Source organism: Chelonoidis abingdonii, chromosome 1 (assembly GCF_003597395.2).
Source record: "Chelonoidis abingdonii isolate Lonesome George chromosome 1, CheloAbing_2.0, whole genome shotgun sequence".
NCBI lineage: Eukaryota > Metazoa > Chordata > Testudines > Testudinidae > Chelonoidis > Chelonoidis abingdonii.
The window spans coordinates 211,298,100-211,370,188 of NC_133769.1; the positions used below are offsets into that span (position 1 = coordinate 211,298,100).

The 72,089-nt window shown below is 43.8% G+C and overlaps 2 protein-coding genes across 2 annotated transcripts in view; both read right to left on the reverse strand.

Annotated features, from left to right (window-relative positions):
- Positions 1–17,352: 17,352 nt before the first annotated feature.
- Positions 17,353–38,735, reverse strand: ICOSLG (inducible T cell costimulator ligand). The gene is made up of 7 exons (XM_032801004.2): positions 38,660–38,735; positions 33,749–33,789; positions 29,547–29,912; positions 25,114–25,398; positions 23,276–23,446; positions 21,149–21,184; positions 17,353–18,536 (listed from the first exon to the last, which is right to left on the reverse strand). Exons 1-7 carry the CDS (start codon positions 38,671–38,673, stop codon positions 18,526–18,528), a joined length of 924 nt encoding a protein of 307 aa, XP_032656895.1. The 5' UTR covers positions 38,674–38,735; the 3' UTR covers positions 17,353–18,525.
- A 25,498-nt stretch (positions 38,736–64,233) lies between these two features.
- Positions 64,234–72,089, reverse strand: part of DNMT3L (DNA methyltransferase 3 like) — a 16,969-nt gene continuing 9,113 nt past the window's right edge. The window contains exons 8-10 of the mRNA XM_032800998.2: positions 68,438–68,513; positions 66,622–66,761; positions 64,234–64,323 (exon numbers count right to left, since the gene is read on the reverse strand). Coding sequence (XP_032656889.2) covers positions 64,234–64,323; positions 66,622–66,761; positions 68,438–68,513 — 306 coding nt within the window. The remainder of the gene's footprint in view (positions 64,324–66,621; positions 66,762–68,437; positions 68,514–72,089) is intronic.

Here is a 72,089-nt window from a genome sequence, read left to right on the forward strand (position 1 = left end):
GAATCTCAGAGTTAGGAATAGCTCGGGAATGGAGGTTGTTTGTAACTCTGAACAAAATGTTATGATGGTTCTTTCAAAGGTTTACAACTGAACATTGACTTCATACAGCTTTGCAACTTTACTATGCAGAGAAAAATGCTGCTTTTAACCATCTTAATTTGAATGAAACAAGCACAGAAACAGTTTCTTTGCCTGGTCAAATCGTTGGGTTTTTTTTAGCGTTCCCTTTATATTTTAGTAGTTTGTTTAACATAGTACTGTATCAGGGGCGGCAAGTTATATACCCACATGGTGCCCTGGCACCCAGCAATATTCAGAGCCCAGGGGCACAGCTGCACCAATGTTTGGGGCCAGGTCTCCCCCCCCCCCCGGCCCCATAAGCCTGCACACCCCCTGCACTTCCCCCGGTGGTGTCCCCCGGCCCCCCCTTGCTGGTCCCGTGCACGGCCCAGGGCCCTGGAGGAGCAGAGCTGTCCCTGCCTCTTCCCTGCAGCTCCACACTGCCTCCCTGCAGCAACTGCTGCCGCAGGGTCCTAGTGCCACGCTTTCTCCACTGCCAGGGCAGACTGACTCTGCGCCTGCCCTTCCCCTCAGACCTTTCCTTTTTCCGACAGGACCCTCCAGCAGCACAGCCCCCCTGTCCCGCCCGCAGTCACTGCTTCTGCCCCATGCTGGGCAAGGAGGCAGCCCCATCCCTCACCCCCAGTCAGGCTACAGTCAGGGGCAACAGCAGGAGAGGAGGCGCACGCAGCACCCCATGGCACCCTCCATGGGGGAGGTGAGGAGGATTCCTGGACCTGAGGGGGCCCTTGGAGCACATGCAGTGACAGGGGTGGGGATGAGTGTGCTGCTGGGGGGTGGGCGGGAAAGTGGGCTCCTCCCCCAAAGCTCGCTGCTGCCGGCAGGGAAAGGGCTGGGGGGAGTCCTCTTCTCTGGTCCCAGTCCCTGAGCAGCCTGTCTGCACCCCAAACTCATCCCCAGCCCTGCCCCACCCCAGAGCCCATACCTCCAGCCAGAGCTTTCACCCCCCCACTGCACCCTCAACCATCTACCCTAGCCCTGAGCCCCTCCAACACCACAAACCCCTTATCTCCAGCCCCAGCCAGAGCCCTCATCCCCCCTACACCCCAACCCTCTGCCCCAGCCCTGAGCCTCTCCAACACCTCAAACCCCTCATCTCCAGCCCCTGCCAGAGCCCTCACACTCCTACTCTTGCCCTGAGATTCTCCCACACCCTAAACCCCTCATTCCCAGCCCCAGAGTCCTCATCCCCCCACACCCTAACCATCTGCCCCAACCCTGAGCCCCCTCCTGCATCATGAACCCCTTATCCCCAGACCCACCCCACAGCCCTCACCCCACATCCCACCCTTCTGCCATAGCTCTGAGCCCCTTCCCACACCCCAAACCTCTCATCCCCAGCCCCACCCCAACCCAGCCCTACCCCTGCTCTCCCTCCCTCCCCCAAACTCCCTCCCAGAGTCTGCACCCCCTCCCTCCAGACCCCCTCCCATCCCCAAACTCCCTCCCAGCGCCTGCACCCCTCCTGCACCCCAGACCTCCTCCCTGACCCAAATTCCCTCCCAGAGCCTTGGGCAGGTAGGGGGCAGAGTTTGGACAGGGGCGGGTTCTGGGCACCACCAAAATTTCTACAAACCTGCTGCCCATGACTGTACTGTGTGTGCCTTTTATTTTTGCTCTCTGCTACTGCCTGATAGTGTACTTCTGGTTCCAAATGAGGTGTGTGGTTGACCGATCAGTTCGTAACTCTGGTGTTCATAACTCTGAGATTCTACTGTACCCATGCTCTCTTACAATAAAATCAGACCTCATTTTGTTAAATCTATCATCTGACTGAGAGGAAGCACTTTTCCCCATGAAAACACTGCATGAAAACATTTATGAACTACTTTTAACATTTCTGAAAGAATTACTTTACTTGAACTAATATACAGGACCTTGTCTGTGGTATCTGTTCGGAGGAGAAATTGATGCTGAAGGTATTTCTCTGGGGAAGTTCTATTTATGATGTCTTGTTTCTTTAAAAACATATAAGAGGCAGTTTCCTTGTCATAATTTCCAAGCCTGCCTTTCTGGCCAGTACCCTGCCCAAAAGAAGCTCTCTTGGCTTCCTCTCAAAACCACATTCACTCTCTCTCTCTCTCTCTCTCTCTCTCATATTGTGTGCTTGCTTTCTGGTTCTTTTCTGCTTCTAACATATGCAGCTCTACCAATCAATGCCCCAGTAATTCCCAGCGAAAAACCTTTTATTATCCCTGAGTTTGTGCTTTCTTAGGCCTTCCCATGTGGCTCAGTGTCTTGAGTGGTGGCTTCCATTGTCTCCAGCTATCTTATACTAAAAAGGACTTTAATTGCTCCTTCCATTTAGTCTGATTTAAAGGTGACTAGCATGCCTATCAGCTTCAGTGAGGTCTGTGATTGCCCACAGATCAATGGCATGCTTCCTATGAGCCACCAATACCCTCCAGCACACTTATATTAGTGGTAGCAGGCATTCTTGACATCTACTTGACACTGGGACACTCAGTGTCTCAATCTATTAGATCAGCATTTGCCCTTTGCTCACTCTATATGTGGAATGAACCTGGTTGATGCTGTGTCCCAATCCCTGCCCTTAATCTTCTCCAGACTCTCATTTCCTGGCTACCCATTTCCAGCTCGCCTAAATTAACCTTGCTCTCTTTGATTGCCCCCTCCTCTTGCACAACAAACTAGCTGTGAATTTATCCATTATTTATTATTCTATGTATTTGTATATCATATGTTTAGAAATAGCATAAGCCTTGGCACATTTATGCAATAAAAACATGATTAAAAGAAGCAGGGCTCTCATAGACAACAAGCAGCACTAAAGACAATCAATTTTCATTCAGTTCAACTTCTCCATAAAACTCAGAAACACTTCCTTCATATCCAGCCTATCCATGAGCAAATTCTTAGGCTGACAGATGAGTATTGCAAATGCAGGCTCACACTAAACAATACCATTTCAAAGTTCAGGATTAGAGCATCTTGGAAAATAGGGCAGGGGAAGGTCAGTGAAAAATATTGACTTTTTGTTGAAAAATCAAAAAAAAAAGTTGGCTTTTGGCTGACCACTTCAGGATAGGTAGGGGAGTGCGTGTGCATGCACATGTGTTTACAAAAGGTAGAAATTTTCCATGTGGAGAATAATGCCTTTTTTTCTGACCAGCTTCAATCATGAGCCCCTTTTCCACACTGGGTCCCCGCTGGGATTCCCCTCTCATCTAGCTGAGATCTAGCCAAGACAATGCCCCTCCCCCTGCCACCTCACCAGGGCTGGCTTTAGACCAATTCCACCAATTCCCCCAAATCGGGCCCCGCACCTAAGAGGGCCCCGCACCCAGTGAGAATCTCTTCCCTGGCTAGAGATGCCTTTTTAATTTTTAGTCACCTGGCGGTGCTCCAGGTCTTTGGCAGCACTTCAGTGGTGGGTCCTTCGCTTGTTCTGGGTATTCGGCAGCACTTCGGCGGGGGTCCTTCAGTGCCGCCGAAGATCTGAAGTGAGTGAAGGACCCGCCGCCGAAGTGCCGCCAAAGACTCGTAGCACCACCTGGTGAGTACAAGCCCCATGTGTTTTTTTTACATGTTTTTTTTTTTTTTTTGTCTTCCCGGCCGGGGCCCCGTCGAAACTGTTCGAATTGGGCCCCGCACTTTCTAAAGCCGGCCCTGCACCTCACACTTATTAATATGGAAAGGGCAGTGCTGTTGTGACTCCTTGACATCTGTTTGTGACGCCCAGGCTGAGAACCCCTGAGGCAGCTCATCTTGTTCAATGAGAAACTGTCACCTTGGTTTCTGAGCAAGCAGCCCATACTCAGCGGGTTGCCCACCACTCTGAACAGCTTCACTTATCTAGATTTGTGTAGATCAGAGGTCGGCAACCTTTCAGAAGTGCTGTGCCAAGTCTTCATTTAGTCACTCTAATTTAAGGTTTCGCATGCCAGTAATACAATTTAACGTCTTTAGATCTCTTTCTATAAGTCTATAATTTATAACTAAACTATTGTTGTATGTAAAGTAAATAAGGTTTTAAAAATGTTTACGAAGCTTCACTTAAAATTAAATTAAAATGCAGAGCCCCCCACCCCCCTGACCGGTGGCCAGGACCCGGGCAGTGTGCGTGCCACTGAAAATCAGCTCGCGTTCCACCTTCGGCACGTGTGCCATAGGTTGCCAACCCTTGGTGTAGATCTTGTAGTACAGGGAAAGAGAATTTAGTGTCCATCACAGGTGCAGCACAGGACTGCAACTATGCTTCTCTCCCCATCAGGCGCTTAGTCTCCTACTAGTGTTCTATCTTCTTTGGTAGTCAGATTGCCTGGCCAGTGCCAGCTCATCGTATATCAAGGTAACTTGTGGGGATGGAGATCCTCCTTTTGGAGGGGAATGGCTTATGACAAGGGTCAAGAATCAGAGTAGATTTTTTCTAAATCTGCACAAGAAAGCTTATTTGACTAAATAAAACAGAATTATCCCTACAATTTTCTCTGTCTCTGAGCTTCACTGTAGACTTCTGCCTCAAAATCTGCCCCATCTCCCTTCCGCTTGGTTTCCTGCCACACTTCTGAAGAAATGATACATCATTGTAGAAGGTATTTAGGAAACTGAGTCCTGACATTCAGCTGCTTGCCTCCATCCTCCTGCAAATGGCCATGCAGACTGGTTACTCTTTCTTGGAGAAGCCATGCAAGGCTGCTCAGAAAGGGGGCTCTGCTATAATTTTGCTGCTTTCTTTAGTTAGAACTCCAAAGGCTTGGCTTGGTCCCCCAAAATTGTTTACATCTTTTAAATCCTTCTGCTTATTACTTCTTCTACGTTTTTAATGTGCTTTACAAGTTCATGTTGGCCTCTTTCCCAGTTTACACTGAAGTCATAAGAATATAAATTATAATCTCTCCAGCTGTTTCTTAAGTGCCTTGATTCCAGAAATTAAAAAACACTTGGAGACCCATACAAAGCTACTCCAAATAATGGAAGCTTACTATTTTCTAAAGATTACACAAGCCTCTGTTTGGCCAGGGGAGGGTGGGAAGATGATCTAGGTAATCAAGTTGCCCTATTAGTATAACAATGTATTTTAAAAAAATGGATGTGACTGAATATTGCTTCAAAGAGTTCATCTACTCTGGAGCTGAGAAGTGTAAATTCTAGCTCAAGGAGACATACCTGCACATCCGTATGGGGTTGAACTTGGTGCAGCCCCTCGTGACTGAATTTCATTTTTCTTGTTTCATTAAACTTTGTGTGCATATAACAGAGGAACTGCTGTACTTCTCCACAGAGGTTTGTGTTCAAGTCAACAGGGTATGAATCAACTAGATTTTGGGAACCTTGTGAATATTGTTCATCTGATAAGTCCATATCATTTAGAAAAGAAAATCTACTTGATACTTCTTTGTACACTTCACCTCTCCTCTTCATATGAGCTTCAAGTGTATCAATTATATCAATTTTTTTCAAAAAAAAATCTCTTTTTTTGGTGCCCCCTGCTTTGCTGGTGCCCTAAGCACGTGGTTTGTCTGCCTATTGGGTAATCCAGCCCTGCCTGGGCCCCTCCTCCTCTGCAAGGTGCCAACTGAAGGTGTTGGAGAACAAAGAGATCAGGTGGCCTCCTGGCCCAGGAAAGAGACAAAGGCCAGAGGAGGGGCTGGAGGGAGTTTCAGTTTAGAACTGGCTGGGGAAATGGAGGAAGGCCCAGAACCGGGTTCTGGGCTCCCTAACCCCCCCATGATGAACCTGACTGAGGGGTCCTGTTCTCTGTACCTACAAGCCCTGTTTTAGACTGTGTTCCTGTCATCTAATAAACCTTCTGTTTTACTGGCGAGCTGAGAGTCACATCTGACTATGGAGTTGGGGTGCAGGGCTCTCTGGCTTCCCCAGGAGCACTACCTGTGCAGACTCACTGTGGGAAGCGCACAGTGTGAAAAGGGGACACTGAATGATCCGAGATCAGGCCCAGGAAGGTTGAAGCTGTGTAAGCTTCTGGCCCTGGAGACAGTATGCTCACAGAGAGGAGGCATGCTCCCCCAGAGTTTTTACTGGCTTCATATGGAGTAGTTCCAGAGCCTCACCTGGTGACTCCGTGACACCTCCACTCAGAACCTTCTCTGATTCTGGAGAAGTCACATTGTCTCGCTGTGTTCTTCCTACTCCAGAGACGCCTGGCTGGTCTGAGGATGGGGGCTGAGGATTTCAGTACTGTATCCCTCCCTTAGCCTCCTGGATGCTGAGATTGAGAAGGTCTCTACGACTTTATCCTGCCCCCTCCACCCACCCTCCTGTTTGCATTTTTTGAATTCTTTCCTCTTCAGTAATGAGCTCTGGTACATGTCTCTGAAGTAGTGAGAGCAGACTAATCCTTCACTGTGCGATAGCTTGGCAAAGCTCAGAGAATCAGCAGAGCCACTGAAGCTCTTTCTGTGTAGCCTAAGGAGGACAGCACTGCACCTGTTTAAACTCAGTCTCTATCTGGGTTTGTTAGCAACTATAAATAAAAGTTTAGATTCTGCAAAAGTTGGTGGCACTCATTCAAGACAATGCTTTATTTGTAAGGGGTGCGTGGACTTCACCTAAGCGAGAAACAGGGCTAACACTGGGAAACTAGAAACTGAGCTTGGAAAACCCCAAAGGACCAATTTCAGTTCACTTACATAAGAAAACACAATCTTGCTTCTGTAAAAGTTCAGACCCCAAATGCTGTCTCCAGCTGCGTTGTTGTATGTTTCTGGTATTCCACCCACATGCATACACTTGGCATCTCAGAAGAAAAGGGCAAATATGCATTTCCTTGAGAGTAAACTACAAACTATTCTGTTGATGTGTCAAGCTCTTTATGGTGGAGGAGGGAGCCAAGCAAAATGCTTTTCTCAGAAAAAAAGAAGGTCTGTAAAAGAAATAGGAAGGATTGTTTGCGTAGAGTTCACTGGCAGTTTTACCATTCAAGCAGAAACGGACTCAAAATGTTTTAAAATCAAAACCCATTCCCAGGATTTGAGGAACTGGAGTTCTAAGAAAAACACCAGATTGAAGACCAGTCAGTGGAAAAGATGAGCCTGGAACTCAGGACTTTCTGACCTCATGCCGTAGACTGGAGTTGAATTATGTGAACTTTGAATTCTATGGAATTGTTGAGAATAACAGTACCTTTGTCTTTTCTTGAGTTTCTGAGAAAATTTAGCAGTCAGTTCAGACATGCTTTGGAGCAATTCATGTGAAGTGGAACTTGTAGAGTGGGCTTGTCTCATTGAGGCCTAAGTACAATTTGTCAACAATTCTAAAACTGCTAGCAGTGTGCGCCACATCCTACTGTGCATAAATAAGGTTTGCTGTTCAGAAACAGGTAATTCAAGACAGACATTCACTGGGAAATACAAAAGTACTCCTCTTCCCTAAGGGCTTCTTTTCATGCCAAATTCACTTTCAAACGCCCAGCAATAGAATGCTACACTGACACAGTGCTAGAGCTGCTCAGAACAAACTCTGCAAGCCCTCTTTTTCATGATGGGGAAAAGTGTTTGTTTTTAATCTCCCCATGTCCATTATTCTTGGCTGCTAATCCCAAACTTTACAAACAAATATTGTCCTCAGAGGAAAGTTAAGCATGCAGAATTTCATCCTGAAAGGTGAAAGTTTCTGAAAGCTATGAAGGATTAAAAATAGATAGGGGGTTTCTAATGGAAATGCTCATACAAAGTTAAATGTCGTTACTCCTCCAGCTGTAATTCTTTGCTCAATCTGAGCTGGTACGGTTGGTTGAAAGAGAATTGAAGATGACTAGGCAGAAAAATAAGTTAAATCTGTGTCAGTGCTCTTACTTGGTTCAGGACCTTAATAACAAAGAGTGCAAATGTAGCTATAGATTGTTGAATAAAGAAACTTTGATACAGTTGGAAAGTTTGTTTGCCAGCAGTGTGAAGCTGGTCAAAAATGTTCTGACAGAAGCTTTTCCATCTGAAAATGCTGATTCAACAGAACCAAAACATTCTGTGCGAACATATTGATGTTATTGATTCCACTTTCAACATTAACTGGGCAGGTTTGTGGCCAGCTCGCTTGCCAGATGGATTATTCATGGGCTCTCAGGGTTCCTGGTATCCCTGGATCCCCGACTAGCTCTTTCCCTGGGCTGGCCAGCTTCTCTGTTTAACTGGTTCTTTGCCTACCTGCCAGGTCAGGGAACCAGGCAGCCCACCTGCACACCAGGCAGGAGAAGGCAAGTTTCAGTTCTCCTGACATGGATTTACTTTCTTTAAAAAAAAAAGGGGGGGGGGGTAGCGGGGAGTTTCAGACTTTTCACACCAAATCAGGATACTTCTCATCCTTCCCCTCCCACCCAAAACAAAAACAAAAACCTCCATTTTTCACAGGATAGAAATTCTGTTTTCTGCCCAGCTGTGTTTGGTGGTTTAGCAGCAATAACCAAAATTAAAGTTGTGAGGGAAAAACTATGGGGGCACACTGGCATATATTGCCATCTTCAATTGCTTGCCATGATTATGACGAGTTATAGGGAAACTCCTGTGTACTGCAGACATTAAAAATAAAAAACACAATATAAGTTATTTTAAAAGACAGCATTAATAATTCATGTCGTGTGTACTTTCACCACCGAATGACCTAAAATTCCCTGGCATTTTATCAAAACAGCCTGAGAAGCCAGTTTACAATGAGATTTCTGATAAGAAGATTCCAGCTGCCTTGTGGTTGGTCTAACATTTTGTAGTTATTGTAAAGATTTTGGAAGAGTACATATATTTACACAGTGATCTCCTGGCCTGATATCTTCCTTTTTTTGACTATAATTTTAAAAAGTGGCATATTTTGATATGTTTTGGAATCAGGACAAAATAATGAAAATGCTGATAGAAGATTCAATTGATAAAGAATTAAAGGATAGGAATATAACTAATGCCAGTCAACGGGATTTTATGAAAGTAGGTCTTGTCACGCAAAGCTGATTTCATTCTTTGGTGAAATTACAAGTTTAGACTTTTGTAAGGTTATTTGATTTAGTACTGCACAACATTCCAGTGAAAGAAATGACACAATACAACATCAGTGAAACATACCTTAAATGGATTAAATGGAATTGGCTAATTGACAGATCCCAAAAAATAGTTGTCAATGGGGGGGAGTCATTGAATGGAGGGTTCTGCGGGGTTTGGTACTAGGGCCAGCACAGTGAAGAATTTTCATCAATGATCTGGAAGTAACTGTAAAATCACTTCTGATAAAATTTGTAGATGACAAAGATTGGTGGAGTGGTAAATGATGTTGACAGACAGTCATACAGAGCAATCCAGATTGCTTGGTAAACTGGGCCCAATCAAACAAAATGACTTATAACACAACCAAATGCAAAGTTATACATCTGGGAACAAGGAATTCAGGTCATACCCATAGAATAGGGGACTGCAACCTGGAAAACAGTGACTGACAAGGGTTTGGGGTCATAGCAGACAACCAACTGAACATGAGCTCAGTTTCATGGCAAAAAAACAAATATGATCCTTGGATGTATAAACAGAGGAGTTGTGAGTACGAGGAGGGAGATAATTTAATCTCTGTATATGGTTCTGGTGATGCCAATACCAAAATATTGCATACAGTTCTGGTGTCCACATTTTAAAAAGATAGCAGAAAAATTGGACAGCTACAAAAATGATTTGAGGGCTGGAGACGAAGTCTTTTAGTAAGGGACATAAAGAGCTTAATTTGTTTGGCTTATCAGAAAAATCAAGAGGAACTTGACTACAGTGTACAAGTGCCTCCATGGGAAGAGAATATGGAGTTCTCACGGACTCTTTAATCTAGCAGGCAAAGGCAGAACAAGAACTGATGTCTGGAAGCTGAAGCCAGAAAAATTTTAAATGAGAAATTAAGCACAAATTTTTAAGTGTAACGGTGATCAACAGTTGGAACAAACTATCAAGGGAAATGGTGGATTCTCCATGTTTGGATGTCTTCAGGTCCAGACTAGACGCCTTTCTGGAAGGTATGCTTTAGCCAAACACAAGTGACTGGGCTCAGTACAGAGGTAACTAGATAATGGCATGAAGTGTTGATATACAGGAGATCAGCCTGGATAATCTCATGGTCCTTGCTGGCCTTAAACTCTGAATATGGCTTTAAGACTGAGAAAAACATGCACTACAGTTAAACCACTGTCTGTATCTTCTTTTACCAATGTTTAGTACAACACAAAGATGGCAGCATAGTTCTGTTGGCAGCCTGTAACAAAATGCATGTTTTTTAAAAAATGTATTGGCTAGCTTGGCAATCCTGTGTTGACTTGTGGTTTCTGGTGAGTGAAGAAAACACTGGAAATAGAAGACTCTCCGATCTAGATGGAGTGGAAGGATGGGCCAGTGGTTAGTGCACTAGCTTTTGTCTTTGGAGATCTGGGTTTAACACTCTGCTCTGCCACAGACTTCCTTTGTGACTACTGGGCAACTCATGTAGTCTCTCTGGCCCAGACCCACAAAGGTATTTAGGGTCCTAATTTGAAATCAATGGATGTTAGGAGCCTAAATATCCCAGTGTTCCTCAGTTTTCCATCTGTAAAATGGGGGTAGTAGTGTAGTAGGCAGATTAAATATATGTGCCATTGTAAGCTCTGTAGTGTAGTCATAACTTAAAATACCAATGGAGTTCTGTGATGTTACTGACAAACTGTGACCGTATAGATCATTGTTGCAACCAAGGTCCTACAGTTGCACCAAATCTTATACAAAGGAGGTCCAATAAGGTGTCTATGGTAAGGTTATGATTTGCTGGTTGTGATTATGCTAGCTGTATGTAAGCAGAGTCAGGATGAGCTCTACCCTGACATCTGAGGGTGAATTATGGCAAGTGTGGAAAAGAATTTCAGGAGCTGATCTGCATAGGCACACCCACCCTGCCTAGCATAGTCCACAGTAGCCTGAAATGGTCACTTTGATAGCTGTGGGAGCCTCAATTTCTCTGTTATTGGGGCAGGAGGAATAAAGTGTTGTTAGTCCCTCATTCACATAATCAGGGTATGAACCTGTTTTATGACAGAGGATCTCACCATCAACTAAGTAGCACTTGCCAAAACCTAGTGAACTGAGAGAGATTGGGGACTGGTGTGTGTGTACCTGATAGTATGGCCTTTTTGAGAGCCTGGAACACCAATTGTACCTCCTTCTTGCTCCACTGTTGAAGAGTAGAGCTAATTTTGATTCCATTAGGAATCCATCTAGAGACTGCTAAGCTGAGTTCATTTTGGGCCAATGGTGTACCAGCACTGGGGCTCACCTACTACAAGCTGAAATCACTAAAAGAGCTAAACTTATTGAGCAGAGTGCTGTATTAACTAGTGGGGGAGCCTGAAGATCTATTGCTAAGCAGTTAGCAGAGCAGAGCAGAGCAGTTTGCAACACAGTTAGAGTAGCCCACGGAACAGTGAGCTGAGCAATTTGTGGGACAGTTGGAGTGGCCTACGGAACAGTAAGTGCAGCAGAGCAGAGCAGTTTGCAACACAGTTAGAGTAGCCCACGGAACAGTGAGCTGAGCAATTTGTGGGACAGTTGGAGTGGCCTACAGAACAGCGAGTGAGCAAAGTGGAGCGGTTTGTGGGGACGGGTGGAGCGGCTCAAAGGTCGGCTGGAGGAGCGGTGCAGCTGGTGGAGTGAAGCCGGTTGTGGTGAAGGCTACAGCAGAACTCCATGGAGAGATGGGACAGTTCGCCTTGACCCACGTAAGGTGCCCCTTAACACCCTGTGCCCCCCCATTTCCACCCAGGCTTGGGGGTAAAACTCTGCAGATAAATTTTTTGAACCCACGGATGGAGAATTTTGGGTTGTTGGACTGTGGAGTGATTGGACTTAAGACCCTAAGGGGAAAAGGACACGGTCAAAACTTACTTGGTGGGTCTTCTACTCATGGCTTATGTTATAAATCTTGTTTGTGGTGTTCCCCAATATGATGCCACATTGCTTCCTTCCTTTATTAAAAGGATTTTGCTACACTCAGGCTCTGTGCTTGCGAGAGGAGAAGTATTGCCTCCTAGAGGCTCCCGGGGGGGTGGTATGTAATTGTCCCAGGTTACTGGGTGGGGGCTCAAGCTGGTTTTGCATTGCGTTATTGAAAAGGAACCCCTGGATACTGAACCCGGCCCTTGTTGCTGCCAACTCAGAGGGGCAGAAGGGTTACTTGTATGTGTGTATCATTTTTGTAGTTAAAGTTGTGAATATTGGCTATGTACTTGTACCTCAATGTGTTTTGAGTCAAAGGCCTTGGCTACACTCACACTACAGCGCTGCAAGTTTTGCGCTCAGGGGTGTGAAAAAACACCCCCCTGAGCGCTGCAAGATACAGTGCTGTAAAGCGTCAGTGTAATCAGGGCGGCAGCACTGGGAGCCACGCTACACCCATAAAGGATGTGGTTTACGTGCAGCGCTGGGAGAGCTCTCTCCCAGCGCTGCCGCTCTGACCACACTCACACTTCAAAGCGCTGCCATACCCTAAGAAGCCTTAGTGAAGCATTTGGTCAGCTTCATTAAGTGCCTGAATTAAGTGCCCAATCAAGAGACACTTAACTGACAATGGACTTTGGGAGACACCAATCCACATCTGAGTTTTCCTGGGAACGTTCAAACTAGCATGTAAACAATGGCGTCGGCCTGTAAAGAACTGAGTCATGCATGGACATGTGACTTGCCCATGTGACTCCAAACTCCATCTTGCTGCTGTGATCTTCCACTGGGCAGAGGATATAAAAGGCCCTGAAAACTCCTCTATTTTGTCTTCAATCCTGCTTCTTACTTCTGGAGGAACCTTGCTACAAACTGAAGCTCTGAACAAGGGACCGAATGACCCATCCCAGCTAGGGATGTACTCCAGAGACTTGATTTGAATCTGCAGTTTATTCCATCACTGCTACAAGCCTGAACCAAGAACTTTGCCATTGTTGTATGTAATTGATTCCATTTAACCAATTTTAGCTCTCATCTATATCTTTTTTCCTTTTATAAATAAACCTTTAGCTTTTAGATTCTAAAGGATTGGCAACAGCGTGATTTGTGGGTAAGATCTGATTTGTATATTGATCTGTGTCTCGGGCTTGGTCCTTTGGGATTGGGAGAATTTTTTTTCTTTTACTGGGGTATTGGTTTTCATAACCATCTGCCCCCATAATGAGCGGCACTGGTGGTGATACTGGGAAACTGGAGTGTCTAAGGGAATTGCATGTATGACTTATGGTTAGCCAGTGGGGTAAAACCAAAGTCTTCTTTGTTTGGCTAGTTTGGTTTGCCTTGGTGTGCAAAGGAACCCCATCCTTGGGCTGCAACTGCCCTGATCTAAGCAATTTGTCCTGAATTGATACTCTCAGTTGGGTCCCACCAAAGCCAGCATCGTTACAAGTTCAATGGGGCTTTGTCAGACATGAGGGTCTGCTTCTGCGGAAGTAGGTGGTGGTCTGCAGCCTAAATCAGGAGAACTAAGGGCACGTCTACAGAGCCCCGCAGTGCAGACTGAAGTGCTATGTTGTAACTCTCCTGTGTGGAGACTGAAGGTGTGAATGTAAAGGTCCCAAGTTTGCACTAATGTGCTCTTCAAAGAGGACTAGATTAGTGTGAATTAAGGCCCTTTAAGTTTGCAGCATCCACATGGGGAGTTACAGCATAGCACTTTGGTGTGCACTGCTACTCCTCCATAGTCTGAACTCTACGGTAGTGTGGACATAGCCTTAGGCTCTGCTCCAGCATTGTTTATGGTAAGTTTTAAAACATGATGTAAGGCATAGAAGCATTTGAAGAGGTGTTCTACAGAAGGATCATGTGGAAGTCTAATGATAAAGAAGCTAATAGCTTGTGGCTATTATTTAAATTCCCTCTGTTGCTGGACAAACGGTAGATATGATATTCAACTTCACACACGTAGTTCTAGGTTATTTATTATGCAAATTGGGAGAACATTAAACTCTTAGAATCCTGGTAAAGTGCTTTTGAGGTCCTCTGATGGAAGATGGTGTATCAGGGTTTGATTGTGCACCCAACGAAATCAGTGCTAACGCTCCCACTGGCTTAAATGGCACAAGATCAGCCACCACGTGAATAAAGGATGATGACTATTAATAATGGAAAATCAAGTTCTAATAAAATCCCTTTGACACAGTGCAAATGGCCAATGAAATGAGAGAGCATTGGGAGTCTTAGTTATTGGAGTGGGAAGAGGGAAAGTATTTTGAGATAGAAAGGAATAAATTTCATAGGTTAACATTTAATAGCATTTGACTAGGAGGAGGATGGATTTGGATCACAAGGCATTCTGCCTGGGGCTTTCAAACTGGTTTTACTAGTCATGCCATGCACCCCTTTCACTCTCCTGTGAACATGAATGTATTTCTTAGAATCTGCCTTAAGAGCTATATTGATGGGGATTTGTATGTCTCTCTCTTCCATTTAGCCAAACAATTTCAGCATCAGACATATGCCAGATCAGAACATGGAATTAAAATAATCTTTTTAATGAAGGAAGAAGCCGCTTGCCTTGAAAACAATTTAGAACAGGCTTTATCTGTGGCTGCATTGCCTTGATCCTTCCGTCCGACTTTCTAGAGCAGCATTACAGTGCTTCATGAAGGGGTTTGAAATGAGAAGTAGGTGAGACTTTCCCTTCGGTAACAGGGATCCATGCCTGAGACAGATATATTTGACTAAACGTGACAAGCAAAATCAGGGCTTTTTTATTGGAAACATAAATATGGTAACTAATGAGGACAAAAAAAAACAACTCAGTCTTGTATCCTGGTCCTTCTGATGGTAACAAAATAGTAACCTAAGATTTGCCACCAGAAAGAGAAGACATAACCCAAACAAATACATCGAACTAGCAAAAGCAAACTGTCACCATTCAGTACTCGCTACACACTGTACAGTAATCTAATCAAATAAAATAATTAACTTAACAAAACTATTAAGAAGAATTGCTACATTCATTTCTTACATCTCCAGATAATAGGTGTGGCCTTTTCTAAAGGAAGAAAGGTGCTTTTAGAAAAGGTATGTATGTGTAAGGCATAATAGTGGCATAGGGGCTGGTAAAGCCAACATATCTGATCTGACAGATAATAATAAAACATCTGCAGGACACCGTATTGGACAATTCAGGAATGGACATATTTACAGCTTTTGTTCACATTTGTAGGGTATCTAGTTCAACACTATAGCTTTTGATCAATATATCTCCAGATGTCAGTAAAAACAAAATACAGACAGACTTTGGACTGCTGAGAAGATCCAATGTCTAGGTCCAGGAAGAAAAAGAAAAAGGCTATTGGAAGTAGTTTATGGCACCCTTCTAATCTTGTCTGCAAAATATTGTGTAACTCCTCAAGCCTGCAGCTGGGGAACAGCTCCGGTTAAAGACGTCATTGTGCAATGTGTTCAGGCTGAAGCTAGACTAACCAAAACCCTCAAAGAGCAGAGTTCAGTATAACTCAGAATTTCTTCCAGAGACCTTAGAGACCAAGCATTGCATATTTTGTCCATCAGATCCTCTTGTTTCATAACCAAAACCAACCAACAAAATCTCAACCTATATAACAGTTTCTTGTGCCATCTGTTGCCTCCACATGTCGTCTTTTACACTTATCACAGACAACAGGCAGGCAACACAGTGGCAACATGAAATTCATATTCTTTAAACTACAGTGGAACCTCAGCGTTCTGAACACCTCAGGAATGGAGGTTGTTCGTAACTCTGAACAAAACATTACGGTTGTTCTTTCAAAAGTTTACAACTGAACATTGACTTCATACAGCTTTGAAGATTTACTATGCAGAGAAGAAAAATGCTACTTTCCCTTTATTTTTTTTAGTAGTTTGTTTAACACAGTACTGTGCTTTTTTTGTTTTTGTTTTTTTTGGTCTCTACTGGTGCCTGACTGCATACTTCTGGTTCCAAATGAGGTGTGTGTTGACTGGTCAGTTCATAACTCTGGTGTTTCAGAACTCTGAGGTTCTATTGTAGTCATAAATATACCAGGCTTCTCTCTTGTTCACATTGAGCACACATCTATCACTCTTTTTAAAGCTTATGGACAAATCAATTTAAAAATTAAAGTATTTAAATGTCTCTGTTCTTCCCATATGCTTACAGCACGGTGTGCTTGCCAAAGATTCCCCACCCTGTTAAAATCTGAGAGCGAATCTAGTTTGCCTTAAAGTGAGTGCTAATTGGGATTTGTGCTAGACCTAGAGCAGACTGAGTCTGTGCAATCGTCCTACAAAAAATTAGGTCGGTGTTGTAACCTGCTGGTAGAATAATAGAAGTGTAGGGCTGGAAGGGACCTCAAGAGGAGATCTGTTCCATCCCCCTGTGTTGAGGCACGAGTCCTGATGGGTTCATTTCACTTGTTCTCACTGCATTGTTAGCCTAGTCATATGATTCTATGATTCTAACACTATTGCTACAGCAGACACTCCTACCCAGATCAGATCATCGGTTGGTTTTGTAATAGGCACAATGATGGAATGTGGCCACCAAATTTAACTAGGATTTGAAGATGAAAAGCCAGGGCACTAACCCACCTTTGCCACCTGGTGCCATATCCCCAGCATAGTTTGGAAAAGCAGGGTTATGATTCTTTCATTCAGATGGCATAAAGGTGATACAATTCAGAATGGTGATGGATATAGAGGGAGTAAAGTGCCCGAAGCAAACAAATTAATCCTCCTTCAAAACCCTACGTGTTGGGAAAAATTAGTTGCTTTGATTTTTACATATTTCACTCACAGGACCCCTGGCCATGGCATCTGTTTGTTTCACCCAGTGCTGTTCTTAGGCATATGGAGCATAAAAGGCATAGAGCACCTGAAAATTTGGGGCACCCTGGGCCTTCATGTCCACCCTCCTGCCTCTTCCTATCCCTGTTCTTATCTGACCCTTCCTGCAGCTCCCACCACAGCTGGCTGCTGCAGCCTGGTGACTCTTCCTCTGGAGGGGGTCTAGTACTTAAAAGTGAAAAAGCCTTTCAGCCTGCCAGACCTATTAGCACAACATTGAAACTGTTAGAGAGCCATTCAAGTGGTAATGAAACCATTTAACAGGCATTTGCCAACCCCCAGGTATCTACTGTCAGTTTCTGAGGGTGCATGACTAATATTTACTCAGAACATGTTAGTCTACACAACAAGACAGTTTAAAAATTGCTTTAAAAATATTTCATTAGTGTGTTGCTGAAGATTATAAAATCACATCTCTGAAAAATCCCTACACAGATTTTTAGATGCACAATCTGAGTATTCATCTTTAGCCTTAAATACTTGGATCTTCAGACACTTTTTTTTTTTTTTTTTTTTTTAATAAATCCTTCAAAAGACTCCCCTTATCTAAAATACACATGTGAACCAGGGCTGCCATCAGGCATAGGGGCATCGGTTTAATAATACTGCATAGGGCCCCATAAATCCTAAGGATGGCCCAGATTTCGCCACACATTTACTCTGTCTGTTAATGATGTTCTTGCGGTATCATGGGCAAATGTGACTGTATAAGCTACACACCTGTTTTTATGGGTGGGGGAGGGGAAGAGAGTGCAGGAAGATTGTATTTCAAATCTCCAGTATCCTAGAACCCAGCAGGGAGCGGTTGATGCTTGTCATGCCCAAATGAGGATAACACTATGGTTTTCTTGTCCAGTCTCTAAAGTATATGCACACAGGCAACTGCTGATCTGAATTCAGCACAGACAGTGCTAAGGTAGTGCTATGCACTTCCTAGGAATCCTGGTAATTTCTGTGCTCTGTCAACTGATGGACAGTCCCTTTTTGATCGAGTACTCTGTAAAATGTAGAATGCACACTTAAACTGAAATAAAAGAAGGCTTCCTAATGTTCATACTCAAAAGTTTTGTTCAGCTACAGGCATAGGCACCGGTACCTCTGCATGTCTAAGTCGGAAGCTTCAGGATATTTTTGTGTTGCCATTGAGGCTGCCCAGAAACAGTAAAAAGATCCATGGAGGAAAGAGAAGTAGTAAAACAGGCAACAAAGTTTGCTCTATGGAGTCCTGCAGTTTTCACTTGCCTAGCTGCCATTTTTCATGTTCAGTAATCGTTATGAAAAGTCTCAAAGGCAGAGAGAAATTGTCAGCACTGCTGAAACACAGTTGCTTATCTCCTAGCAGGGACTTCTTAGATTGATAAAACAGTTGGCAGTCTTTCATTCCTGAAGCAATGCTTCAGCATCCGGGTACAACTGTACCTTTCACTCACTCATACAGGTGTTTTGAAACCAGCACAAGGGCTGATTAGAAGTGGCAGACCAAAGCAGGTGGATTTTGCTCTCTCCTCTGTCAGAGAAGGTTTTTGCCATTTGTTGTGGCCCATGCTCTGGAAACACTATGTCATTCATGTTGCAGATAATGCTGCCGTCCTTGGCTTCAACATAGCATCCATAGCTTCAGCATTCTCTTGGTATATCACCAGATGCCCAAATTCTGAGAATTTCCCATTTAAATGTGTGCTGTAAAGACAAAATAATAATTAGTATTATAGACAAAAAATACTAATGTGCTTAACTGACAATCAATAAACAGAGAAAGATAGGAAAGGCCCATTAGACCAGATCCTGCAATTGAATTGTCATGGATTGATCCTTGCACCTGCAGAGAGCACCATGATTTTAATGGGACTCCAGTCAGGCTCTGGAGTCCACCAGTACAGATCTAGTTGTAGGGTCTAGGCCTTAATCTTCAGGTGCATCTCACCCTGCAAATGCAAGAAATGCCTCCTCTCCCTCAAACAGAGGCCTATTTTAACATTGCTTAGTTTCAGCTGCCACTAGAATAAAGAGGCATTGACTTTAAAAATTCTTGTATTGTAGCAATATAACCAAGCCTCAGTTGACCCTCTTATTTTCATATCAGTGAGGATTTCCCAATAAATAATCTGACCTTCCGTAAGGTGAAAATTAAATTGCTAAAGCAGAAGAATTTTTTGCTTTAATACTAAAAAAGTAGAATGGCCACTTCAATCTGCCCAGGATGTTGTTTCACATGGGGCTAAGTGCATCCTGCACCACTAGACTGAAAAGCTAAAATAATGTAGGGCCAGATCCTCTGGTGCATTAGAGAAGCTTTGCACTGCTCCCTTAGCACAAAATGGTTCTAAAACTAGTAGATGCAGGAGGATCAGTCTAGTATAGGGGACCCATCCCTGCAGTGAGTCCTGAACCACCTCCCCTTTCCATGGCTGGTACTGGGCTGTGCCTGGGGGAAAGGGAGAACGGGCCTGGCTTGCTCCTACACTCTGTTGTCAGCCAAAGCAAACCCGATTAGTCTTTAGGGGTCCGACCCTGAACTGAGAGAACCCCAACCTGCAGGGGAGGGGTTGTCTTTTTTTAATGTGTCCATATGGTGCCCAGCACCATGGGGCTCCACCATAAAACAGATATTTACTACTACCAATATTAATGTGGCACAAGTAGTTTTTCACTTAACTACATGTTTATGGGCCAGATCCTGGAGTCTGGCCAAGAAGCACTCAATATAAGTCAAGAAGAGATGTTAAATAAACTGTTTGTACCATGTAAACAGACTTCTGCTGTCTGGAGAAGAAAAGCCATTGTTTATAAAAGGTCATTAAGCAGGAAATGGTTTATTGCCTGTTGATTTTAAAATGGGAACAACTGTGTTGAATCAGCCCAGAGTGGCCTGCGGAGTGTGTAAAACAGTTGTTCATTAAGTCAGTTTACATATCAAACGAAAAGCTCAGCATTTTTTTTGATGTGAAGGATGCTTGCTTGCATTTGATATTTTAAGTCGTATTTGTGCAGTGCAGTTAGTTATAGAGTTGGTTATATGCTTTTAAAGCAGTGTATTTTCTGGACTTTTATAAGTAATTCCACACAGATCCACTGTATAGTGTGATGGGGCAAGGCCAGATGGCTACAGTAAAGTACTGAGAAACAGATATGTTAGCCCCAGGCTAAACAAATCCCTAGGACCATGGTAACCAAATGGCAGTTGCTCCAGGTTAATCAAGGCACCTGGAGCCAATTAAGACCTTTCTAGAAGGCAGTGGATATAGCTACTTTAATTAGAACACCTGCAGCCAATCAGGGCAGGCTATCAGGGCACCTGGGTTTAAAAGAGAGCTCACCTCAGTCAGCAGGGAGAGCCAGGGAGAAGGGTGTGAGTGAGGAGCAAGAAGCTGAGAGTGAGAGAGTGTACTGCTGGAGATTTAGGAGACAAGCTTATCAGACATCAGGAGGAAGATCCTGTGGTGAGGATAAAGAAGGTGTTTGGAGGAGCGCCATGGGGAAGTAGCCCAGGGAGTTGTAGCTGTCATGCAGCTGTACAGGAGGTACTATAGACAGCTGTGATCCACAGGGCCCTGGCTGGAACCTGGTAAGTAAGAGGGCGGGCCTGGGTTCCCCTAAACCTCCCAACTCCTGATCAGACACAGGAGGAGTTGACCCAGACTGTGGGGAAGATCACTGAGGCGAGCAAATCTGCCAAGAAGCGCAGGACCCACCAAGATAGAGGAGGAACTTGGTCACAATAGCTAATTTTGCAGATGCAGCACAGGATATGGTTAACACTTGTCACAATAAATAATATCAAGTAGTCATCCAGACAATCCTATCTCTGTCTGCTTTCACTAGATCTGAGTTTGTTTTTAAATCATGCCTTGTTTTCTTTTATTACGAATGGATACTGCCCTTCTAAACTGGCTTGCCACATTAAATCTTGTACTCTTGGCCATTAAAATGTTAACAGATTGTAGGTTTAGATTGCATTTCTTTGTTAAGGAAAGGAGAGTACACAACACATGTTCTAAAGATATGGGCCAAATTCTAAGGTGGTGTAAACAGGCATAGATCCACTGAAGTAAATGGAACTACCTGGATTGGAACATGGGGAGGATTTGTCCCCCTAGGAGATGGTACATAGAAAGGAAGAGAGCAGCACTTTTGAGGCATATACTGAATTTGTATGAAGTCAGAAATAGTTAATATTGGGCAGTTTAAAAACAAATCCAATATTTTGTAGAGAGTTGTAGCACTGGAACCCTGACATTATGTAGCTCCTAAGACACTTATGGTAAATGTGTGTCTGATCTTTCACTACTTACTATTGTGCTGTGCTCCATCTTCATTTTGTTGAACATCTGTTAGAAGAAATGCAGCATTTTAAATATGTGAGGTGATTATTATCTCTTCTTTGCAGTAGCCCAAAGGAGCATCAATAAAGAAGCAAAGCTCCATTGTGCTAGGCATTATGCAAACAGTAGAAAAACAGTCCCTGCCTCCAACAGCTTACAGTGTAGTTATGATAAGAAACAACAGGTGGATGAAATCCACAAATGGAGGAAGAGGATGAGGCAACAGGAAAGCAGGCAAATCATTGTACAGTTAGCAAATATCTTTGTTCACCACCTCTCTAGCTTTATAAAGATGAAAATATTAGAACAGTCTAAAGATACAAATTAAGGTTTTGTAAATTTCCAGGCCTTTATGAATAATTCCAACTTGGATCTACACAACATTAATCTTCATGAGAAAAAAGTTACAAGCCTCAAGTTTGTTGGGCCAAGTGACTTTCTTGTCTAGCAATTCATCTTACACTTAATTATGTTATCCTGAGTCTGACATGGTTACAACTATACTGCATAACTTAGTTACCTTGATATTACCTAATGGAGTTTGGATGCTGAGACTATGGCTTTAAATCCACAGCCCTGCATTGGGTTGGAGTGGCTTTGCATCACCCTATGGCACTTTGGAGAGGTATTGTGCCTCAGGGAAGCGCAAAGCCCCAAGTGAGCACAGCTGATGCAGAAGGGGGCAGGTTCCTGCTTTCTCACCACCCCTTTGGGAGTACCTCGTGCTGCTAGCCAGTAGCAACCCTTGAATGTGACTAGCCCCTGCATGGGGACAAAGAGGGAAAGCTCTTTGTGTTCCCCCCATCTTACATGCTCTCCCTGGCATCTCTGCAATTTGCCCCACAATGAGAGCGCACATACATGGGTAAATATTGGAGCTGGCTGGGAATTTTCTGATGAAATTTTTTTTTTTCTCCTCCTGGAAAATGCTGCTTTGTTAAAACTGACACTTTCCATGGGAAAGGGTCGGTTTGGACAAAACGTTAGTCTGGAGAGTTTCTCAGGTTCAGGTTGGAATATGTTTTGAGGGGGTGGGGAGGAAGGATCAGAGAGACCCATCTCCGAACAGCCAATAGTCCAGTGATTAGGGCATTCATTTAGGAGGTGGGAGACCCCAGGTTCAAACCCCAGCCCAGGGCTCCCACATCCCAGGTGAGTGCCTTAACCACTAGGATATTGGTTATTCTGGGATGATTCTCTGTCTTTTTTTGCAAAAATATTCATCAGGTGTCTGTTTCATTCTGATGCGGAATGGAACTTTTCCCCAAAATCTCAAATTTTCACATGAGACAGAAGTTCCCCCTACCCCATCCCCTCAGCTCTAGTGTATCTTCAGTTTTGTTCTTGAGACATCTATTGGCGCTCTCTTCTGTTTTATCTATATTTCTGTGTGAGCAGCTGCAGAAATGCAAGCAATCACATTTGTAAATGGGGATTTGTTTGATCGTTTGTTACATGGAATTGTTTCTCACTTGGGAAATTGTAGAAAACTGGTAGAGCAGGGAATTTGTAATAGGATCTGGAGCCTTTCATCCAGGGGCTAGACTTGGTGACTTCTCAAGGTCCCTTCCAGCCCTAAATTTCTATGATTCTGTAAATCATTGATTCTAATCTTCTCAAGACAGGTGATAATCACTTGGGATTATCACCTATCATCCGGTTTTGGTTTGGTCTATATGAACTGTGTGTATTATCTCAGTCCAGTTCTTAATGGAAAACTGTCCATATTGCACAAACCCCTCCTTATCATTACACTCCTTTTGTGGATAGTCTCGGCAGAGAAGCCAAAGACTGAATAGATGTGGAGCCCGAACTATGAATTGTATTCAAAGGAATGGTTCTTCAGGTGTGAGGTACATTGGGATAACACCATGAAAAAGTTTACACTGCTACTAGTTTTGTGGCTAATTAGGAGTATGGCCCCCACTGTTGTCAATTCAGCACTTATCACATGCTCTAGTTTCAGTTATAATGTAGGGAATTCACAACTACCTATGACAAATTATAGAATATGAAATATTTTGGAAAAAATGAGAACTAATATGTGTATTATATCTCTCTCTCTCTCTGACCAACAAGCATAAATGGTTTAATTACCTGCATATGATTTCCGGTGAGGGGATTTCCTTTTCCACAGCCAGCAGGTTAAAACAGCTAGACCAGCTAACACAATGGCAATGGCAAGGACACTTCCAGCCTGAGCTCCTGGTTCATTTAGATATAAATGATCGCTGCTGGTTGGGTTAGGGTTTGTGACGTCTTTCGAGACTGAAGAGGAATAGAGAAAAGGAGATCTATGCTCTCAAACGTAATTCCAGATGAGTGTTCAACTGCATTTTATAGACATGAGATTCACACAAGTCTATAGACTTCTGTAGCCCTCTTATACAAATAACTCATCCCACCACCACCAATATTTTCTGAACAAGGCCAAAGTTCTACCTACATGGTTTTTAATTATTAATCATTACACACACTTTTTAGGCATACTAAATCCTTCCACAGGAGGAAAATGTAACACAACTTCTCTTCAAAATGACAGCACTACATGTGTTCAATTGACAAAGTCCTGCCCAATCCAAAGCTGGCTGTCATTTTGGATATGCTCTTCTGAGAGAGGAATCTACTGAACAGCTTTCGAAGATTAGTTTTTGAGTGATGTGTATTCAAAATTAGACTTGTTTTCAAACAAGAATGAGGGCCAGATCCTTAGCTGGTGTAAGTTGTAACCAGGGCTGGCTTTATTAACTGCAGAGCCCGATTCGAATACCTGGTGGTGGTCCGGGGCTTTGGCCGCACTTTGGCAGCACCTAAGGACGCCCCGGAATGGACCCCCTGCAGCTGAAATACCACCGAAGACCCTGGAGCGGACTGCTGCCAGGTGAGTAAAAAAAATTAAAAAGGTGCCTAAGGCACAGGACCCTGGTGCAGGGCCCTCTTAGGCATGGGGCCCGATTCCAGGGAATTGGGGGAATTGGCCTAAAGCTATCCATGGAGTTACAACCAGGGCTATCTGGTCCAAAAGCCTCACCAATGACCATGAGGATTCCCTAAGGAGACAACCCAAAATGGCAGCCATGTTTGGGCAATTGCCATGAGACCCTGCAGTTCATCCTGCAGGTCACCACACTATACAAGTGACAGCATTAGGGAGTACATATTGTTGTGCCTGTATATTTACTTATATATTATCAACCCACAGATACACAATGATATTACTTTAAAACTGTTGCTGCCTCCCTGGACCAAGTACAGGATTTGACTCAGCTGCCATCATGACATTGTTCCTCTAGTGGAGAAAATCCCCTACAGCCATTTTAAAATTTTGTTTCCTACTCCAAAAACCTACTGCAACTAGATTTCTACGAAAGTGTGGCTTCTAACAAGTATTCTGCTGTACGTGGGCTAAAATCTTTGGCAGAATAATTGTACACATGTGCCATAAGAATAGGGTTGCCAACCCTCCAAGACTGGCCTGGAGTCTCCAGGAATTAAAGTTGGGCAATTTTTCCCTGGGCCCCGGAGGGTCCCCAACGAGAATATAGTATTGCAACTTTTTTTATGGAAGGGGGTCCCTGAAATTGCTTTGCCTCAGACTCCCTGAATCCTCTGGGCATTCCTGAATCATAGTGATTCCAAAACTGTTGCAGGAGAGTGGGAGAGAACTTCTGTGATCAGGATGGTGCTTCTTACTTCCACACAGAGGAACAGTGATTTGTGTGCAGATCTAGGAGGCTTAAGCGGGTGTTTAGCTTCATTTGAAATAAGTCACATTTAAATATAAACACTGTGGCCTAAATTTATATAGGCTTTAAAAATTAAACTCATTTCAGTAGGTCACTGGACTATCATGCTGTTAATTAGGCTGCTACTCATCACAGATACACATGTAGACACACACACACCTGTTACTTGCCAAATATTAAGCAACTTACAGAGGACAGTTACATTTTGCTTTAGTAGTTCATTTTCTATGATGCATCCTACTTTTATATCAGAATTTGGTTCAATCTTCAGTGTGCTGAAAACACTGTATGTACCATCATTGTCTTGGATGATCTTTAATGATGATGGATGGAGGGAGCTGTTGTCTGTTCTATTTATCCAGTAAATGTTTGGCTGTGGGTATCCTTGGCTATAGTTGCAACTTAATGTCACTTTTTCTCCAATATTTGGGCGGTTTCCTGTAGGTTCACTTAGTACTGGCAGGCTGTTATTGGCTGGAAAAGGAAAAAATCATTAGCATTTTATAATCTTTTCAAAAGATTAAGGAATGACTCAGATTATAGAGTACAGGTTCTAGGGTTTATAAACTCATAGCTCAGACTTAAATAACAGCCTGCATGGACATTAGGCCAGTTACTTCAGTGATTTACTGAAGGAGGCAGAAGGCCAAACCAAAGGGAAAAGGGTCTTAAACTCACTTCAGTAGCATTTTGCAAGAAGGTTCTGAACTAACTCAGGCAAGGCCCCACCATGGAAGAGGTTGGAGGAGACGTATCGGAGAGTAGAGCTCTCCCAACTATTCTCCTTGTAGAGATCCCCCATAATGCTCATCAGGGTAGATGGGGATACATACAGTTGCACAGAGGAAGCCCTGCCTCCAAGCCTGGCAGAACTGCATAAGGCTAGGGCCATCCACATGGAGATCCTATGTCCTCTGCACTGGCTTTAGCAGCTTCTTTCCCTGGCAACATGTTTCCATTACGCCAGGGGTCGGCAACCTACGGCACACAAGCTTAGTCCTGCGGCAGCCAAGCTTCCCCCCTCCCCTGCTTCTTACTCCGCCATGGTGCTTTCCTGCCCCGCTCCCTCTTCTTCCCTGCGCCAATCAGCTGATGGCCCTAGCAAGGGGGAGGGGGAAGAGTGGCAGCGTGTACACAGCTCTGTAGAAGAGACAGAGAGAGGTAGGGACGAGGCCTTGGGGAAGGGGGTGGAACAGGCCATATCCCTTCCAGCCCTCTGCCGTAAGCTGCTTAGGGCAGGGCGCTGGGAGCACCCTTACAAGCCAAGCATCCCAGTCCTCTGCCCTAACCCCCCCCCCACACACTCAGCCTTCTACCCTGCACCCCCCATACCTCCAGCCCTTACACCCCACTCTCAGCCTTTTGCCCTGCACCCCCCACACCCCCCAGCCCTCTGCCCTGCATCCCCACTGTCCCAGCCCTCTGCCCTGCTCCCTTGAACCCCCCCACACACACCCAGCCTTCTGCCCTGCACCTCCACAGCCCCATCCCTCTGCCCTGACACCCCCCCACACACTCAGCCTTCTGCCCTGACCCTTGAACCCCCTCTGCCCTAAACCCCCCAGCCCTCTGTCCTGATCCCTGTATCCCCCCCCACCCCAGTCCTCTGCCCTGACCCCTGAAGCCCCCCCACTAGGTCTGGGGTCCCAGCCGCAGGCCCTGCTCAGCCTGCTGCCAGCCTAGGAGAACAGAACCCCAGGCTGACGGTGAGCTGAGAAGGCTCGCGGCATAAGATCAGCATTTTAATTTAATTTTAAATGACGCTTCTTAAAGATTTTGAAAACCTTGTTTACTTTACATACAATAGTTTAGTTATATAATATAGACTTATAGAAAAAGACCTTCTAAAAATGTTAACATGTATTACTGGCATGTGAAACCTTAAATTAGAGTGAATAAATGAAGACTCGGCACACCACTTCTGAAAAGCTGCTGATCCCTGCAATACACAAATAAGAAACCCTGGATCACACACAGAGACTTCTGCAGGTGACAGAAGTGGGTGTATGGTTGTAAGGAATTGGCTGATCTCCCTATTTCCACATGGAGGAATGCAATCCATGCATGGATCTAAGAGGCACAATCCAGGCCTTCCTTTGCACACAGTACTATTTTAAAGCTATTTGGGACTAACCGACTTTGTCTCTGTCAGTCTTCCAAAATATCACAAAGCAACAAAGAGTGGTATATGAAGGCAGATCAAATTAACAAATGAAGTACTGCTTTACACCACAAACAACTCCTTACAACATAAATTCCCAGCTTGCTTACAAAATATTGTTTTCATTAAATAATTTTCCATCTGGATAAATAAACTTCCAGAGGACATGGATGCTTTTCACAAGGGACAGGGCTTTAATTCTGAGAGTGGCAGGAAGCCCAAAAGAGGATCTACTCTTATTTTCAGTTTACTGCCTAAGGCTGTGATCCTACAGTCAGATTCACCCCAACACCTCCAATAGGGTGTTGCCCAGATGTAGGCATTGGCTCGTGATCATCAGATGGGAAGATGAGGGACTAACTTTTTTTCTTTTTTAAGATCAGATTCTGGCCAAAGTGAGGCGAATGCCTTCCTCACATCTCTGGCTGTGGGAATTGCACAGTAACATTTGCTCCAAGCTGAATTGTTTATGACAGTCAGAAATGAAGAGTCAGTTAAGCAGAGTTAGAATTGCTATCCGCAGCTTCAGAGTCACTGTCTTGGATTTTATTAGGATGGGGATGGTGTGAATAAATGCAATAAGGCAGAGTAGCTCAGAGATTATGAAACCTATACTGGTGAAAATAAAATAGATCACTTCATCCTTCCAAGCAAAAAGAAATTGGGGGTGAGGGGGAATGGGGACCAGAATATCTGCTGGAAGAGAGCCAAAAATTAAGAGTGTACCAAATATCTAATCATCACTTTTATTATTTGTATTATATAGCGTTTAAGATCCCCATTCACAGAACTGGACCCTGTTGTGCTAGCACTATACAAATGGGACAAAAGTTAGTCCCTGTCCTAAATAGTCCTTGGTTCAGCCAGGCACATAAGCACATCCATAACGTTAACATGTTTAAGAGTGTTGCTGATGCTGAACTAATCTGACTAGCTGGAATTGTTATATGGGTGACAAAGTTCCTCCTCTACCTTGGTGGGTCCTGCGCTTACTGGCAGATTTGCTCACCTCAGTGATCTCCCCTACACAGTCTGGATCAACTCCTCCTGTGTCTGATCAGGAGTTGGGAGGTTTGGGGGGGAACCCAGGCCCACCTTCTACTCTGGGTTCCAGCCCAGGGCCCTATGGATTTGCAGCTGTCTACAGTGCCTCTTGTAACAGCTGTGTGACAGCTACACCTCCCTGGGCTACTTCCCCAAGGCCTCCTCCAAACACCTTCTTTATCCTCACCACAGGACCTTCCTTAGTCCTCCAGCAGCACACCTTCACTCTCAGTTCCTTGTGCCTCTTGCTCCCAACTCCTCTCACGCACTTCTTCTCCTCTGGCTCCTCTCTGCCTGACTGGAGTGAGCTCCTTTTAAAACCCAGGTGCCCTGATTAGCCTGCTTTGATTGGCTGCAGGTGTTCTAATCAGCCTGTCTGCCTTAATTGGTTCCAGCAAGTTCCTGACTACTCTAGTGCAGCCCCTGCTCTAGTCACTCAGGGAACAGAAAACTACTCACCCAGTGACCAGTATATTTGCCCTCCACCAAACTCCTGTACCCTACTGGCTTGGGTCTGTCACATTATGGGTGAAGCCAAATAGCTATTTAGTTACTGAATAATGAAATATAAATATATTAAAGTGGATCATTACAGCTGAATGTTTGTAATGAGAATCAACACCAACTGTAAATCAGCCTCCCAAAACATGGCACAATATATATTACTCTTTCTATTGCATTTGGTTACTAACCTATTGCCATTACAAAATATATTGATAACACTGCACTGCAAATGGAACATTACTTGTGGTTCCATTATGCGCACGTTGGGATTTCTCTCACCCTTTGTCCTAATTAAAGCTTGTTTTCCAAAATACACTTTGGCACCTGAGTCTGAAAAAAAAAAAATTACTTTTACTCTCTACTCCCAACCTGAGTTGGGTTCATATCACATCTGGCTCTCGGGAGAGGGGCAGGGGAAGCAGCAGAGCCAGCTACGCCACAGGTATCACTGGGCTTTGGAAGGTCATTAAAGAAAATAGGCATCTGAAGACAAATAGCAAAACTATCACTGGGATTTGGCCAAGTATCTGTCTGGGTCAGAATTTGGGTACAGTCCTGCCTGAAACTGCCTTGTTTAATTACCCTCTTAGTAAACATAAGTGTTCCCTCACCTCTTGCCCCTGTCCCTCCCTGAACAGCTGAGGGAAGGGTAAGCCAAACAGTTTGTGCTTCAAAAGTTGGAGAACTAGATGGTTTTGAATTCTTTATTGTGATATTGTCCTTGACTGAGTTAAAAGCTTGGATTGTCTAAGGGAAGCAAATTAGTGTGGTGGCACCACCACCATTTGGGGCATGGGGAAATCCTCCTCCCTTAGCCTGTTGTGTGACAAATGCCCCTTCTGCAGCATCCAGAGAGATCTAGGGTGGCAAACTGCTGTTTAGTATTGGTTTTATATGGAATAGAAGGGCTTACCTGCTACCTTGAGGGTCACATCTGCATTGTGAATAACCCTAAAAACTACGTCCTTCTTCTGTACTATGCACCGGTACGTGTGTTCATCTCTCAGGCTGACGTTTAGCAGCAGCAGAGAAAAAATGCCATTTTCAAGCTTATCCTGAAATAATCGAGTCCTGTTTCTGAAGTCTGCACACTGCTCGCTTTGGTTCTCATGACCAGAATTAAAGGTGTGTACCACTGAACATGGTTTTGAACCATCTGCTATTTGCCAAAAGACCCGTAGCTTATTTAAAATGAATTTTTTCTCTTGAGGATAAATGCAGCTCAGTTCAGCAGTGCTGCCTATTGTGCTGATAACTTTCTTATCTTCCTCTGTAGTAACTACAAAGATAAAAAGGGGAACAAAGAGAAAATCAGTCTGAAGAAAAGCAGTTTAATATACTTGTCACAATCCTATTTAGCAGCTGGTTTGAAAAGGAGTACTTATATTTTCAAAACAAGAATATCAATATTCACTTGTTTGTAAAGAAAAATAATTGTTTAGGGCCAAGTTCTGATCTCATTACCACCAAAGAAGGGAGAAAGTATGATCCAGTGATAAGGACACAGGTTCAAAGTTCTCTTCTCTGCCACCAACTTTGTGTGTGACCTTGAGCAAGCCACTTAATCTCTCTGCTTCTCAATTCTCCATCTGTAAAGTGGGGATTAAAATGGAGACAATAGCACTTCCCCACCTCACCAGGGTGTTGTGAGAACAAATATATTAAAGATTGTGAGGTGTTCAAGTAAAGAGGTGAGAGGCATACAAGTACCTACAATAGAAACAAAGTAACTGTGACTCTAGTTGAGTTACTCCTTGCTTGCACTGCTATTACTGATCCTTAAAGATCACATGTAGCATTATGTATCCATTTGTAACAATTTACCAAGGGTTGTGATGGGTTTTCCATCTCCCACAATCTTTAAATCAAGATTGGATGTTTTTTTCTAAAAGATGTGCGTTAGGAACTCTTTTGGGGAAGGTCTATGGCCTGTGTTATACAGGTGATCAGACAAGATGATTACAATGGTCCTTTCTGGCCTTGGAATCTCTAAACATTATATGGTCCCCATGTTAAACAGACAACAAATAGCAAAATTGAAGTAAAGAATTGCAACTCCTTAAAACACAAAGAAATAAAATATTGGTTTTGAGAAGATATTTTCCATCGGCAAAATTCAGACACTCAGGAAGGCTGACTGGAACCTGTGTACATGGGTGGACCTGTTTAAATCAATGGGACTAGACCCACGGTCAGTCCTAGATCAAACGGCACCCTCCGTGGGGAGCATCTTTGGCACCCCCACCATTTGTTAAACTTTTGAGTACCTTACAGCACCCCAAACCCATTGCACCTCAAGCCCGGAGCCCCAGGCGCTCACCTGGGTCGCCTTCCCCTAAAGCCACTCATGAGGAAGTAATATACAATGTGAGGAAGGGTGACAGATTATGGCACTATATGGAGAAGTTTTTCCTGAAATGCTGTTAAGTTTTAAGTGAAGGGCTCTAGACACTGAACCTACATTAAAATCAATAATAACTTTTACTGTACTAATGATGAGTGCAAATGAAAGTAACTCTTGGACTGCCAGGCAATGATCCTAGGAGGAGCCGTGTGTGCAACTGACCCATGCGCTCACACAAAGCCCCACTCAGCACATTGCCCTTGCAGGATTGAAACTTAAAAGATTCCAATCCATTAATATAAAATAAATCTTCTTAAACTGTGATCATCTCTCTCCCAGGGATTCTTCAGGTTTCCCTTCCCTACATTTTCACTTCTTCCATGCCCTCAGGTATCTCATATCCATGACAGTCATCCTCTCTGGAGGGAAGGCTGGATAATCTTTCAGTTGTCTAGAGACGGTAGCTAGACATCAGTGTGAGATGGTACCTGTACCCAAAGGCCAGCAGAGGAGCTGCGCTCAGCCCAGGGAATGAATTGTGGAAGGGTTAAAAAGGCTGCTATTTATTCTACTTCACCATTCAGTCCTTTTCATTTTGGCAAACTGTGTTTGTGTTCCAAAGGGTTTATTAGGACCTCATGAAACCCTCTTAGTTACTTTCTCGTTTGTGCATCTGCATCATCACTGTTAACAGGGAAGCCTAGGAATCATGTTTTAGGCTCTGTGTCTGTGACTACTTACGCACACGTTCAACTTTATGTACACGAAAGTGCAATGCAACTAGTAATGTGCGTAATGCAGTTATGCCAATCCCAAGCATACAAAAAACATGAGTCAGGCCTCACAATATCATGGGATTAATTTAAAAAATCACAAGATTTTTTTTTTTAAAACATTGGATTCTATTCCTTTGGCTTCTAGTTTCTCAACACATTTATGTTACTTCAAGTTTTTCTCCACAATTATGGGGCTAGAAACCTACTTTAATCCCCTCTTCAAATAAACGCTAGAGTCTCACAAAATGACAGGACACAAAGAGTCTGAGCCAAAGCCAACTGAAGTCAATGGGAGCCTTTCCATTGACTTCCGTATGCTTTGCTTTAGGACCTGGGGCTTGGAGGGAGGACACCAAATATTGTAAGAATCATGATAAAATCTCAAGTTTTGGCAACACATTAAACGTATAAGAGCATGCCTGCATTGCAGCTAGAAGGTGCCTGAGGAGATAGACTTGCACTAGCTTTGCTTGAGCTAGCATGCTAAAACTAGCAGCGTGGATGTTGTGGCACTGGCAATGGCTTCGGCTAGCCACCCCAGGCTCTGACCCAGAAGGTTGGGCAGGCTTGGATTAGCGTAGCTAGCCCGAGCTGCTGTCAGTGCCGCGACATCTATGCCACACTGCTATTTTTAGTACACAAGCTCAAGCAGAGCTATCGTGAGTCTGTCTACCCATGCTGGGAATCACACCTCCCAGCTGCAGCGCAGACATAGCCTAAGGGTATGTCTACACATTAAACAAACACCCCCGGGTGGCCTGGGTCAGTTGACTCAGACATGCAGGGCTCTGAGTGTGGGGCTGCAAAGCTGCTGTGTAGACATTTGGGCTCGAGCTGGAGCCCAAGCTGTGGGACCCCACGATGGGAGCGGGGGGGAGGGGGAGGGGAGGCAGGGTCCAAGCCCAAGCCCAAATGTCTACACAGCAATTTTCAGTCTTGCAGGCTGAGCCCAGGAGCTCAAGTCAGTTTGATTCGGGCCATCTGCAGTCATGCTGTGGAGATTTAATTCCAGTGTAGAGGTACCCTAAGAGGCCTCAGTCCTGTGAACAAAGGTACTACTTGCTATGAATAAGAGTGGCAAATTGTGGCCCTAAATGGAAAGGTCATGGTATCCTGCAATACATTTACTGCTGATGTGGTAGGATCACATTCTCAACAAACACCCTTCTCCATGCCAAGGTAGAGTGCGCCGTGACTAGGCATGTACGGACTTAACAAACACTAAATGTGACTCAGCCACCAGTAGATGATTCTGTGTCTAAGAAGAATGGGGCAACTCTTAATTCATCTATGAAACAACAAAAATATTTTAGATCTCATTAGATAGTCTCTCTCTCCCTGTACCCACACTTTATTTGGGGGTAAATTAGGGAGTTTTTAGTAATCAAGAGTGTGAGAAATGTTTGGGGCTTACCAGTAATGTATGGTGCTAGTTATATTCCTGGTATTTGCTTTGTCAGGGCATCTCAGTCTCGATTTGTACAAGTCTTAATGTTCTATTTGAGAAGCCTCCTCTTGGTAAATGTGTTGATTATGCCATGATCACAAGGTTCTGTGCAGGAAGGGCTTTCAAAACTGTGCTGCAAATGTTAATCTCTCTCTCCAGAGGTTAAGGCTAGTGCATTTGCACACAGCACTGTCTAGCTCCTTTATCACGTTAACTCACTCAGAGCTAGATTCTGACAACTCATTCTGCATAGCACTGTATTTCATGAATATTCTCATTGACTTCAGTGGGAGTACTCTGGCAGTAAGGTATTATTCAGTCCGAAAAAAGGTACCCAGGTAGTCCCAGTGTCCTTAATAAAATCACAAGGACATTTGACATTCTTTAGGCAAATTACAGAAAGTCTCACATTAAAGAATTTTCATGATTCCTGTTCAAAAGTACTGTTTAGATTTCTGATTTATGTTGTGCACATACATACTCTACATATTCAAACAAATGCTTGTATTAAAAGTGATTATAATGAAAATAACTTTCTCTTAACTTACCGCATCCCAGAGCACAAAGAAACAGTAACCAAAGTCCAGAGCTAAAAAAACCAAAGATAAAAGCTCAGTGATGATAATGCAATCATAAGTGCATACGTGCTGTTCACAGTTTTAAATACAATAGTAGTAGCATAGCTTAGCAACAACATATGGGTAGTAGTATCTACAAGAGACACTCAGAATAAGTACCCATATTTTTGACAGCTACAAAATGTCACTTTAAAATTATCACTCAGTGGGAAAAGGCAATACATTGAAAGATAATACACTATACTGGACTTGAAACCAATGCTATCTATCTTTCTGATTAACAGTTGACTGGATCCGTCTGTGGCATGTCAATGAAACACGATGTGACTACTGAAAAAATAGCTGACTATGCAGATCACCTTCTTGGGTGTATGGGAATATATACATAGATAAAAATGTATATAGGGAATGCATCACGCTGTTGAGTGGTATAAAGGCCTCGCTGGCATGACTGTGGGATGGCTGCATCATTCCCAAGTGGCAAAGCCACAAGTGGGTTATGCAGATCATTCCAGTCACCTCAAATAAGTATTTTGTATATGTCATATGTTACAGGAAAAAACTATTTTATGAATGTTTTAGAAAGTTCCAATATTTTTTTTAAAGCTATGTTTGTAGAATATAAGAATGGCCATACTGGGTCAGACCAAAAGTCTATTCAGCCCAGTATCCTGTCTTCCAACAGTGGCCAATGCCAGGTGTCCCAGAGGGAGTGAACCTAACAGGTAATCATCAAGTGATCTCTCTCCTGCTGTCTATCATCACCCTTTGACAAACAGAGCCTAGGGACACTATGTAGCCAAAATGCATAACTGGTGTCAATATAAAGCTGTTATTGGATTAGGATCTTAATATTTCAGTCCAGAGTTTAGATAAGACAGATCCCGGGGGCTGACCATCCTCCCTCCTAAGTGGATGTTAATGCTGCTGCAGTCCACAGTGCTTGCAGAGCAGCTCGGTTACTGAGCACCAACCTGAGTAGGTGAGAGGATTCCTTCTTTCCTTGAAACCAGAGGAATTCCTCTGTGTTGTGCCTGTTTGGGATTAATTCCTGCACCAGCTAGAGTGAATGATATCCACTGACTTAAATGGAAACTGGATCAGTCCCTTAGTCTCTTTTTAAATGGTTTGTTTTTCTCCATTTATCCCCCCCCCACCCCTATTTTTAAACTTTCGGTGAGACAGGAGAAAGTTTCACTTCCTCATTCTCACAGTGGCCCAGTGAGATTATAATTCCCACTCTCATCTGCATATTTACATGTACAATTTACCTTCTTCTCATGACAACTGATTTGATGCAGTTGAGAATTGCAATATATTTTTGGTGTGTTTTTGCTTTTCTGAGCACATCAAAAAATATGATTATGTTCATGGTGCAACAACTGGCTGTTTTGTTTCACATTTAAATCAAATATAAACCTTGACTATGTCCTAAACTGTATCAAGAACAGCTCTTTGTGCCTCATCAATGTTATACTTCTCTTAGCTGAGTTATGCAGAATTCAGTTGCCCTAAATCTTTATCTGTTTCATGGCATTTTTCCATAACTATAGTTTTCCAGATTATATAAAACATGTGTTTGTTTAGATCTTTCTATTGTTCACACTTTAACCAAAAGGAAGACTGTCTGCAGTGACATTTTCTCTACTTCTCTTTTTAAAGAGATTCTTACAGTACCTCACAAACAAACATCAGTAACCACCTACGTGAAACAGTTGAGTGCACTGCTGTGGTTTTTCAGCACAGAATCAGTCATGCAGAGCCCAGTCTTGGGGTTGATCACAAAACCCACAGTGTGAGTAATTTTACTGACTTTAATTGTCTTTGTATCCTTAATCCTGAGCTCCCACAACTCCTACTGTACTCAAGGGGAGAGGATGGGACTCAGGTGGGAATGATAAAGAGAAGTCCTACTTGTTCAGTATGACACACTGACGCCACATCTCATTGGAGGCATAACAAACAAATGTAGTCCATCTTCTTTGCTGTAGTGTATGGTAAAAATGTGTTGTTGGGGAATATCCCCCATTGAAAGGACCAAGATAAGCAATTGGCCTTGGGGATTAATCAACTTGTAAATGAAGCAAGAAAGTTTAGTTTTAGGCTGCGCTGCGAGTACTCAGATGAAGCATTTACACAAGGGCTTGTCTTCCCTAGGAAAAGGGATGTGTACCTCTATCACATGGTAATGAGAGCTAGGCAGAGAAATGTTTTGTGGAGGATTTTGCTATTTCCAAAATGGATTTTGTTCCGATTCAGAATGAAAACCAAAAATTTCAAATTCTCCATGCAAAGGGATGGAGCCCCAGCTCTGGGGCAGTCTACCTCGTGTGCTGTCTCAGGGTCTGAGGTCTCCAGCAGCTTGCCAGGTGGGCTGCTGAGGAGCCAGGAAACCAGGTTGGTTCCATTAGAAGAACCCTGCCTGGTTTCTGGAGGAACTTTGTCAAAATCAAACCATCTCTGCAGAATGTTTTGATTTCAATGAATCGGCAAATGTCAACCAAAAAGGTTTTGTCTGAATTTTTCAGACCACCTGTATTAAGAACTATCATAAGGTAAAATCCTAGTGAGACAAGGCACTTGTACTATTCATACAAATTAGGAGTTTGAGGTAAACCCTATGCTCCTGCTAGAGTCTGAGTGAGTCTTAGAGTTATAGGGGGAAAAAGTTGTACATCTAATTCAGTGCGTGTTGAAGTCTCTGCAGACTTTGGGCAGAATTTGGCTCTGGTAGTGCAGGATCTAAGTGCTAATTCTTAATCTGAGGATAAAGAAAGCACCTTTATATTAAGCTACTTAGAACCACAAAGGCCAGTTTTCAGATTTACTCTGATGTGTGTGGGGGTCGGGGCTGTAAAACTTGCCCCTTGTGTTTGTAGTTCAGTAAAAAAGTACCACTACTATTCATAGATTCATAGCCTCTAGGACTGGAAGGGACCTCGAGAGGTCATCGAGTCCAGTCCCCTGCCCTCATGGCAGGACCAAATACTGTCTAGACCATCCCTGATAGACATTTATCTAACCTACTCTTAAATATCTCCAGAGATGGAGATTCCACAACCTCCCTAGGCAATTTATTCCAGTGTTTAACTACCCTGACAGTTAGGAACTTTTTCCTAATGTCCAACCTAAATCTCCCTTGCTGCAGTTTAAGCCCATTGCTTCTTGTTCTATCATTAGAGGCTAAGGTGAACAAGTTTTCTCCCTCCTCCTGATGACACCCTTTTAGATACCTGAAAACTGCTATCATGTCCCCTCTCAGTCTTCTCTTTTCCAAACTAAATAAACCCAATTCTTTCAGCCTTCCTTCATAGGTCATGTTCTCAAGACCTTTAATCATTCTTGTTGCTCTTCTCTGGACCCTCTCCAATTTCTCCACATCTTTCTTGAAATGCGGTGCCCAGAACTGGACACAATACTCCAGTTGAGGCCTAACCAGCGCAGAGTAGAGCGGAAGAATGACTTCTCGTGTCTTGTTTACAACACACCTGTTAATGCATCCCAGAATCACGTTTGCTTTTTTTGCAACAGTATCACACTGTTGACTCATATTTAGCTTGTGGTCCACTATGACCCCTAGATCTCTTTCTGCCATACTCCTTCCTAGACAGTCTCTTCCCATTCTGTATGTGTGAAACTGATTATTCCTTCCTAAGTGGAGCACTTTGCATTTGTCTTTATTGAACTTCATCCGGTTTACATCAGACCATTTCTCCAATTTGTCCAGATCATTTTGAATTTTGACCCTGTCCTCCAAAGCAGTTGCAATCCTTCCCAGTTTGGTATCATCTGCAAACTTAATAAGTGTAAATATTCAACAGCAAAGTAGCCTTCCCCTGCCATAACAATCCCAATAGCATTTTCTGCCTTTCTCGCTATGAATTCCAGTCAGTATCAAGTGGAGATTTAGCTGAGGTTGCATATTCCTTCCCCCTGTAACACAAGCAGCAGAAACTACTGACTTCTTGGGAGCAGGAGCAGGCCCCTGGTTTGCCCCTAGTGCCCTCTCTCGATAAAAGAAGATTAAATTATGAGCAGCCTCAGCCTTACCCTGACAGCCACAACACACACACCAAATGGATTGGGGGTGGGAATGAATCAACCTACAGGTATCAGTAGCAGCAGTGTTAGTCTGTATCAGCAAAAAGAACAGCAGTACTTGTGGCACCTTAGAAACTAACATTTGTTTGAGCATAAGTTTTTGTGGGCTATAGCCCACTTCATCGGATGCATAGAATGGAACACACACCAGTCAGTGGGAAGAGTTGGCAGGAAAAGCTGGACCTTCCTGGAGCCTGGTCATTTTTGTAGCCAGGCCCCCTCCCCACCCACCAATGGTACTGACAAAGTTGAGAGCAAGTTTAGCTGTTTCTAGTGCACTAAAACCCTTCCTGCAGCACAAGCACCGAAGACCTCACCTGGATCCAGAGAGCGCCACCCAGTTTTTGATGCCAACCCCCCAATGTCTAACATCTGAAAGGAGAGCAAATGTAGATGCTCCGATTGCAGCAAGAAAAATCAGGCCCATGCTCCCCCTCAGCATAGCACTGATTGACACCCCCACCTCCCCGTTTGCCGCTTGGCTCCCGGGGGGTAGGAGCAGGGTCAGTGATTGTCCATTGCCAAGGAAATGAGCTGACTTGGCCGGCTGCCGCTGGGCTGACAGTCCTGTTGAATGTTTGTCTTTTGGGCGTGCTCGGAGCAGAGCGACACAGTTCTCTAGTGCGATGGTTGGGGGCGGGGGTGCTCCGACTTGGAGCCCCCGCAGTTACCCAGCGCCAGCAGGCACCTGGGGGGCGCGGGGAGGTGGTCGGGGCAGGACGGAGACCAGGCGTGTGAACCAAGGGCGAATCTCTGAGTGCCCTGCCCCCTCGCACTCACCTTCTCGGCTCCATCGCGGCGCGGGGCGCTGCTCGGGCAGCCTCGGGGACTCGGCGGGAGGCGCAGGCTCTGTCCCTCGGCGAGCGGCGGGAGCAGAAGCAGTGAAACAGCCGCGGGGCAGTGCCCGGGCTGAGCTAGCTCCTCCCTCCTGTCCTACGTCGTGCAGGCGGGGATTTCCGCGGCTGGTCCCTTCTCCAGTCCCACGCGCCTGGGGGCGGGAGACTGAGCGCGGGCGGGCCGGCCCCTTCCTCTGCTGCCCCCTGCAGCTCCCCGGCCGAGGCGACAAGCAGAGCCCAGCGCCGGCGCGCCCGGGACTGCAGCTCAGCCAGCGAGCCCCCGGCCCGAGCGCTTGACTCTGACTGCAGCCCGGGCAAAGAGGTGTCCCGGCAGTGCCCTGAAACGAGTCGCTAGAACACCCCGCCTATAGATTTAAATGTTTATTAGAAAATATTAAAGAAAGGTGATACAAAGGGTTTGATGTGTCAGTCGTTGGTCATCGGGGGAAACATACAGAGCATGGGGGGACGCTGGCAACTGGTTACGGTTCAGCATATAGTACACACAGCCTGTAATGTCCCCAATGCGGGGTGTACGGTGGTTGGGGTCAAGATATAGTAGGGGGGCAGTGAGGGTACATCGCTCATAGAGTGGGCTACACACAGTCGTGGGTATGAGTAAGCGGGCCGGGTAATGGGGACAGGGTGACCCTCACGTGGTGGGATCCAGATTGGTAAGTTCAGGACTCAGGGGATATGGTTTGGTAGGGGGGTTGTAAGGGTTTCCCCCTCCCCCCCGTGGGTGCGTGGAGCCACATCGGCTCACTCCTGGTATTGGCGGTGGCCGGTGATGTGTTCGATGTAAATGTCTCTAGACCACCGGATAGTGTCCGAGACCATCAGGCGGGCCCTACCATCTCCTCAGGGTTGGTAACCCAGTAGGGCCAACACCCTGCACTATAAACTCGCCACACTTCTGTCCCGGGGAGCTTCTCCCAGGCTTCCAGCACCATTCAAGTCCCTGCTCCCAGACTGCCAGGCGCTGAATAATAAGAGTTTATGAATGGAAACTACTCACATGCTCCCTGGTAAGTTTCAGCTACTCCACACAAGCGAGTCTTCTCCTTTTTACAAGGGGAACCTGTTTATTGCGCAATAGCGAACAGTCACACTCGTGCTGAGTCTGGAACTATAGGGCAGTGGTTGTCTAACTTTTCTTCTGGCGGCCCAGTTGAAGAAAATTGTTGATACTTGCGACCCAATGGAGCTGGGGATGACGGGTTTGGGAGGGGCTCAGGACTGAGGCAGGGGGTTGGGGTGCAGGGTGGGGCAAGGAATGAGGGGTTCAGTGTGGGAGGGGGCTCTGGGCTGGGTTAGGGATGTGGATGGGGCTCAGGCTCTAGAATGGGGCTAGGGATAAGGGGTGCAGGAAGGGGCTATAGGTCGGGGATTGGGGCATGGACTTACCTCAGGCAGCTCCCGGTCAGAGGCGCAGCAGGGGTGCTAAGGCAGGTTTAGCAGCCCCTGTGCCCCAGAAGCAGCCAGCAGCAGGTCTGGCTCTGCACACTCTCACCTGCAGGCCCTGCCCCTCCCCCAGCTCCCATTGGCCAGTTCCTGATGAACGGGAGAGCAGAGCCAGTGCTTGGGGCAGGAGCAGTGCATAGAGCCCTCTGGGCTGCCTGCCCAGGAGCTGGACCTGCTGCTGGCCGCTTCCGAGGTGCAGCACGGTGTTGGAACAGGTTGGGACTAGCCTACCTTAGCTGGGCAGCACCACCAATGGGACTTTTAATGGCCCAGTCGGCAGTGCTGACCAGAGTCACCACAACCCAGTACCTTACGTTCCCCACCCAGTACTGGGTCACGACCTACAGTTTAAAAACCACTGCTATAGAGGAAGGCATGAGTAGTTAATCCTTAGCTCTTAAACTTTCCATCAGCAGATCTCAATGTGCTTCGCAATCTTTAATGCATCAGCTTCACAACACTCCCCCATGCAGTTGGGAAGTATTATCTCCATTTTACAGATGGGAAATGGAGGCTAAGTGGCTTGCCCAGTGTTACTCAGAAAGTCTGTAGCACAGCAGGGAATTGAGCCTCTGTTTCCCAAGTCCTAGACTACTACCCTAACCTGGGGACCATAAGGGTGTTGCATCCTAAAATAATACGTAAGATGCATTATCTTTTGAGAAATATCAGTATAATCCCTCTCTCTCACATAGGTCTTGTCTGCATGGCTCTGTAGTGCAAACTAGAGAGATGTGATTTCTAGAGCACTCTTACGTGCTGTGCTCTAACTGCCCTGTGTAGACCCTGTTGGCAAAAACTAACAGGTACCTAGTTTGTGTTGATGCAGGCTCTTTTCAAAAAGGACTAAATTCATGTGCTTTAGTGACTTTTTAGTTCAAGCCAGTAGGACCTACAAGGGACCCTTGTGTACTCCTGTGTACTGCTCTACAATTCACACCCCTCTAGTTTGCCCTGCAAAGCCATGTAGACAAGGCCTTAGATACAAATACAAGCCTCATTGGCTGCAGATTGCAGTGATTGGAAAGTCCTAGATCAGTTACTTTTGTAAAAGTAAAATTAATTATATTGTAAAAATAAGAATGGATTAAAGAAATGTTGTATGTACCTTTAAGCAGAAATAAGAAATGTTAAAATACAGGCGCCAGGAAAAGAAACATTAGGCATGAACAAGGGTGCTAATGGCAAAACATTAACAGAAAATTGGTAATAGTTAGTAAGGAAATAAGATATGCATGGCTAGCCCAGGTAAACTTATCAGATTCTGCTTCTTTGTTATCTTGCTAAGTGCTCCCCCCCTTTTATCTGTATAAATAAGAGATAGTTTGTGTCTTGTATTCTGCTCACATTATCTGGGTGTATTAGCAGAGCGCTGTGCTAATAAAACAGAGTGGTCTAACAAACTGAGTCCTGAGTCTAACTTTGACACTTTGGTTTCTCAAAATTTCTTAATTTTTTTTTTAACTGTAAATTGCTCACTAAATAGATTAGGTGACATTGTTACTTATATAGAGCAACAACTATTGAATGCATGAAATGACTTATCTTCCCCATCTTTGAGAGGTCAATCTCATCTAGGGTTAACACTACAGGGAAAGTAGTTGCACTAACAGAGATCATATCCTTTGGATAGATGTTAAACTAACTTGTATTTGGCAAGTCAATAGTCATAAGAACGGCCATACTAGGTCAGACCAATGGTCCATCCAGCCCAGTATCCTGTCTTCCAACAGTGGCCAATGCCAGGTGCCCCAGAGGGAATGAACAGAACAGGTAATCATCAAGTGATCTATACATCCATAATCACCATCAAAGTGTTTAAACTTAGGCACCTAAATCCCTAGTTATTCCTTCAGAAATGGCCTGATTTTCAGAGATGCTGAGCAACAACAATTCCCATTGACTTTGAGTGCTCAGCACCATAGAAAATCAGTTCACTTTTATTAATGTGCCCTAATATGGATTTAGGGGCCTAATTTTAGGCACTTGTTTGAAAAATTGATCATAGCACCAAGGGTGTTGGAACAATTTGTATAGTGGGGGTGCTGTGAGCCACTGAACCAAACTTTGTAAACCCTGTATATAATGGAATCCACTTCAAACCTGGGGATGCAGGAGCATACACACACACACCCTTAATTCCAGCACCTATGCACAGCACAGAATGTACAATACAAAGTACATGCATGATGCAGAACTATCTGATAGGACCCTTAGCATTTCCTCCCTTTTAAAAAGATATAACAAAACATCTTTCTGTTCATATGCTGTGATGTTTTTCCTGGGGTAGGAGAATAGTCTGTAGTCTTAATGGAACATAGATTCATGGACTGAAATATGATCCTGTATCTTGATTTGGTATTTCCTAGAACATAAGAAATATGTTTAAAGGAGAACAAAGTTGAAATGGATATAAATTGGTGTGATCGGGGCCCCAGTGCGGGCCAGCTGAGGTCACTCAATTAGGGTGAACTGCAAAGAATGGGGCAAACAAACCCCAAAGCTGGTGAATAATTCAATACTTAGATTTACCAAGACAGCATAAAACAGCATCATTACCTCACTGGTTGCTCAGAAACCAACACCACAGTTCCCTCAAAGCAACCCAGCCTCAGGCCTCCATCCAGGTATCCAAATCAAATATGATGAAGATTTCTGAAAAATCTTATTTAATCAAGTAAAAGAAAAGATTCTACCAATCCCAAAGGATTGGACACATGACCTCCCAGGTTATTGAATATCCCAGATCTTACCTGAATAACTGTATACTGTACAGCCAATTCTTATTAACTAAACTAACATTTATTAAAAAAGAAAAAAGAGAATATAGGTTAAAAGATCAATATACATGCAGATATGAGTTCAATTCTTGAGGTTCAGGTACATAGCAGAGATGGTGAACTTTGTAATTGCAAAGAGTTTTTAGAATTTAGTTAATAGGTTATAGTTGTGACAAAATTCCTCCTCTACCTTGGTGGGTCCTGCACTTATGGGCAGATTTGTTCACCTCAGTGATCTTCCCACTCTTGTGAAACCCACAGTCTGGGTCAGCTCCTCTTGTGTCTGATCAAGAGTTGGGAGGGTTTGGGGGGAACCCAGGCCTGCCCTCTACTCCGGGTTCCAGCCCAGGGCCCTGTGGATCGCAACTTCTATAGTGCCTTGTAAACAGCTGCATGACAAGCTACAACTCCCCGGGCTACTTCCCCATGGCCCCTCCAAACACCTCTTTATCCTCACCACAGGACCTTCCTCCTGGATGTCTGATACTGCTGTCCTCCTCAATCCTCCAGCATAACCTCCCTCACTCTCAGCTCCTTGCCTCTTCTCCCAGCTCCACACATTCACTCCTTCTCCTCTAGTTCCTCCCTGCCTGACTGGAGTGAGCTCCTTTTAAAACCCAGGTGCCCTGATTAGCCTGCCTTGATCAGCTGCAGGTGTTCTAATTAAAGTAGCTATCCCTACTGCCTTCTAGAAAGATCTTAATTGGCTCTAGGTGCCTTGATTAACCTGGAGCAACTGCTATTTGGTTACCAGAGTACTAGGGATTTGTTTAGCCTGGGGCTAACATACCTGTTTCTCAGTACTTTACTGTAGCCATCTGGCCTTGCCCCATCACATAGTCTAATGTCCAATATCATATTCAGGGAGGACCAGTCAACACTGGGACCCCAATCTTGTAGCTTAAGCTTCCCCTGCATTTGAAGCACCAAGCTGATCTGAGATAAACAGGATCAGGACCCAAGGATCTTTTTATACAGTATTCTAGCATCCACTTAACCATACAGACCTGGGTAAACAATACACTTTTGATGTAACCTTCTGTTTTCTGAATACCACTAGTAATTAGTTACACAAATTAACATAAGGCAATTTATTCATTAGGCAGTCTATCGCAGACTTCAAAGGGACATATAGACAGTGACATTATTTCACCTAAGATTCATCTAAATGTTAATATTCCTTTTGATCTCTGAATTAGTATCTCTAGTGACAGACAGGTACTGTCTGTTTACATGGGTAGCATCTAAGATACACACAATTCCTATCACTTCTAACTTCTAACAATATAGATTTGCATTTCAGAGTTCTAGTCTGTTTAGCATGAATGACCCTAATTACCATTTCTAACATGTCTTTAAAGGTCGGCTTTGGGTTAATTAGCCTGCGAGCTGTTTAACCCTTTCCGGCCATGAGTCATATTTTGTATAAGATTTGCTGCAATTATACAGCAGTGGTAGCAATAATGATTTGCATGGTTATATTTTAATTAGACAATGTCACAACTGGCCATAAGACTGAGCTTGATTATGGAGGGGATGCTATGATGAGGCTGCCTACAATGGCATGTGGCCAGTTTGCGACTGCAACCAGCAAATATCTCCAGTGACTGGAGATGGGACACTAGATGGGGAGGGCTCTGAGTTACTACAGATAATTCTTTCCCAGATGTCTGGGTGGAGGGTCTTGCCCACATGCTCAGGGTCTAACTGATCTTCATATTTGGGATTGGGAAGGAATTTTCCTCCAGCTCAGATTGGCAGAGACCCTAAGAGTATTTTGCCTTCTTCTGCAACATGGGGCATGGGTCACTTGCAGGTCTAAGCTAGAGTAAATGGAGGATTCTCTGTAACTTGAAGTCTTTGAATCATGATTTGAGGATTGCAGTAACTCAGCCAGAGGTTAGGGGTCTATTACAGGAGTGGGTGGGTGAGGTTCTCTGACCTGCGATGTGCCGGAGGTCAGACTAGAAGATCATGATGGTTCCTTCTGCCCTTAAAGTCTATGAGTCTGAGTCTAGATGTGTGTATTAAAAATGCACTTGAAATAAAGCTAATTATGATAATGATGACTATTACCTGTTACTCTCATAAAAATGCCCATAAAAATGACAGACGATAAAACTGTTCCAAACAGCTATCATCTATTTGATACTATAATTGCCAATATTTATATGCTCTTACATTTATTTACATCTGTGTTTAAATCCCCACTTTCCTCCATATTACAAAACCATGTTGACCTGGCATAACTGATAGTTTGTAGGAACAAGTTCCCAGACGGCGGCCTACAGAGAACTGGGTGGTCACATGGTACTAGATACTCTAGTTTCTGGCTCCTACCTTGCATTAAAAGAAAATTTAGATTATATTTGAGACACTTCACTCCAAAGAAAATTTTACAGCACAAATGTTCCCAGGCTATTAAATCTGCATAGTACTTCTTCATGTTAATTAATAACAGGTCATCCAATGAGCTTCTGTTGTTTGTATTACATTTATTTTAAAATAAATAATGGTTTATATGCTGAGATTTTACTGCCCTGTTTTCAGTCAGAAATTAACTTTGATGACATACAGTTTTATAAATATTTTTTTAAAATGATGTGTATGTATGTGTGTCAGAATGATAACCACAATATTTATGGTTTTGTATTCTTAAATGGGAAAATATCTTTTATAAAATTAGCTGTGTGCCAATGCAGTGCCTACCTGCTAACTTGAAGAAGTTAAAAAAGGACTAGTTCTAATGCTTCCATTTAATGAACATCAGAAAGAAGCAGAATATTGTAATCCATTAAGTTTTCAAACATAAATGTTTGAAATACATTATTAAAAATTAAATAAATTCTTATTCACAAAACTTCCAGTACAATTTAAGGATAGACATAGAAAGAACTTATATTAAAACAACATGGTTTGAATGTTGTTATAAGGATGTTTGAGTGCATGAAAATTCACGTTTAACCTAAAAAGCAAACATTTACAAGTCATAGTTCAAGATCCACAAGCAACTTTAATTCTGACCCTATGTCAATGGCCATCACCTAGCTCTCAATCAACAATCTGTTTGTCCCAAATACAATTCCTCTGATCACATCCATGTTTCTGATATGGATTGCAAGACCTTGGTCACCACAGTAAAATAAAGACAAAGAACTACAGTTAATAAGATTACCTCAGTAATAGAGTTACTGTATTTTGGCTCCAATTCATCTAGGAAATATCAATCATTTACCATGCTACATTTATATAATAACTTCCATCATCATTATAAAAAGGCCACCAGTCTAAACACTATTTACATTGCAGATTGACAGCAAGAAACAGAAACATTTGACTCTTCTGTATACACTCAGGAAACAACATCATCTCATAGCAGCCATTCCACTATAAATGAAAGAGCCGAATTTATATCTTCCACCAAAATACCTATTGATTTGAACAACCTGCATCTTTGTAATCTCCTGATATGTTTCAGATACTGTATCATAAAAGAGGTAGATGGTGGGAAGGGATACTGTACAGGGCCAGGATTAAGGCTATGTGTAGCGAGGGGAGTTTCCTGACCTGAAAGTGTTTAGTATTGAACCTTAAACATGAATTTTTAGACTTTAATTCATTTATTTTTAAATGTCAGTGTTATACTTTTTTAATCTATCTGACATCTCTCTACAAACACATCTGTGATGCAATAGTGGTACTCAGTCTGCAGGGTCTCTTCCTAGGAGAAACTGCCCTGGTTCCTACTAGCCTTTATCCTGGGGATGACTGGGGGCTGGTTCTGGCATGACCACAGCTTCAGGACCACTGTAATTTGCACCTTTCTGCACTGGCCCTAAGGGGGCATTCTGCCAGTTGAGAACTGTTGTAATGCAAGGACACACTGGCTGTTCCCTCAATCCTATGTCACCTATTCACTAACCGAGGCTGGGGTAACTATCCCTAAGAAGTCGTCTTTATGGCCCCTTTGCACTGTCGGAGCATTACACGAGGTACTCACTCAGATACGTTCAAGTCCCACTGGAGCACTCCTACACACATTTACACACACCTACATACAACCACAGAAGGAGAAGTAGCTACAACCACAGCTCACTGCGCCTGACATAGTTTTCTTGATAAACAGTGAATAGAACGGTGTTGTACATTACTGGGAAGATTACTATGTAGATATAGATCAAGGTTTTTAAAAAAATGGATGACTATAGTTAAGCTCCTACGGTCATATTTAGGTCATATCTGAAGACATGGGAGCTTCATGGGAGGTCTTTTGAAAATCAGGCTATTTGTCTAAATATGGTTTTAGGAATTTAACTTTAAACAGATTTTAAAAATATCATGGCCACAATTGTTAGTTGTTAAGTTATTGTACTATTCTAACTGAATAGTACTGAATGCCAAGATTCCCTTCTGGTCATTGGTTAGGGATATAGTAAATATTTTTGACCTAGTAATTCTGCCTTTGCTTTCAGTGCTACAGTTTTAGTAATGCAGAGGTCCACATTTCAATTTTCTTCTGTCCTTCCTTAGTTGTATAACCCATAGGCTATGCAAAGAATGATAATTTCAAATAAAATCAATGATATAAAACCATGGCTATTTCCTCAGGCTCCTTTTTCCTTTTCATTTGCTTTAATTTCAGAAACTGAATGTAGGAAAGAGTGGTTAAGGGATAACAATGTATTGACATTTGATAAATATGGAAGAATTAATTGGAATGTGACTGCTTTTAGCTGATGTTGATTTGCCTGGAACAGTCTTGAGATAATAATGATTTTGGTGGAGCTGGAAGAGCAGGGTCGTTAAGCTATACTGTGCCTTGCTCTCTTGCTGTTAAGGTATGGCACCTTGCTAGTAAAGGACCCCTAACAACTGTCCTGATTGATGGTTGGTAGCAATATGAAAGGCACTGAGATTTCTGGGCCGCTTTCATGGTTACCAGTTGGCAGCATGCACAGGATTCACAATATGCTTTGGCCTGCTAGTGTATTCTTCACTGAAGAAATGGTGGCAACAACAAACCAACTCGTTTTCACTGTCAGTGTCCTATCTTATGTAGGGCACGTGCCAGATGAACTAATTATCTGTTGAGTATGCAACAGACAAACAATTGTCACCTTACTAGGCCATCCAAACTTCTCTGCTAACCTGATATGAAATATCCTTCTGTAGTGAAAAGTGGGTTTACTGGTTTACCTGTTTTATATTAACTTTCACCACAATAGCCAAACTGGATTTGTACATCAAGGGGAAAACATGGGAAGTCCCTCTGTGTTTGCTTCTAGGGCCACAGGCTCAGGGCTCCTTAGTTGACACTGAAAGCTTATTTATGCCCTTATTTATTTTTTTATGGGTCTCCAGGATAGGTGGAGAAGTGGCTTCCCTGTTACCATTCTCTTTGGCTAGTCAGTATTCCTTTCAGCACTTGGGTTTCAAATTTTAGGTCACTGTAAACCAGAATCAAGAAATCCTTCCCCAAAGTTTTGGTCCGCCACCTCCTCTAACTCATAGCACTGGGAGCAAGTGGATTCCACTGATCACCTTGCTTTTAATAAACTACTGGACCAAGCCTGTGCTCAGCCCAGCACAGTCATGGATACTAAATTCACAGCTATAAAGGCAGCCACTCCTGTGTGTTGGATTTTGGCCATATTGTAGAGTTAAGTATCTCATAGGTACATAAGCTCTCTACATTGTTCTGGGACTGCCACAATTACTAAGCCTCTCTGCACTAGAGTAACATTTTCTCACTGCAGCCACTCCATGAAGATTATGGGGCTTTGGGCTCCCTGATTCCCTCTGCAGTTTAAACACAAAAATAATCAGTATTCATATGGATGTCCCCTTGCAAAATGATCCAATTTCCCATGGAAGGAGAAACACAATAGAGCCAAAACTTTAACTGACAGGCTTTTGTCCATATGTATAGAAATGCTTCTGGGGGTCCTTTTACTCCTTCTCAATGATTCTTTATGTTTACTGTTGGCAGGGATAACGTGAAATGAGTGGTTCCTTCCTAGTCTCTTGTGGTTTTCCATTCTGATACTCTTTTCTAGTTGATTTCTTAACAATTTGCCAGCTGTATATTTCTTAATAGAGGCATATGACTTGATGCTCTGGTGAAGAGGATCATTCCAAACTTTTATGTAACACTGTTATTGTCCTATGGCAAGGAGCTGAATTCTAGGTTGGAATCCTTAGTTCTAGAACTACCAAGTCTCTACCAAGAATGCTGTTATTCATTTGGGTATAATCTTTCACATGATGGCAAGTTTTAATGGCCTATGTGCAACTTGATCTTCCATGGTCAGGTTGGGACTCCATCTTTCAGATGTCACAAAGAAGGCTTTATTTCTGACTATTCCCACTCCTTGCAAGAACTGTCTCTGTTATTTCTGTTGCTCTTTGAGCTGCTTTATCCATCTTCATTTCAGATAACCCATGTAAGTCTTGCTCTTTCGAGCAAGTGGCAAAACCCCGCTCCCTAACACCCTATGTGCTAGATCCAGTGAAATGTAGCAAATGGGAGACCAGTTCCTCCTGGCTTACAAAATGAAATGCCTGTTGGAACCATACATTCTATTGATCACACATGAACAACAATGAAAAAAAGTGTTTTTCACAGTCTGAGAGGGTTTGCACAGCTGAAGGTCAAACTCAAAATAAATCAGGCCTGGGAACCTCCATCCAAGGAACAGAAAGAATGACTCTGTCCAGCTGAAAGTTCCAAATGAAAGAGGTTTTTCCATCCAATCACAGTTTCTGCTTTCCCAAAGAAAGGGTCTGACTTCTAAGGCAGACTACATCATAACGCCAGGTTCCCCACAACACACGTGTTTTAAATACCTTTGGGGAATAAGAGAATGCTCTACAAGTGGGCCCAAACACTTTCCCTCATGGATGGGATCCCAGGCAAACCCTCCACAAGAAGCATGGAGATGTGGTGTTTTCATTGTTCAAAAATTATTCAGCTGTTTTCTTACCAGCTGCTGGTTGGAGTGTATAGAACCCATCACATTTGAGTCCAGATCTGAACTTCCCCAAAATTCAACGGGGTTTTGACCTGGTGTTGCAGTCAAAGTCCATCACGGTTTTTAACATTCTTGAAATACTAACTAGAGGGACAATCAGTGGCATGTTTGGAGCAGAGCAGAGCAAAGACCTTGAGAACCACACTAGTAACAAATGATATATTAAGATTATATCTAAATACAAATAAATGGCTGTGTGGGCTTATGGTAAAAATTATTAATGTAAAGGAACATAGCTATGAACGGAATATATTGCTTATGTAGAAGATTCTTTTTTGAACTTAGTGGACATCTGCAAGAATTTTAAAGTGAGATTAAAAGAAAATGCCATTGTTGGAATACTTAAGGGTCTAATTGTAACTTATGAATTTGGTTATCTTGGGTGAATTGGTTCTGGGATGAGCTAATAAAATAGATTAAATAATGTTTTGGAAATTGACATTACTAATGACCCAAAAATCAGTTATCTGGAGATTTTAGGGGAACTGGCAGCCTAAATGGACTGCATACAAAATTCTTTTTAAGATCAAGAGCAGCAGAAAAAATCATGATACTATAATAATAGAAACTAACATACAGCTGGAATGTTGTAGACATCTGCACTGGGCTAAGGGAACTGGCAAATTTTTCCTGGTTATAGGACTAAATGCATTTCCAGTCTATGAAAACAATACTATTCACACCTCAAAAAAAACAGAAGGTAGATTAACATTTTAATGTAATCATTGAATGAAAAGCGCAACGAAATAGGAAATCGTGTAATACAACAGGATGTCAGACGTGGGCCAAGATCTAAGAAACAGGAACTGAACTCTATGCATCTTGGGATGTTCAATAAAATTATTTGGTTCTAATTTTTGGTACTGGAAGAGTAATTTCAATAAGAAGTAATTTTTTGATTATAAGGGGCCACGTGCACCCTTGAGCCATTCACACAATTCTCATGGATATCAATGACACTGTAATGTGTAAATCAATTTATGATGTGGCCCATAATCTCTTTAGAAATATGATATTTATAAAACACATTCCTAGTTCTGTTGAATTCCCCTAAAAGTCCATTGTCTTGGGAGCTACACTAGCTACCATATTAAAATAGCTGATTTGTGTGACAGCTACAGGTGTAGTACAATGAAAAATATTATTAGGCATGTAGCATTAGCCAGTAATTTTGCAAAGAATAAACAGGAACCATATTGAATGGCAATATCGGTTGACTGATCAGCTCTGTAATATCTTTCAGACCTATCTGCTGAAAGTGCTTTCATTTTTATGTTTATATACATGTTGAGGGTTTGCAACACTTTAATTCCTGAAGATATTACTAATGGTAATGGAAAAATTACCAGCTCTATCTCCTGCTGTATAGTTTTGAGAGTGTTGGCCTTTTGACTTGTCTGGTTCTTTATTTTAGACACTTCCCTCTAATAGATGTTTCAATACTGCCCCCTCAAATATGCTCCCTCTTTTCCATCACTGAATCTGGTGTGGCAGACTGTGTACAAGCTTCTGTGTATCAATGTACAAAATCTTCCCGACTTGTGACATCTTTAGCATTGTATATTGTTCCTACCTATGACTAGTGAGGAAATAATTGACTGACATTTTTCTTTTAAAGAAAACATGTGTGGCTTATCCTCTGTGTGTCCCCACCTAATCCTCCCCCCCTGCCCGCCACTTCCCCCTACTGTCTTAGAGTCAAATATTCAAACCTGGATACAATGGGCATGCCTGCAAATTTCACAGATCTGATGCATCAGCAAGTACAAGCCTTTGTACACAAATCAGCATTTGTGTTTGCCAGAATTGTGATCAGAAATTGCCCTTTCTGTGTACAGCAACCATGTGCTTTCATTGGTTTTGTGAATTCCACAGGTCATCTTTGGAAACTTGCACTTTGCTGGCCTGCCACTGTCCCTTGACACAGACTTTCCCTTATGTCATTTAGGGTATGTCTACACTACGGGATTATTCCGATTTTACAGAAACCAGTTTTTGGAAACAGATTGTATAAAGTCGAGTGCACGCGGCCACACTAAGCACATTAATTTGGCGGTGTGCGTCTATGTACCGAGGCTAGCGTTGATTTCCAGAGCGTTGCATTGTTAGTAGCTATCCCATAGCTATCCCATAGTTCCCACAGTCTCCCTCACCCATTGGAATTCTGGGTTGAGATCCCAATGCATGATGGGGCAAAAACAGTGTCGCGGGTGATCCTATAAATGTTGTCAGTCAATCCTGCCTCCGTGAAAGCAACGGCAGACAATCATCTCACGCCCTTTTCCCTGGATTGCCCGGGCAGATGCCATAGCATGGCAAACATGGAGCCTGTTCAGACTTTTTTCATTCTCACTGTATGTGTACTGGATGCTGCTGACAGACACAGTACTGCAGTGCTACACAGCAGCATTCACTTGCCTTTGCAAGGTAGCAGAGACGGTTATCAGCCCTATTGCACCGTCTGCTGCTTTGGAAATTGGCAATGATGGTTACCAGTCCTATTGTACTGTCTGCTGCTGTCATGGGTGCTCCTTGCTGGCCTCGCTGAGGTCAGCCGGGGGCACATGGACAAAAGTGGAAATGACTCCCCAGGTCATTCCCTTCTTTATGTTTTGTCTAAAGGTAGAGTCAGTCCTGCCTAGAATATCAGGCAAGCCTACTAAAGAACCAAAGAGCACAGCTGCCCCATGTCAGAGCCCCAGAGATCCCGCAGAAATGATGAGCTGCATGCCATTCTAGGGGGTGTCCCTGCAACAACCCCACCTGTTGCTTCCCTCCTCCTCCACCCCTCCTGTGCTATTGTGGCAGTTATCCTCCCATTTGTGTGATGAAGTAATAAAGAATGCAGGAATAAGAAACACTGACTTTATTGAGATAAAATGAGGGGGAGGCAGCATCCAGCTGCTATGATATTCCAGGCAGGACTGAATCTCCAGGAGACAAAGCTTAAAAAAGGGAGTGACTAGGAGTCATTCCCATTTTTGCCCAGGCGCCCCTGACCGACCTTACTGAGGCCAGCCAGGAGCACTCACGAGATGATGACAACGGTTATCAGTCCTATTGCACCATCTGCCATCAGGGAGGGGAGAGGAGGGGATGCTGCTGTTTAGCGCTGCAGCACCGTGTCTGCCAGCAGCATCCAGTAGACATACGGTAACATTGAAAAAAGGCAAGAAATGATTTTTTCCCTTTTCTTTCACGGCGGGGCGGGGGGCTGATGACATATACCCTGAACCACCCGCAACAATGTTTTTGACCCTTCAGGCTTTGGGAGCTCAGCCAAGGATGCAAATGATTTTTGGAGAGTGCTAGAACTGTGGGATAGCCAGAGTCCTCAGTTCCTGCTCCCTCCCTCCCTCTGTGAGTGTCCATTTGATTCTTTGGCTTTCCGTGACGCTTGTCTCAGCTCCTTAAGTTTCACGCAGCACTGTGTTGAGTCCCTGTTGTGGCCTCTCGCTATCATAGCCTTTGAGATTTTTTCAAATGCTTTGGCATTTTGTCTATTGGAACGGAGTTCTGATAGAACAGATTCATCTCTGTATACAGAGATCAGCTTCAGTGTCTCCCGTATGGTCCATGCTGGAGCTCTTTTTTGATTCTGGGACTGCATGGTCACCCGTGCTAATCGGCGCTCCACGCTGGGCTAACAGGAAATGAAATTCAAAAGTTTGCAGGGCTTTTTCTGTCTACCTGGCCAGTGCATCTGAGTTTAGATTGCTGTGTAGAGCGGTCACAATGGTGCACTGTGGGATAGCGCCTGGAGGCCAATACAGTCGAATTGCAGCCACACTAACCTTAATCCGACATGGGAATACCGATTTCAACGCTACTCCTCTCATTGGGGAGGATTACAGATACCAGTATTAAGAGCCCTTTATATCGATATAAAGGGCTTTGTTGTATGGACGGGTGCAGGGTTAATTCGGTTTAATGCTGCTAAATTCGGTGTAAACTCGTAGTGTAGACCAGGCCTTAGACTCGAATCTCTTCATTAATTCTTTCTCCTCCTATCTATTAAATTAATCATTGAACTTACAGTTGGAATAGACCAGTTATGTTACACATAACAAAAGCTAGGTCAATATTTTCTTAATTTCTATTTTTGAACTAATTTTCTGTTAAAAATTAATTTTGATAGGAAAAAACTGGGGCAAGCTTTAAAGCTGGTTGACATTTTTCAATATGCTGAAAAAACAGTAAAAAAATTGAAAAAAAAAGACATTTTTCCCTAGGTTTTTTTTTTTGAGTAGCCCTTATTATTTACTTTTTAAACTTATTTTGCTACTTATTTTATTTATTTCTAATTTCATAAAGCTAATCTTTTTGGCACCGAAGGCTACATAATAGGGTAGTAATCAAGAAAGAAAGAAAGATGAACAAGAAGAACTCAAGCAGAAGAAACATATGCGTCTGGGAAGAGAGTTGGTATATCTTCCTCCTTGTAAGGTGAAATCTATAGGTAAGATAAATTTATAGAAGACCCTATGAATAAAAAATATCATCAAGTTGTTGTTTCTGAAGAGGAAATCTCAATGACTACTGAGAAGAGGTCCTGCTTCGCTTTGCTAAAGGAAGTAAGCCATGATCTTTCCAGCAGTGCAGGCAGGCTATTTTATAAAAAGTGTGATTACTGTTAAAACTGGATTTCTAAGGGATCACCCGGGTGCCAGGATGCTCCGATATGCTGCATGCTCTATGCTGCTTGCGAACCTGGAAGAACATGTTCTAGTGTTGCTGCACCATCTGTAGTTCATCCAAGGATTCCTGGAGCCAGGGAGAAGCCCCCAGGGCCTAGTCTGGCAGCCTTGTGCTTGTGGACCCCTTATCTCTAAAATTACTATTTGAATTATAGGAGTATCCATGGCCCCAACTGAGATTGGGGCCCCATTGTGCTAGGCAGTGTAAGAACAGAGATACTGTGCTTTCCCAAAGAGCTGATATTCTGAATATGTACTTTATGCACACAGATACCTGGTTAATTATCAAATACAACTGGCAGCTCAAAACAAGTATTTTACCCTGACTTTATAAAAAAATATTTCTTTTAGGAATATGTCTGACAATATCCAAGGATATCCCGTGCAGCTAAATTCTGACCATTCGTCTTCACTTTATGACTGGCCTTCAGTTCCTTGGGTTTCATAATTCTCAGCATTTCCGAAACCATAGCTGCTAGAGTAATCTCTTTTGGCCACAAGAGTGTCTCTGCATTGAGAACAGAAACTGAAAGTGAGCTTTGTGAATGCATTGTATGCTGCCTCCACCTTTCCCTTCATAGAGTGTAAGGCTAGAAGGGACCCTGAGATCTTGTACTCTGACCTCCTGTAACAGACCATTAAGTTGCACTCAGCTGCCCCTGTGTTGAGTCCAGTAACTTTTGTCTGACAAATGCATAACTTCCAAAAGACATCCAGTCTTGATTCGAAGACACCCAGACATGGAGAATTCCCTTTCAGTTTATTCCAGTCGTTAATCATCCTCAGTGTTAAAAAATTGTTTCTAATTTCTAATTTGAATGTCTGGCCTCAGTTTCCCACCACTGGTTCTTCTTCTGCCTTTCTCTGCTAGATTAAAGAGCCCTTTAATATACAGTATTTCTTCCCATAAAGATACTTCTACACCAGGGATGGGGAAAGTATGGGCCACATCTGGCCCACCAGCTGTTTTAATCTGGCCCTCGAGCTCCCAGTGGGGAGTGGGGTCTGGGGCTTGCCCTGCTCCGGTTCTCCAGCTGGGGAGCAGGATTGGGGGCTGCTCCACGCGGCTCCCAGAAGCAGCGGCTTGTCTCCCCTCCAGCTCCTACACATAGGAGCAACCAGGGGCTTTGCTCCGCATGCTGCCCCCGCCCCAAGCTTGAATTCATTATTTTGGTTTATACCATGTTTTTTATTTAAATGTTTGTCTCTACAATAACAAAAAGATGGTAATCAATACTCCTAGAAGTTTATTCTGAGGTAGATTTCTCTTAACAAGGAGTCTCATATTGATGACCATACATATAGTGATATATTTATTCTATATATGCAGCACCATGAAATAATTCTGTTGGAAATTTGAATATTGATATATATATTTGACAGCCACTTGGGTATTTTTTCTTTCTTTCGTGGTGGTTCTTGTACTACACTAATCTGTTTTTTATTACAAATTCAATCAATAAAAAACGATTTTTTATAAAAACATAAAGAATGAGCCATATGAGACTATCAAACTACATATCATCCTTTCTCCAAAAATTGCATTTGTGCTTTGCAATATGTCCCTAATGGTTGGGGAGAAGGGAGGTGGGCGAAATAAGTGTGCAACAATCTTAAAATCCCAGCTCTTAGACTAGATGGATTCAAATAAATGGAATTCCTTGCTCTTTGCTCATAAGAGCCGACACGTTAAAAAGAGATGAGAGAAGGTTTAAAGTTCACACCACAGTCAAATCATTGTATGTTTGTGTTATGACTGCAATGATCTCAATGTCCTTCTGTATTTCCTGCTTCTGTGTTTTGTCATTATAAAATGTTAAACTGTTGCCATCATGGCAATAATTAATGAGAGTAGAAGTGCCTTAAATAAGTAGGTTCTGGTTAATCTGGGGCTATATTTTTTTCTGTGGCAGTTCATTAAGGTTAAGTCTAAATAAAAACAAGGAAATGTTTCTGTGCCATCAACCCAGAAACTGAGCAGGCACCGAGCCAAAACATTTGCCTGGACTTTCATTGCTGCAGTTCCTAACAGACACAAGCTGCATCTAAAGTATTTGATTTTCCCTAGAGAAAATCCCAACCTCACTGTTTGAGAGATTCAGTCCTAGTTTTTTACTCCTATTGTAAATAGACTTGTTCATTGTGAATGGAAGAGTTATGATCTCATTTAGTAAACCCTCATAAAAGATGGCTTTTTTCTATTTCTCCTCTACAGTTGTATTCTATCGATTTGCCAAAGGCTTTTACTCTGTAAAGGTTACACTAAGTAGGGTTAAGAAGAGACTCCTCCTACATGGAGCTGTGGCCAGGCTGCTCTGCTGTATGCAGCCCCGTCCACAGGTGCCACCCCTGCAGCTCCTATTGACCGTGGTTCTCAGTCAATGGGAGCTGTGGGGGCAGTGCTCGGGGCAGGGGCAGCATGCAGAGCAGAGCCCCCTGGCTGCCCCTACGTGTAGGAGCCGGAGAGGGGACATGCTGCTGCTTCCAGGAGCTGCGCCAAGTGGCCCTTGATCCAACTTCCCGCTGGAGCCCTGGAGCGGGGCAAGCCACAGACCCCGCTCCCCAGTGGGAGCTCAAGGGCTGGTTTAAAACAGCTGGTGGCCTGGATGAGGCTGGCCGGCTGTAGTTTGCCCACCCCTGCACTAAACTAAAGAGAGGGTTGGGATTATTTTCATGGTTCTAATGGACTTCCTTTTCTGGATACTGCTAAATCATCCTTGCCAGGAATGCAAGTTCTCTTTAGGGCTCACAAAACTACTCTGGAGAACAATTTTTTTTTTGCCTTTAGAATGCACCAGATTGCACCAAATGACAAATAAAGTTAAATTTCCCAAGGGAACAAATTTCCTCCCACCCCTTAGTCTCCTTCAAGATATTAACATGCATATACTACAGAGCAAATTTCACAGACTGGGTGCTGTGCTGTGCTGTCCATACTTCCAGTATATTATTGAGAGAAAATGTGTACATACGCCCAGCAAGTATACATAACATCCATGAATAAGTCTATTCCTTAGTCCTTCTCTCTGCAAACACTCACACCCCTGGAACACGGGGGGTTGGCAGAGAAGCAGAGAGAGGAAACAGCAGAAACCTACTGGCAGCACATCACTGTAGCAGTGCCAAATTCAAGAGCCTTTTTTCTCTTGCTTTATTCTCTGCATGTGCTATGAAATTCTCAGCCAGACCCTAGTTTAGTGTCTTAGAAGTTTGAGAAAGTACACAGTAAGATTGTCCGCTTGCTCTATTATTGTTTATCAGTTGAACATCTGTCCCTGCAACTTTGGGACCATGGAAGATTTTCCTGGAAACACACTCGGGAAGGTCTCACTGGAGCATGCTTCCATACTCACTTCCTCTGCATGCTTGCGCACTCTCTCTCTGTCTCATACACTTTCCTTTTACTTACTCATGTGCATCATCCATGACTACCCACCCACACAACCACAAAAGCAGAAGCAGCTGCAACAGACGTACACACATAAATTACAATAGGGTAGCAGTGACTTGTATACCAAAATGGAAATTATTAGGCAAATACAATATGTCAGCTATTAAGAAGTTACAAAATAGTGGTGTTAGAACCACTGGGTACAAGTATCTGCTGAATCTCCAGAACGTACATCTGATTCGTTCAGACTGGAACAGGTGAAGAGAAGACCTACTATGGTGATCTGAGGAATGGAAAACTTACCTTACTAGAGGAGACTCAAACAACTTGGCTTGTTTAGCTAAACCAAATGAAGGCTGGGGAGAAATATGATCATTCTCCATAAATACATCAGAGGGATAAATACCAGGGAGGAAGAGGAATTATTTAAGTTAAGCGCCAATGTGGACACAAGAACAAATGGATATAAACTGGCCATCAACAAATGTAGGCTCAAAATTAAGCAAAGGTTTCTAACCATCAGAGGGGTGAAGTTCTGGAACAGCCTTCCAAGGGGTGCAGTGGGAGCAAAAAGCCTAACTGGCTTCAAGACTGAGCCTGATAAGTTTATGGAGGGGATAGTATCAGGAGCCTGCCTATAATGGCAAGAGGCCCATATGTGGCTGCTAGTAGCAAATATCTCCAATGGCTGGTGATGGGACACTAGATGGGAAAGGCTTTGAGTTACTGCAGAGAATTCTTTCCCAGGGGTCTGGCTGGTGGGTCTTGCCCACATACTCAGGGTCCAACAGATTACCGTATTTGCGGGCAGGAAGGAATTTTCACTGGAGTCAGATCTGCAGAGACTCTGAGTTTTTTCTTTGCCTTCTTCTGCAGCATGGGGCACAGGTCACTTGCAGGTTTAAACTAGTGTAAAAGGAGAATTATCTCTAACTTAAAGATTTTGAACCATGATTTAAGGAGTTCAGAAACTCAGAGTCTGGGGTGTCTATTACAGGAGTGGGTGGGTGAGGTTCTGTGGCTTGAAATGTGAAGGAGGTCAGACTAGATTAGATGATCACCAGGGACGACTTTAGGAAGTGTGGGGCCCAATTCGAACATTTTCGGCGGGACCCCGGCAGGGATGACTAAAAAAAAAAAAATGTAAAAAAAAGCCTTTCATTTCTTAGCAACCGGTTCCCTGTAAAAAGTTCTTATTTAAGGGATGTGCCACAGTATGTATTTTTTGTACCAATAGGGTTACCATACATCTATATTTTTAAAAATTCCTCCCAGGTGGTGATTTAAGACCCAAAAAGCTGGACATGTCCAAGAAAATAAGGATGTATGTTAACCCTACCTAAAGTTATTTTTTAAAAAGATGGGCCTGAACTAGAAATGAGCTCCATTTCACATGTGTGGGTCCCCACTACTCCCTGGGGGTGTGCTAGGGTGACCAGATGTCCTGATTTTAGAGGGACAGTCCCAATTTTTGGGTTTTTTTCTTATATAGGATCCTATTACCCACCACATCGTGTTCCAATTTTTCATACTTGCTGTCTGGTCACCCTGGGGTGTGCACATGTGTGGGTCCCAGCTGCTCCCTGCCCCCCTCATTGAAGCAGGTGTGCAGGGTTTCTGCCCTGGGAACTGCAGGGCACTAGTGGACATGGGGCTGACTGGAGGCAGGGCAGGGGCTGACTGGAGGCAGGGTCTGGCTGCAGGCAGGGCAAGGGGTGCAGGGCTGGCTGGAGACAGGGGGCTGTGGGGTGGGCTTGCTGGCTTCAGGCAGGGCCGCAGGGGAGCGCGGCATGGGTTGGCCCAGGCTGGAGACAGAGAAGTGTGGGACTGGCCAGCTTCGGGCAGGGTGTGTGTGGCAGGGGTTGGCTGGAGACAGGGCAGGGAGTATGGGGCAGGTGCAGGCAGGGCAGCGGGTGCAGGGCTGATGCGGGCAGGGCAGCGGGTGCAGGGCTGGTTGGAGACAGGGGCTGATACGGGCAGGGCAGGGGGTGCGGGGCTGGTGTGGGCAAGGGGTGTGGGTACAGGGGGCACAGCCTACCCTGTAGGGTAAGTGCCCCTTCCTCCTCCCTCCCCCACTGGGGTAGCAGCAGCAGCCCGGGGCTCGAAGGCTATTTAAAGGGCCCGGGGCTGCCCTGCTTCTACTGCCCTGGCCCTTTAAATAGCTGCAGGAGCCCTGGAGAAGTGGCAGGGCTCCGGAGGCTATTTAAAGGACAGGGGCAGCAGAGGCAGCTGGAGCCCCCCTGCTACACCAGGGCTCTGGGGGTTATTTAAAGGGCCTGGGGCTCCCCTGTTTTTATCGCCCTGGCCCTTTAAATAGCTGAGGGAGCCCTGGGGAAGCAGTGGGGCTCCAGCAGCTATTTAAAGGGCTGGGATGGTAGAAGCAAGGGGAGCCCTAGACTTTTTAAATAGCCCCCAGAGCCCTGCAGCCCTACCTCAAGGCTCCAGCAGTGGGGCTCTGGTGGCAATTTAAAGGGCCTGGGGCTCCAGTCCCTGCTGGGAGCCCCAGGCCCTTTAAATTGCCCCCTGGGGAAGCTGGGCCACCTCAGTACAGTGTACTGGCGGGGCTTGGGCACAGGGGCCTCTAAGGCACAGGGCCCGATTCAGGGGAATTGGTTGAATTGGGCTAAAGCCGGCCCTGATGATCACGACGGTCCCTTCTGACCTTAAAGTAGTTCTGCTTTTACTTTTAGTAGCAAAGTAGGTCATTATTCAGTGTTCTTTGTGATTTCATAGTCTCCCTGAAAATTATGCAATTAGGCCGCAATTTCCTGCAAACACTTACTTACTCATGTGCCTAACTTTACTACTCATTGGGATAAGTCATGGTTGTAAAGCTAAGCATGCGTGTAACCATTTACACGGTCAGGGGCTAGATGGAGAATATTGTTCATTTTTTTTCTAAACCTGAAGTTTCAGAATCTTCCATTATCTCTATCAGTAACAACTTAGCAGGTCTGCCTATGAACTTCAGTAAGTTGGATGGGCGGTATATCTTCCTGTTCTGAGAGTCTTTGGTCCCCAGGTTAATTCTGTAAGTGGGATAGGATACCTTTTCCCATGTGATCACATGACAGTGTAGCTAACATGCTATTGACTGTGTGATTCAGTTTTCCTTTTGTTCATTTGGAGCCCAATTCTGCAATGCAAGGTGATGTGCGCTTTCTGGGAGATTCTGAGCACCCTGAACTCCCAGTGAAGCTAAGGTGAGTTTAGTTCACTCATCATGTAACAGTATTGTACTCGGAGCTCTTTATGATATTTGCTTTCCTGAACTAGATTGATTTGTCTGATTCTTATTGGTATCCCATATTTACTGAAATGTTAACAAAACAATGTTTATTTTAAATATACATCTGTTAAAACAAGATAAAGCATTATCAAATATGCTTACAATATGCTGAATCTTTTTTTTTTTTTTTTTTGCTTCATTCCATTCAGACACAAAATAATGTGTTACAGTTTTAGATTAAGGAGTTTTGCTCATTTCTCACATTCATTACGTTGTTCAGACTTCTTTTAAGTTTAAACACACAAATCAGTTTTTAATTATAAATAGATAGCATTCAGGTAAAAGTGTGCAAAAATAAAATATTAAAAGATTTTCTCTTACATTATTATTATAGTATTTAGGTAAAAGATATATTAAAACATTTCCTGCTAGTTCTAGTATTATGGTAAAAAGTATATAACACTGGGTGTCTTTAAATAAAATTCTACCTTAAATCCTGATCCTCCGAATGATTCAGTATATTAGTAACTTTCTGCAAATGAGTCATCTCAATGAATTCAATGAGATTACTCACATGAGTAAAGTTACTCACATCTCCAAGTGTTTGTATGATCAAGGCTTCAATGAGCCGTTAAATATCAAATCAAAGACAGCATGTACATACTGGCTCTATGTAGCCTAAAGTAACATCTATAAAAGAGAGTGCAGCAACCCATCCAATAGCAAGAGGAAAGCAAATAATATGCTTGGGCAAAACAAGAGAGCTAGTTATACAATATCAAGAAATAGAATGTGAAAGACCGATCCCACAGCATGGGCTTGATCCAAAGACTATTGAAGTCAATGGAAAGAATCCCACTGATTTCAATGGGCTTTGGATCAGGCCTTACGTGACAGAATTTCTTTTCAGTATTCTGGGATAATCCAGATCATTGATCTGGAGTCGGAAGAACTTCTTATGAAAAACATTTAAAATATTCTCTCAAGGGAAGAAAAAACTTCCTCACTAGAGTGGCTGGTCGTTGAGACAACAGTCTTGTTCTAAGGATGTCCTTTGCCAGGAGGTCTAAATCCAGATCCAAGTCTGAGGGAGAATACTTACTGCAAAAACAAACAAACAAACAAAAAGTAAGAGCTCACAAAGTTCCTTCCATAAATTGTGCTTCAAAATATCTTTTCTGTATGGGCTTAGTCCTGCTAAGTGCTGAGCGCTCTTGCCCTGATCCCGTAAAGCACTCAAGTAGATGCTTAACTTTAAGCATGTTAGGAGTCCCCGTGGTTTCAGTGACCTTTCCACCCTGCTTAATGTTGAGCACGTGCTCCAGCATTTTGCTGAATCAGGGCCGGCGTGATTAGCACCTTGCAGGGTCAGGCACTACCTGCAGATTGCTCTTTATCAGTGGTTCTCAAACTTTTGTACTGGTGCCCCCTTTCAAATAGCAAGCCTTTGAGTGTGACCCCCCCTGCCCTTATAAATTAAAAATACTTTTTATATATTTAACACCATTATAAATGCTGGATGTAAAGCGGAGTTTGGGATGTAGGCTGACAGCTCGTGACTCCCCATGTAATAACCTTGTGACCCCCCCGAAGGGCCCTGATCCGCAGTGTGAGAACCCCTGGCCTTTATGAAGGAGGCAGTCAACGAGTCTTTCATTTCCCCCAGCAAGGGAACTACCCAGCAAATATTACTTACTCGAGTCGTCTCATCAGTGTCAATGAGATTATTTACGTGAGTCAGGACTACTTATCCATGAAAGAGTTTGCAGAATTGTGCTCTAAATTTCAAACATACTAGTAGATCGCTTTATCAACAGGCGATTACTCCATTGAATGGTGTGAAAAACGTGTATTTTGAGATGTTGTAAGAAGTGTCAGGACATTCTACAGCAGTGGATTCTTCGTCAATGTCATAATAACTGGCATTATAACTCGGAGCTTTCTCTGAACTAGTGCCACGTGGCTAGAATTCAATTACAAAAATTTAGCCTTAAGCTCATGTCTTTCAGTAAAGGGTTCTTGTTTTTTTTAAATTATGTCTTGTTCACAGAGTTCAGAGTTTAAAATTGTCTAACAGAAATTTCTTGGTGTGCAAAAGCAGCGGTTGTGACGATACAGCTTGTGAGTATCTGCATCATGGAATGCATTCATTGTATGATAAATTCTTGGAAGCCAATTTAGCAGACAAATGTTCTGGGAAACCAGAAAGTGAGGCAAGTCTTGGCCAGAGGCTGTGAGAAATCTATGTTCCTCCTGTAAGCATTTTCTAGTGTATGCATAGCTGATTTTCAGCATCTTACACATGAATGGATATAACTGAAGTTCCTTTGGTGTATCCATCATAAAGCCCATGATGAGAAGTTCCATACCTGGGATGTGAAAAACCCTAAAGTCCCAAAGCTGTACTCCATGGGTACTCAGTGCATTTCAGGATTGGATCTTAATGCAAGACTGAAACATGGCATACAAGTTCTCAACCCCGATGGTAATGTACATTGTTCTTAAAGGGTGCGTCCGAGAGGATAATAGAAACCAGGGGATGAACTGGAGGGTAAGAGATGGAATTCTGCAGGCTTCTTTTGCCATCTCCACCTTCCCAAATGGCTGAGTAAGGTTGCAGGAGTGCCTGTCTTAAAGGATGGCTTCTAATCAGGCTATTTAAGTGTGAATGGAACCTATTTTAACTTCTCCCAGTAGGTTCCAAACTCAGAATGCAAGTTTGGCCGGTCAAGTTGAGATCACTTGAGTGTGTGAGAACTACAGAAACGGAGTAAAAGGACCAGAGGTAGTTGGGGGACACAGAAACATTGTAGTGTCTGAGGACACTGAACTTTAGAATCTGCTTTGCTGACTAAACTAGTTTTCAGCTTCTTTGGATCAGAGACAGGCCATTACTTAGAATTAACCCTGAAAGTAAACTGTTGTATCACCTCTTAACAGATGGTATGTTGCTCCATAAGATCACAGCATTCTGGACAGTTTCTGCATGTTCCCTGTGGATAGTCACTGCCTCCGTCTTTTTAACAGAGAAAAATATGCAAGTGTCTTAGTAGCCAGTAACTTCTGCCAACTGTTAATACTATATTGTATGGTGGTCACCAAGAACATTTAAGAACAGCGTCTACTGATTCATGACATGCTTAGCTGGTTTTCTCTTATGATTGTAGCCCTCCTTTGGGGTAGATTGGGCAAGCCTCCCTCATGTTTGAGAGCATAATAGCTGATCAGACTTTTCTAGATTTTGAAATTTAAACATAATTTCAAATTTTGAAAATTCAAAAAGAAAAAATGGATTTTTTTGCTAAACCTTTTGTAAAAAATGTTCCCCATTTTTCTATGAACAGGTTAACACTTGCTTCCATATTTCTAACACTACAAAGCAGATCAACTCCTTTTGAATTATAAATTTATAAATTATAAATTTCTTGTAAATTTATATTTATTTCTAACCTGCTTTAGTGAGCACTTACTTCTACGAGCAGCCCCATTGACTTCAACAGGTAAGTGTTGCACAAACAATTGCTTACTGTATGAAGAGCATTACTAGTATCTCTAGATCAGGGGTCGGTAACCTTTCAGAAGTGCTGTGCCAAGTCTTCATTTATTCACTATAATTTAGGGTTTCATGTGCCAGTTACACATTTTAACGTTTTTAGAAGGTCTCTTTCTCTAAGTCTATAATATGTAACTTAACTATTGTTGTATGTAAAGTAAATAAGGTTTTTAAAATGTTTACGAAGCTTCATTTAAAATTGAATTAAAATGCAGAGCCCCCTGGACCAGTGTCCAGGACCCGGGCAATCTGAGTGCAACTGAAAATCAGCTCACGTTCCACCTTTGGCATGCGTACCATAGGTTGCCTACCCCTGCTCTAAATGGAAACCAACTGATCTAAATATTGGTCATTACAGCACAGAGAAAAGGGATAGAATTGTGTATCTTCAAGAATGCATACTTTAAAGGATTAATTCCTCAAAATGTATCGTGTGAAATCAGTTGGAAGCTGCTAGATGTTTAATGTTGATCTAACAATTAATACTAATGGTAGTTTCCTTCAAAATTAATCGTTCAGTTCTCTCCAGAAAATACACCTATTACACGAACCCTTTGATGTATCATTTTATTGGGCATTGCTGCCAATTTGGACTTGCACCTTTCCCATGTGTGACAGGTGTACTGTATGTTCTGCTTCCTGGTTTTGCAGAGGACCTGAGCACCTGCAACTTCCACTGAAGTCAATGGGAACTCAGGGCGTTCATCCACTCAGCAAATCAAGACCTAAACTCATTGGGGATGGGACAATGCCTTACTATTAGGTACATATTATGCTAAATACATTATTGCTGGTCAGTAAATAATACTGTAATAGTAGGTGCATCTCTCATCAGACATTGGTCAGGCTTCTTATATTGGACAGGTGGCAGTGCTACTTCTTTCTGGCATATGCGCAATGTGCCTCAGGTGGCATGTGACCAGGAGTCATCACCGAATTTGGTCCGCTGGTTGAGTTATTAGCTTCTCTGTTCTGGCCTGGGTACTGATGGGGAGCATGACATGAACACTGATTTATGCCCCCTTAATACTGGATATTAGAGCTGTTACTAGTTTTCAAGGACTGTTGTCAGAATCAGTTATTGTTTGTAAAAGCTCTGAGATCCTTGGATGACAAGTGTTGTATCCTGACAAGTATAAAAGCATTTTGATTAACATCTGACTAATGGCTTTATGGGTGATTTCCCGGTCCAAATGAGAGTTATAATGCAGCAAAACCAGAGAGAATGACTGAATTTTGTGGCATGCACAAATACTGTGTGTATACTCACTTGGAAGTCAATTGGCACTGGTCCTTAACAGAGAACTCCACATAAAACTTCCTGCAAACTTTTGGGAAGTTCAGCTCTGGATCCAAATTGAATGATGTGGGCTTAATCTCTAGAGACGGCTCTAAATCAGAAGCCAGGTCTTCATTCCCTCCCCATCTCTCTTCCCCCACCTCAAACTTTGAGGAGATTCAGATCCAGATCCAAACATTATGATGTGAGTCTTCACTATTCCTTAATCAAAAGGAGTGAGGTTCATTTTGACCAGAGGAACTCTGCTTCCTCCACAAACTGCCCCTGTTGTACGCCAACAGCTCAGGAAGCGAGAGGTTAAAGAACCAGGAATCAGTTCTGGTTCTGTTGTATGGCACTGCAGAGAACACCATTCCCAAAAGACACAAAAACATCACTATAAAAGGACCCAGTCACTAAACACTAAGGAGACATGATGTGAAGAATAAACAATCTGGGGAGGGACTGGATTTTATGTGTACCTTAAAGAATCGTGAAGCTGTCTCTCTGTCTTCTTTTTCCAGCACCAGATTATCTACAAACATCCAGAAGAATGGCCTCTGACTGCTCTCTAGGGGTTTCCCGTATTGTAGGATGCGGTGATATTGATAGAAGTACCAAGCTAGGGGTGAAAGGGATGAGGAGAAAGGAAAGGGAAAAGTGACATCAAAAACGAAAGGAACAAATAGCAGAGACATGGCTCTCATCCTGTCCTACTCTGACTGCGGGACAGTGCAGCTTTCAAAAAGAGAGGCTAAGAGCCTCTCTACCACTACAGCAAAAAGAGCAGTGGAGGAAATTTGAAATGAGACCAGAGAGGTTACTTTTTAACATGGATAAAGTTTTCCATAACTTCAGTTTGAGGAGTCACCATTTCTCAGCTCCATAATGTGCAGCATGTAAGCAGAGGAACAGATAACAACACTAGAAGTCTGCTTCAGACCAGGTGCAACTCCATTGGCTTGAATAAGCACTTGCTTCTCCTAGGTCTGAATTGGTCTGAATGGTGTCCCTAGACTCTGTTTGTCAGAGGGTGGAGATGGATGGCAGGAGAGCGATCACTTGATCATTACCTGTTAGGTTCACTCCCTCTGAGGCACCTGGCATTGGCCACTGTTGATAGACAGGATTCTGGGCTAGATGGACCTTTGGTCTGACTCAGTACAGCCATTCTTATGTTCTTATGACCCCGGATCCTCATGGGTCAGAGGCAAAATTGAGTTGGAAATGAGTGATGTGCCTTGTAGTCACCAAGGGCCAGGCTTGCACATTGCATGGAGGCCCTAGTAAGGGGCAGTGCGGAGCTGCCCAGCCTGAGAGGGAGCACTATGGGACATTTAGCCCCAGGAAAGGAGAATGCCTCCTGAAGCTCCATGGTGTGCAAGGGGAGTGTGGACACTAATGCACCTCCTTCACGGGGTGCTACATAATGATAGACTCAAGGTCAGAAGGGACCATTGTGATCTCTAATTCCCTTCCTATGAAGCCAGTAACCACAACTGGACAATGTGTAGAGGGACAGAGCTGCTCCTCGCTCTGTTTGGAGCACCAGGAGCTCTCTAGGGGGGTAGAAATGGCCCAGCCCTGTGCTTTCTGGAATTTTTGCCCAGTCCTTGCGTGGGCTGTATGGGCCCTTACAGAGGGGGAGGCTCCTCACTGCACCCTCTACCACTACACGCCTGCATCAGGACCAGACCGAATGTGACCTCTGCAGTTGAGATTGTATGGTCACAGGAGGGGAGTCTCCAAGGAAACGTCTCTCCTTTCATAGGTGATGAGATACAGCAGATTTAATACAGTTTAATGAAACTCTCAAACGTCAGGTCAACTGTCAGGAGAGTTCTATGGCCTGTGTTATCCTGGAGATCAAACTAGATGATCACAATGATCCTTTCTGCTGTAGCAGAACAAAGGGGCTATAATCTCCAGCTGACAGCCTGCAAAGTTCACTTTAACCTTCCCCTCCCAAGGCCTGCTGGATAAGGCAGTGTCAGAGGATGGAGGGCTGAGGTCAGATTGCACAGTGTTGGTGAAATTCCACACTGCCATAGTAGTGGCTTGATGGCTGGTACAAGCCTGTGTAATTCAGAGCAATCTTGAGATTGCTGTAAATTACACAGGGGGCCAAATTGGATCTCAGCATTCCTGGGAATCAGGGGAATAGACAAATGTTTTACAGCCACCTTTTGCCTCGCCCCCTGTCTCCTCAGTACCATGAGGAGCTCTAGTACAGGTAAAGATCTAACTCTGTCAGACAGTTAATTTATGTATCATTTTATACTTCACTGCACCTCTTACCAGGAGGGTGTTCGTAGGAATTTCCAACTGGAGGAGTGGAACCAAATATGAAATCAAAAGGACCCCATCCTTTTACCTAATAAGATGTACAAGTTTCAGAACTTTTTGTTTCTTTTAGAAACATTTATTAATATTCTTATTACGATGGCTATTAAAATGTAAGCATTTGTCTACAGGCACTCAGACACTATGGTGATGGGTGTTGTATAAGAACCTGAATAGAACAGGACCTGAGGTGACCTGTGGCTCCATCTGAAGTGTTCTTTCCCATCTAGATAGCTCAAGGCAGGCCTCTCTGAGGACATCATAAAGGAGTCACTCCCAATTAGGGCCGGTGCAACCATTTAGGCGACCTAGGCGGTCGCCTAGGGCACTGGCATTTGGGGGGCACCATTTTCTTTGGCAGCGACAGCGGCGGCTGGATCTTCAGCTGCTGGTCACCGCCGGCATTTAGGCAGAGGGAGCTATGGCAGGGGAGTGCAGGGAGGGCCGCCTGCAGCAAGTAAGGGTGGGGGGGCAGCATGCAAGGGAACTCCCCGCCCAAGCTCATCCCTGCCCTGCCATGGCGTGCTCAGGGAGGAGGCAGGGTAGGGGTGAGCTGCTTCACTTCTCCCGCCTCCCAAGCTTGTGGCGCTAATCAGCTTAGGTGCCGCAAGCCTGAGAGGTGGGAAAAGTGAAGCAGCCATGGCGTGCTCGGGGTGCTCGTGTGCGGAGCAGGGGTGAGCTGGGGCAAGGGGATGCCTCAGGGTGGAGGGTGGAGAGTGGGGAGCTGCCGCAAGGGGGGCGCCTCAGGGCGGAGGGGGGCAACTGCCACAGAGGGGGTGCAAGGTGGAAGTTTGTGGCAGTTGTGCCCCTCCGCCCTGAGGCGCCCCCCTTGCGGCAGCTCCCCACTCTCCACCCTCCGCCCTGAGGCATCCCCTTGCCCCAGCTCAAGACGTGAAACATCCTTGCACCGGCCCTGCTCCCAATCACAGAGAATTTGGCGTTGTTCTCTTATTAAGGCCTGGAGAGCTTGTATTTAATGCTTAAGTTAGCATTTAGTCATTACATAACTCGAACACAACAGAAAACTGGAACTTGGTGTCGAGTGCAGCCTGCAGTCCAGAACCCCAACTTCCAAGATGGAGTCTGACCTTTGGTCTCCATGGCCACACCCAGCACTCTTACATAACAATAGCAGTTTTTCCACACAGATTCATCCTTGTACTAAAGATGGAAAAAAGAATTATAATTGATCATTACCAACCAGTCAGGAATGCTGTGAAACCTGATTATGGAAGCCAAATTTTCAAAATGTAACCTGTATTTGTGCACATGAGATTTTGCACTCAGGTCGCTTGCATGTGGAGTTATCTCTTGTGCATGCAGCTAATAGAAAATACATGCACATGTTTCTAAAGACAATATGTCAACAGACACAGTGGTGAGGAAATTGCATATACAAAGGATGAATGTCATCAGCTGCATAAAAATCTCCACCCTTCTTTTAAAGTGGGCATGGAGTTGGCAGAATCTGTCAAAGATTGGCAAGGGAGAACAAGCTGTGCAGCCCACCAGACTTTGCACTACAAGACCACAATATGAAAAAAACCGAAAACAAAAAAAAGGAACTAGGAGTTTAGAAAAGCAGCTGGTAGTGCAACAGGTGGTCAGGTTTTGAAATATTAAATATGGTTTGGGTTATGCTATTTATCCATTACTGAAATTCAGGGCTGGCTCCAGCTTTTTTGCCACCCAAGCAGTGAAGCGGAAAAAAAAGCTAAAGCTGATCGGTGGCAGCTTAATCGCTCCGCTTCCTTATTTGGCGGTAATTTGGCAGAGAGTCCCTCACTCCCTCTCTTCCTCTTTGGTGGCACTTCGGCGGCAGCTCAAAGAGGAAGAGAGGGACTGAGGGACCTGCCACCGAATTGCTGCCGAAGACCCAGACGTACTGCCTCTTTCCATTGGCCACCCCAAGCACCTGCTTCCTTCGCTGGTGCCTGGAGCCGGTGCTGCTGAAATTGCATAATGGCAGTGACCTTTCAGTGGGTAAATTAGGATGGCTTGAATAGAATTAATTACAGATTGGCTTGGATTTCTGTAAGATTTCATTCGGAAAGTCAGTTGTTGCAAAAGAAAATACTGCTACAATCTCAGGTGGCATATCTCAATTTTTGGAGCAAGGGAGGTTTTCGGTCAGTTTACTGAATCCTTGTAGCATGTAGTTGATTAAACCATGTATATACTTCGAGACTCTGTTACTCCAGTGCCACGCTTTTTTCACATTATACAAAGTTTGGCAAACAGAGCCAAATTTCCACTTCTCTCCCCCTTCCCTCCCCCCGACCGAGTAAGGAGATTTTCCACTGGGGACATATGCAGTCCATTTTGGTCAATTTCAGGGTCATAGGATTTTAAAAATCACAACTGTAATGATTTCAGCTATTTATATCTGACATTTTACAGTGTTGTAATTGTAGGGGTCCTGACCCAAAAAGGAGTTGGAGGGGGTCAGAAGGTTATTGTCGGGGTGGTTACAGTACTGCTACCCTTACTTCTGCTCTGCTGCTAGCGATGGTGCTGCCTTCAGAGCTGGGCTGCCGGAGAGTGGCGGCTGCTGGCCAGGAGCCCAACTCTGAAGGCAGAGTATGGTATGGTATTGCTACCCTCACTTCTGTGTTGCTGCTGGCGGGGAGCTGCCTTCAGAGCTGAGCGCCTGGGCAACAGCTCCCACTCTCTGGCCACCCTGTTCTGAAGGTAGCACAGAAGTAAGAGTGGCAATACTGTGACACCCTCCCCCCTTAAAATAACCCTGTGACCCCCCTGAAACTCCCTTTTGGGTCAGGACTCCCAATTAAGAAATGCTGGTCTCCCCTGTGAAATCTGTGTAGTATAGGGTAAAAGCACACAAAAGACCAGATTTCACGGTGGGAGATCAGATTTCACGGTCTGTGATGCATTTTTCATGGCCGTGAATTTGGTAGGGCCTTAGACATATGCTTCTATCAAGGGCAATAGAATTATTATTATTTATTCTTTGCATTGTGGTACTGCCCACAGGAACCAATCAGGCCCAAGCCCAGGCCAGACCCCAGTGTGCTAGGTGCTGTAGATACAAGTACATACGTAGATATGATACCCACTTGAAGGAGCTTACAGTTGAAGAGCCTGATCTGGTGCCCATTGAAGTCAATGTAAAAACACCCCTTGTCGTCAGTGGGCATTAGATCAGACCCTAAGAAAAGAGCCTGTAATCTAAGAATCCTCCATTCACACTCCCCAACCTGGATCCGGAGCAGCTCTGCCATCTCCCCTGAGGCCTGTGGTAGTGCCTAACAACCATTATGGGCTCCCTTCAAGACTCAGCTTTTGGCAGCTGGATCTTCTTTGTTTGTAGACACACTGTCCACATCCCAGCTTCTCTCCTGCCCCGCTGTGAGCCCCCTCCTGTAGAAGCACTTGGTGTAATGAGAACTGCTGTTCAACACAGTCCCAGTTGAGAAGAGAGGGATCCCTGGCTTAGCATCACTTTGACCTGCCTGCCTCCCTCTCCTGGAATGACGAAGATTCTGCTTCAGTTTAGGTCTTGTGTGGCTGCCGCCGGAGTGGCAGCATTCCCCTAGAATTGTCACAGCATATTCAGAGCTGTGCACAGTTAATTCAGTGACATTTT

Bases quoted from the DNA above. Each gene is read 5' to 3' on its own strand.
- ICOSLG (XM_032801004.2), bottom strand. The intron at 25,399-29,546 runs GTAAGCCCTTCT...TTCCTTTTCCAG, and splicing joins TGTGACCCTCAAGGTAGCAG to CCAATAACAGCCTGCCAGTA. The intron at 23,447-25,113 runs GTAAGTTGCTTA...ATTCCTCTTCAG, and splicing joins GCAAAATGTAACTGTCCTCT to TCTCGAAAGACGTCACAAAC.